This window comes from Aegilops tauschii, unplaced genomic scaffold (genome assembly GCF_002575655.3).
Source record: "Aegilops tauschii subsp. strangulata cultivar AL8/78 unplaced genomic scaffold, Aet v6.0 ptg000425l_subseq_1:329548_obj, whole genome shotgun sequence".
Classification (NCBI taxonomy): domain Eukaryota; kingdom Viridiplantae; phylum Streptophyta; class Magnoliopsida; order Poales; family Poaceae; genus Aegilops; species Aegilops tauschii.
The window spans coordinates 31,242-103,330 of NW_027332667.1; the positions used below are offsets into that span (position 1 = coordinate 31,242).

The 72,089-nt window shown below is 43.9% G+C and overlaps 1 protein-coding gene and 2 long non-coding RNA genes across 16 annotated transcripts; 1 reads left to right on the forward strand and 2 right to left on the reverse strand.

Annotated features, from left to right (window-relative positions):
* Window positions 1-20,691: 20,691 nt before the first annotated feature.
* Window positions 20,692-29,006, reverse strand: LOC141030473 (uncharacterized). Of its 14 annotated transcripts, XR_012192583.1 has the most exons (11): window positions 28,375-29,006; window positions 28,029-28,271; window positions 27,053-27,200; window positions 26,098-26,245; window positions 25,147-25,294; window positions 24,196-24,343; window positions 23,241-23,388; window positions 22,731-22,899; window positions 22,522-22,630; window positions 22,418-22,434; window positions 20,894-21,969 (listed from the first exon to the last, which is right to left on the reverse strand). It is a non-coding gene; the product is annotated as an uncharacterized lncRNA (long non-coding RNA). The 14 variants fall into 14 exon arrangements; XR_012192582.1 differs by having other exon boundaries at window positions 20,692-21,400; window positions 21,848-22,630; XR_012192590.1 differs by having other exon boundaries at window positions 20,894-22,624; window positions 22,731-22,757; window positions 22,841-22,899.
* A 10-nt stretch (window positions 29,007-29,016) lies between these two features.
* Window positions 29,017-31,746, forward strand: LOC141030474 (uncharacterized). Its single transcript, XR_012192591.1, has 2 exons — window positions 29,017-30,557; window positions 30,958-31,746. It is a non-coding gene; the product is annotated as an uncharacterized lncRNA (long non-coding RNA).
* A 2,679-nt stretch (window positions 31,747-34,425) lies between these two features.
* On the reverse strand, window positions 34,426-35,494 carry LOC141030471 (uncharacterized). The gene is made up of 2 exons (XM_073506167.1): window positions 35,408-35,494; window positions 34,426-34,767 (listed from the first exon to the last, which is right to left on the reverse strand). Exons 1-2 carry the CDS (start codon window positions 35,492-35,494, stop codon window positions 34,426-34,428), a joined length of 429 nt encoding a protein of 142 aa, XP_073362268.1.
* Between the last annotated feature and the right edge of the window lie 36,595 nt (window positions 35,495-72,089).

The window sequence follows — 72,089 nt, forward strand, 5'->3', positions numbered from 1 at the left end:
TGGGTGGACCGGTGCTTGGGTACTGCCCTTACTGGGACAAGCATCCCACTTATGATTAACCCCTATTGCAAGCATCCGCAACTACAAAAGAAGTATTAAGGTAAACCTAACCATAGCATGAAACTAGTGGATCCAAATCAGCCCCTTACGAAGCAACGCATAAACTAGGGTTTAAACTTCTGTTACTCTAGCAACCCATCATCTTCTTATTACTTCCCAATGCCTTCCTCTAGGCCCAAATAATGGTGAAGTGTCATGTAGTCGACATTCACATAACACCACTAGAGGAGAGACAACATACATCTCATCAAAATATCGAACGAATACCAAATTCACATGACTACTAATAGCAAGACTTCACCCATGTCCTCAGGAACAAACGTAACTACTCACAAAGCATATTCATGTTCCTGATCAGATGAGTATTAATATGCATTAAGGATCTGAACATATGATCTTCCACCAAGTAAACCAATTAGCATCAACTACAAGGAGTAATCAACACTACTAGCAACCCACAGGTACCAATTTGTGGTTTTGGATACAAGATTGGATACAAGAGATGAACAAGGGTTTGAGAGGAGATGGTGCTGGTGAAGATGTTGATGGAGATTGACCCCCTCCCGATGAGAGGATCGTTGGTGATGACGATGGTGATGATTTCCCCCTCCCGGAGGGAAGTTTCCCCGGCAGAACAGCTCTGCCGGAGCTCTAGATTGGTTCCGCCAAGGTTCCGCCTCGTGGCGCCGGAGTTTCGTCCCGTAAGCTTGCTTATGATTTTTTTCCAGGGTAGAAGCCTTCATATAGCAGAAGATGGGCACCGGAGGGCCACCAGGGGGCCCAGGAGACAGGGGGCACGCCCAGTAGGGGGGGGGCGCCCCCACCCTCCTGGCCAGGGTGTGGGCCCCCTCTGGTATTTTCTTCGCTCAATAATTATTAATAATTTCAAAAATGACTTTCGTGGAGTTTCAGGACTTTTGGAGCTGTGCAGAATAGGCTTCCAATATTTGCTCCTCTTCCAGCCCAGAATCCCGGCTGCCGGCATTCTCCCTCTTCATGATAAACCTTGTAAAATAAGAGAGAGTAGCCATAAGTATTGTAACATAACGTGTAATAACAGCCCATAATACAATAAATATTGATATAAAAGCATGATGCAAAATGGGCGTATCATGGATCCACCAAAGACAAACACCGACCGAATCCGGTGATATCCGTCGGAGACACATCTCCACATGCCCTCCGATGATGCTAGACGTGCCACCAGAACGGGGACTAGGCGCGAAGAATCTTATTCCAACTTCAGGAAGCCGCCGCCATCTCGTCTTTATAGAAAAACACAAACCCTAAACGCACACAGAAAAACCTCCAAAAACAAATGAGCCAACATATATACACATACGTGAGGATGCCAAAAGGCTACAAGAGGATGCCAAGAGACTAGAATGCAAAAGGCCAAAAGACATCACTTAATATAACTCTAACAAAGAAAACACTTACATTATTGTTTCCTGTGTCCGCAAAGTCTCCCATTGGCCTTATTATAGATGGATCGAAGAAGTTGAAACCTCCTGCGGCTAGTCCGCTAAGGGCATCTACAACGGGGGCGCTTAGGCTAGACGTCTGGGTTCTATTCCGGGCAGTTTTGGGCTAATCCTATTCGATCCAGGGATTGGGGCTGGCATCGATGCTAGTTCGGTCGCCGGGCGCTTGTTTCGTTTCTGTTCGTATGACCCCCTTTAACCAGCGATAAGGATATTCTTTCTGAGAAAAATAAATTCTATTAGCGCTCAGTTAGGCGCTCGTGCGTTGGCCCAACAGACGCCTGCATCAACTCAACTTCAGTAATTATATTTTCCTATTACTAAGCGCCTAAATAGGCGCCTCTCCATTGAAGATGCCCTAACAAGGGCACCACAAGAATACGAGGACTCTGATCACACTAGAAGAAAAACGAAAAACATAAAAAACGGCACCGCAAGGCGCATGTATTCTTCTAGTCCTAATGATTACTAACTATGTCTCAGGACACAAACTTCGCTAATTAATAAATAAACAGCTCTGTTTCTTCTCTTTCGATTACACAAGGCCTGGTTGCTCGTGTGAAGCCGCCTTGAGCTGGTCCAAGGCATCGCTCTTGAGATTCTTTTTTTTGCGGGTATCGGTCTTGAGATTCTGAAACGACTGCACCGCGTTTTGAGGTTCAAACGACGGCGTCGTTTCATTCATTTGTGTGCCTATTGCGTCAGGTGTAGACGTTGAAGTTTGGGCACCTTTTCTACTCCGTTAGTGTCTCGCCAGGTTTTTTTTTGCCTCATAAGGATGTTCGTCTCCAAGATAACACATGTTTTAGTGGGGTTTTCCTAGCATTATTGGAGGCTTCTGATTTCTCATTTGTTGCGTTTTGTGCGTGTATGGTGTTGTTTCCATTAACAGTATCAAATGGAAGTTGGACGAGCCCCAGTTCGAAAGAAAAGAAAAACATGTTTCTCTTGTTCAGATGTATTGCAGAATGGAGCAACGGATTAACATATTTTGAAAATCCAAGACAATGTATGTAGATAGTGCATAACCGAATGTGTAATGAACTAGAAAATCGTCATGTCGTGGGCATAGGCAATTTGTTCCCCCAAAATCACCTGAGGTTCAAATTTCAAAACTGAAAATACTCCCTGATGAAACTTCAAAGGTGAAGATATTCCCTAACGGGATGTGTGGTGCCAGGTTCTCTCTTCCTTTAGCAGAACCGAAAATATTCCCGGACGAAAGTGAGGTGCCCGGAAAATATTCCCTCACGAGTTCTTAAAAGAACTCTTCGCTTTCTTCTTCCTCTGATCAGTTTATGCTAGACTGAGGTGACAGAGAGGGAGAGGTAGGCTCGAGGAAGAGCTAGGGCAAGGTTTTGCCCCAACAGATTTCCGTCTGTGATCCTGCACAGGGTGGTGTATGCCGACCACAAACTAAAGGGCACTTTCTTGATCCAACTCCTTGCGCTGGTCTTGAGCTGGTCGAAGGCATCAGTCTTGAGATTCTGAAATGACTGTGTTTTGAGGTTCAAACGACTGCATCATTTCATTCATTTGTTTGCCTATTGCGTCAGGTATAGACGTTGATGTTTGGGCACCTTTGCTACTCCGTCAGAGTCTCGCCAGGTTTTTTTCGCCTCATAAGGATGTTTGTCGACACGATAGCGCGCGTTTCAATGGGTTTTTCTTGGCATTAGTGGAGGCTTTTTTCTAGACATCGCACGAGTGTGTGTATCATGTATTAAATAAGGAGGGAAACGACCCCATCCACAGTATTCTTACAAGATGGTTACATGCAAGAACTCCACATCCACACGGCCCAAAATGCTAACTACGTACTCACTTGTACCCACCTTGCTAGCCCTCCCAGAAAGGTGTCAAAATCACCTTTTAGTAGCCCGTGTGTGGAGGCTTCTGATTTAGCATTTTGTTGCATTTTGTGCGTTTATGATGTTGTTTCCATTAACAGGATCAAATGGAACCTGGATGAGCCCTGCGGGAAACGTCGTACCCTAGCTCTGGGCGACGCTTGCATGTTATATAACCAGGGGCGCCACTCCTTGGACATCATACAAGTTGTTGGTATTACAGACTTGGGAAGGAAGGAAGAGATATCTAGTTACAAGAGATAACAGAGACTATAAACTACCTATCTCTATCCCTATCTGTAGTATTCGGTTACAAGGAGTGGAGCCGGCTATCACACGATGCAATATGTGTCATTTGACACTCTCCCTTAATCACAACTTGGTTAAGTTGAGATTACGCTTGAATTCCTCAAGACTCCTTGTAGGTAATGTGTAGCGACCAGACCTCAAATGGTCTGTGCTGCTGTGCAGCAGTGTCATCCCTGGATCAGTAATGCTGACACGCACAGTACAAATGGAGGATTTATAACAGAGTAGCAATCACACACTTATTACATCGAATATCTCCAAAGAGAATAAGTATGATAAATATGGCTTAAGGCCATCTAAAAACGATAACAGCGGAAGACTTGGAAGATAAGTGAGTCCATCAACTCTAGCGGCATCACTGAGTATAAGACCATGACCTAAGGCACCTTACTCGTCGTCTGAAAAGTCTGCAACATGAAACGTTGCAGCCCGAAAACGGGTCAACACATAGAATATGCTGGCAATGTAACACATAGAGAATAATGAACAATAATAATGCTATACTACATGCATATATGGCTGGTGGAAAGCTCTATGGTTAAGTTTTTGCGAAAAGCCAATTTTTCCCTACTTCAAAGGAATAAATTTTATTTAACTATCATGGTAGTTGTGAAACATTGAGATGGTTGACAGCATTTCAATCCCAATTAAGAATCATCATTAACCCAACAAAATTAATTAAAAGTAACATGGTGATGAGATTCAAATGATAATCCAGGTACTAGATACTCAAGTTGTCCATAACCGGGGACACGGCTAACCATGATTAGTTTGTACACTCTGCAGAGGTTTGCGCACTTTTCCCCACAAGACTCGATCGCCTCCGCTTGATTCTCGCACTGCATGATTTTTGAGAAACGGATGACCGAGACACAGTCTTTCCGAAGAGGTCCCCTTAACCGATAGATAGGCCGGTACACCTACAATCCCCTACATCTGCTAGCCCATCATGGAAAGGTTTCCCACAACTTACTCAACTATGCTAGAGCCCATAATAGCTTGTGGCTGCACACGGAAGTTTCCAGCATGAATAATCTTATGATCCCTTTGAGCCTGGGTGGCGGTCCTTATACAAACAGACAACACTGGGTTCTCCAGGTGCCTCAGTCCACCCAGATGTGAGCCATTAATTAACAATCTCACATCTGTCATGGAAAATTCACTCAAACCCAATCCACGTCTACGAGCATAGCATGGCAATATAATAGCAACGTAGAAGTAACTCCCAAGGGTTTGATAAAAGAACAGGTAATAGGTACTACCTCAACTACTTCCCAAAGTCCCACAATTTAATTAGATCCTAATCATGCAATTGTTTGAGTAATAGATCTAATGCAATAAAACTGGGTATGGAAAGTATGATCAAAGTGTTACTTGCCTTGCTGATGATCCGCGAAACCTAGCGATTCGAAGTAACAAGCAGCACACTCCGGGTACTCTATCGCAAACAAACAAACAAGCATACAATCAGTACTCATCTAATGCACAGGTAAAAACTCGAATGAAAGATCCAACCAGAAAGTTCAACTTAAGAACTCCGGTTTGCAAAAAGAATCAATTCGAACGAAGCAACGAAAGTCAAACTGCGAAAGAAACAAGCTTCATTTACTAATCTGGATCTAGGTCAAATTTTACAGTAGGAAAAACTTGTTTGAGTAGGTTAAACGGAAAAAGAATTTCGAGACGAAACTCTAGGCGCTTGAATCGCCTGATTCCGATAAACGAGCGAAAAGTTAAACAGAAACGAATATTCGATCAGAAATCAAAATCTGAGATAATCGCGGAAAAATCCGACGAAAAAGAAAAACGGACGAACGGTTAAAGAACGGACGTTCGTTAACAGAGAAAAACTGACGAACGCGTTGTTAAAACGAACGAGTCGGTGAACGCTCACAAAATAACAAAACCGAAAAAAAACCGATCTAGGGTTTTTTTTAACGAATGGTTTTTTTTAAACAAAACCGGCAACCGAACGGCGGTGAGGTATACCTCGTCGGGGCGGGCTCCGGTGGGGCTTGGCCGGCTCCGGCGAGGGGCGGCGAGGGCGGCGGGGTGCGGGGGTGCTCGGGGGAGGGCGAGGGGCGGCGAACGGCGAGCGGCGGCGGCGGCCTTCAGGCGTCGGGGCTCCGGCTCCGGCGGCTCGGGGCGGGGCAGGTGCAGGCGGCGGCGGGGTGAGAAGGAGGGGGGGGGGGGCGGCTATATATGAGGGGGGGTGCTGGAGGCGTGGGGGAGGGGGCAAGGCACGGCTCCGGCGGAGTCCGAGCCGGGCACGCGGCGGCGGCGGCGTACTGGGGAAGGAGAGGGCGCGGGCGGGCCGGCGCGCGGCTGGGCCTTGGCCCGGTCGGGCGGCGCGGAGTTTTTTTTTTAATACGTTCCACGGAAAAAAATTCGTAGAAAAATAAATAAAAGTCCAAAAAAGATAAAATAAATTTTCCCCGTTTAGTTAGAAAATCTAGAATAGGGTGAACATTTTTTTGACACAAAAATAATTTTTGAAAACGTGCAATATTTTTAATGCAATTAAAATTGCAAATAAATTCCAATAAATGATTTTAACACTTTTTCTCCAGTATTTCAATTGTTTTGGAGAAGTCATATTTTCTTCTCTCGTTTATTTTTAAAATGAAATATTTTTCCGGAGAGAAAATAATTAAAACCAAAATCCTCGTTTTATTATTTGATGGAAAATCAAATATGAAAACTTGAGAAAATCCCCAACTCTCTCCGAGGGTCCTTGAGTTGCTTAGGATTTATCGAGGATTTGTCAAAATGCAATAAAATATGATATGCAATGATGATCTATGTATAACATACCAAATTGAAAATTTGGGATGTTACAAACCTACCCCCCTTAAGATGAATCTCGCCCTCGAGATTCGGGTTGGCTAGAAAACAACTGGGAGTGGTCCTTCCGTAGATCTTCCTCTCGCTCCCAGGTGGCTTCATCTTCCGTGTGGTGACTCCACTAGACTTTGCAAAACTTGATAACCTTACTGCGGGTAACTCGGCTGGCATACTCAAGAATCTTAACTGGTTTCTCCTCATAGGTCAAATCACTTTCCAGTTGAATTGCTTCCAGTGGCACAGTATCTCTCAGTGGTATCTCAGCCATCTCTGCGTGGCACTTCTTCAACTGGGAAACGTGAAATACATCATGAACTCCAGACAATCCTTCGGGCAATTCCAGCTTGTAGGCAACCTCTCCCATACGTTCCACAACTCTGTATGGTGCGATAAAACGGGGCGCTAACTTTCCCTTAACTCCAAAGCGCTTCACTCCTCGAAGTGGTGATACTCGAAGATACACTCTGTCTCCGACTTCGTGAACTGTCTCCTTTCGTTTAGAATCAGCATAACTCTTCTGCCTGGACTGGGCTACCTTGAGCCTATCGCGAATCAACCTTACTTTCTGTTCAGACTCCTTAATCAAATCTGGTCCAAACAACTGACGGTCTCCAACTTCGTCCCATAACAACGGTGTTCTACACCTCCTTCCGTACAAGGCTTCGAAAGGGGCCATCTTCAAACTGGTCTGATAACTGTTGTTATAAGAAAACTCCGCATAAGGCAGATTGTCGTCCCAACTAGATCCATAATCTAGTGCACAAGCTCTCAACATGTCCTCCAAAATCTGGTTGACTCTCTCGGTCTGTCCATCCGTCTGTGGGTGAAAAGCTGTACTAAACTCTAGCCTGGTTCCCAATGTTTCATGTAACTGCTTCCAAAACTTCGAGGTAAATTGGGTTCCTCTGTCTGATACAATGGTCCTCGGAACTCCATGCAAACATACGATCCTGGTCATGTATATCTTTGCCAACTTAGCACTGGTGTAAGTGGTCTTCACTGGAATAAAATGAGCCACTTTCATCAAACGGTCGACTACAACCCATATTGAGTCATAGCCTGAACGAGTCCTGGGTAATCATGTGATAAAATCCATGCCTATTTTATCCCACTTCCATTCGGGTATCGGCAATGGTTGTAGCAATCCTGCTGGCTTCTGATGCTCTGCCTTCACTCTCTGACATACATCACAAACTGCTACATATTCTGCAATATCCTTCTTCATTCCGGTCCACCAGAAAGTATTTTTTAGATCCAAATACATCTTGGTATTCCCTGGGTGAATTGAGTACGGTGAATCATGGGCTTCTTGCAAAATCAACTTCCTGATCTCCGGATCATTTGGCACATATACGCGGTCCTCAAACCATAAGGTATCGTGCTCATCCTCACGAAATCCCTTGGCTTTTCCTTTGTTCATCTTCTCCTTTATCTCTTCAATCTACTTGTCTGTCTTCTGAGCTTCTCTGATCCTTTCCATCAAGGTAGACTGAATCTCCAATGTCGCTAAATAGCCTCTTGGGACTATCTCCAAACATAGCTCGCGAAGGTCCTCGGCTAACTCCTGAGGTAACTCTCCTGTCATGAGGGTGTTGACATGACTCTTGCGGCTCAACGCGTCTGCTACAACGTTAGCCTTTCCTGGGTGATAATGCAATCTCATATCATAATCCTTAATGAGCTCCAACCATCTCCTCTGTCTGAGATTTAACTCCTTTTGCGTGAAAATATACTTCAAACTCTTGTGATCTGTATACACCTCACAATGGTTTCCGATGAGAAAATGTCTCCATGTCTTCAATGCATGCACCACGGCTGCTAACTCCAAATCATGCATAGCATAATTCTTCTCATGGGGTTTAAGTTGTCGTGAAGCATATGACACAACTCTTCCTTCCTGCATAAGCACTGCTCCAAGTCCTCGACGAGAAGCGTCGCAATAAACTTCATAATCCTTGCGTTGATCTGGTAGAATCAACACTGGTGATGTAACCAATCGTTCCTTCAACTCTTGGAAACTAGCTTCACATTCCTCAGTCCAATTGAATTTGGTGTCCTTTTTCAATAGCTCCGTCATGGGCTTAGCAATCTTCGAGAAATTCTCGTTGAATCTCCGGTAGTATCCTGCAAGTCCAAGAAAACTCCGGATTTCTCCAACTGTCGTGGGTGATTCCCAACTTGTCACTGTGTCAACCTTGGTAGGGTCTACTGCTATTCCTTCTCCCGAAATAACCTGTCCAAGGAATCCAACTTCCTTCAGCCAAAATTCACATTTGCTGAACTTGGCATATAACTGATGTTCTCTGAGCTTCTCAAGTACCAATCGCAAATGCTCCTCATGCTCTTCATCATTCTTGGAAAAGACTAGAATGTCGTCAATGAACACCACGACGAACTTATCCAAAAACTCCATAAATACTTTGTTCATCAGGTTCATAAAATAGGCAGGTGCGTTAGTCAGACCAAATGACATAACGGTATACTCATACAATCCATATCTGGTGGTAAAAGTCGTCTTAGGTATATCCTGCTCTCGAATCTTTAACTGATGGTATCCTGATCGTAGATCGATCTTAGAAAATACTTTAGCTCCTTGTAGGCGGTCAAACAAATCATTGATCATTGGCAGTGGGTACTTGTTTTTGATGGTCACTTCATTCAATCCACGGTAATCAACAACCATCCTTAGCGATCCATCTTTCTTCTCCACTAGAAGTACTGGTGATCCCCAAGGTGACGAACTTGGGCGAATATAGCCTTTATCCAGTAACTCCTTGATCTGCTTCTTAATTTCCTCCAAATCTTTTGCGGGCATCCTGTACGGTCTCTTAGATATTGGCCCTGTGCCTGGCAAAAGTTCAATCAAGAACTCAATGTCTCTATCTGGTGGCATGCCTGGCAACTCTTCTGGAAATACATCCGGATAATCCTTCACCACTGGTACTTCCTCCTGTACAACTCCTGATAATGAATTCACTTGGGTCCTCTTCGGCATATGCCGGGATACATACTTGATCCTTTTTCCTTCCGGGGTGGTAAGAAAAATCGTCTTGCTGGCACAATCGATGTTTCCTCCATACAACGATAGCCAATCCATTCCCAAAATCACATCCAAACCTTGCGATTCCAAAACTATGAGGTCTGAGGGGAAAACATGCCTTCCAATGGCCAACGGCATCTGAAAACATCCTTGGCTGGCCATATACTCTGCTCCTGGCGAGGTTACTAACATAGGGGTTTTGAGAACTTGGGTGGACAGCTTAAACTTATTCACAAATCCCCTTGATATGTATGAATGCGATGCACCAGTATCGAAAAGAACGGTTGCAGCAAATGACTTAACCAAAAACTTACCTATTACTGCATCAGGATGAGCTTCAACCTCCTCCACGCTCACGTGGTTCACATGTCCTTTGTTGAACGGGTTCGGCTTCTTCCAAGAGCTTCCATTGCCATTTCCATTTTGGGCTTCAGGACAATCAGTTGCATAGTGTCCCGTCTTCTGGCACTTGAAACAAATAGATAGGCCAGTACACCTACAATCCCCTACATCTGCTAGCCCATCATGGAAAGGTTTCCCACAACTTACTCAACTATGCTAGAGCCCATAATAGCTTGTGGCTGCACACGGAAGTTTCCAGCATGAATAATCTTATGATCCCTTTGAGCCTGGGTGGCGGTCCTTATACAAACAGACAACACTGGGTTCTCCAGGTGCCTCAATCCACCCAGATGTGAGTTTTAGTTGCCACCTTAAGTTGAACCATTAATTAACAATCTCACATCTGTCATGGAAAATTCACTCAAACCCAATCCACGTCTACGAGCATAGCATGGCAATATAATAGCAACGTAGAAGCAACTCCCAAGGGTTTGATAAAAGAACAGGTAATAGGTACTACCTCAACTACTTCCCAAAGTCCCACAATTTAATTAGATCCTAATCATGCAATTGTTTGAGGAATAGATCTAATGCAATAAAACTGGGTATGGAAAGTATGATCAAAGTGTTACTTGCCTTGCTGATGATCCGCGAAACCTAGCGATTCGAAGTAACAAGCGGCACACTCCGGGTACTCTATCACAAACAAACAAGCATACAATCAGTACTCATCTAATGCACAGGTAAAAACTCGAATGAAAGATCCAACCAGAAAGTTCAACTTAAGAACTCCGGTTTGCAAAAAGAATCAATTCGAACGAAGCAACGAAAGTCAAACTGCGAAAGAAACAAGCTTCGTTTACTAATCTGGATCTAGGTCAAATTTTACAGTAACAAAAACTTGTTTGAGTAGGTTAAACGGAAAGAGAATTTCGAGACGAAACTCTAGGCGCTTGAATCGCCTGATTCCGATAAACGAGCGAAAAGTTAAACAGAAACGAAGATTCGATCAGAAATCAAAATCTGAGATAATCACGGAAAAATCCGACGAAAAAGAAAAACGGACGAACGGTTAAAGAACGGACGTTCGTTAATAGAGAAAAACCGACGAACGCGTTCGTTAAAACGAACGAGTCGGTGAACGCTCACAAAATAACAAAACCGAAAAAAACCGATCTAGGGTTTTTTTTAAACGAACGGTTTTTTTAAAACAAAACCGGCAACCGAACGGCGGCGAGGTATACCTCGTCGGGGCGGGCTCCGGCGGGGCATGGCCGGCTCCGGCGAGGGGCGGCGAGGGCGGCGGGGTGCGGGGGTGCTCGGGGGAGGGCGGGGGGCGGCGAACGGCGAGCGGCGGCGGCGGCCTTCGGGCGTCGGGGCACCGGCTCCGGCGGCTCGGGGCGGGGCAGGTGCGGGCGGCGGCGGGGTGAGAAGGAGGGGGGGCGGCGGCTATATATGAGGGGGGGTGCTGGAGGCGTGGGGGAGGGGGCAAGGCACGGCTCCGGCGGAGTCCGAGCCGGGAAAGCGGCGGCGGCGGCGTACTGGGCAAGGAGACGGCGCGGGCGGGCCGGCGCTCGGCTGGGCCTCGGCGCGATCGGGCGGCGCGCATTTTTTTTTAAATACGTTCCACGGAAAAAAATTCGTAGAAAAATAAATAAAAGTCCAAAAAAGATAAAATAAATTTTCCCCGTCTAGTTAGAAAATCTAGAATAGGGTGAACATTTTTTCTTTTGACACAAAAATAATTTTTGAAAACATGCAATAGTTTTAATGCAATTAAAATTGCAAATAAAATCCAAATAAATTCCAATAAATGATTTTAACAGTTTTTCTCCTGTATTTCAATTGTTTTGGAGAAGTCATATTTTCTCCTCTCGTTTATTTTTAAAATGAAATATTTTTCCGGAGAGAAAATAATTAAAACCAAAATCCTCGTTTTATTATTTGAGGGAAAGTCAAATATGAAAACTTGAGAAAATCCCCAACTCTCTCCGAGGGTCCTTGAGTTGCTTAGGATTTATCGAGGATTTGTCAAAATGCAATAAAATATGATATGCAATGACGATCTATGTATAACATACCAAATTGAAAATTTGGGATGTTACATAATGACTTTGTGAATCCATCTGCAACCTGATCTCGTGAATGCACAAAACGGATCTCCAATTGCTTATTAGCTACCCTTTCTCAAACAAAGTGGAAGTCTATCTCAATGTGTTTTGTCCTGGCATGAAAGACTGGATTAGCAAATAGATAAGGAGCACCGAGATTATCACACCATAGACATGGAATTCGAGTGTGCTTCACACCAAGCTCTTTCAACATGAACTAAACCCATATAATCTATGTTGTGGCATTAGCTAGTGCTTTATACTCAACTTCTATACTTGACCTTGACACCATGGCTTCTTTCTTTGCACACTAGGATATCAAGTTTGGCCCAAAGAATATTGCAAAACCACCAGTGGAGCATCTGTCATCTGGACATCCTGCCCAGTTAGAATCAGAAAAAGCACTAACAAGAGTGGAAGAGGATTTGTTGAAGGTAAGACTAAGATTCATAGTATCTTTCACATATCTCACTATGCGTTTTGCAGCAGTCCAATGAATTTTGGTGGGAGCATGAAGAAACGGACATACTTTATTGACAGCAAAATAAATATCAGGCCTTGTTAAAGTTATGTACTGAAGTGCTCCCACTAAACTTCTATATCTGGTACTATCTTCCTCACTCAAGGGTTCTCCCTCAGCAAGTGACAGTTTTTCTGTACTAGATAGTGGTGTTGGTGCATGCTTATATCCTTGCAATCCAACTCTCCTTACCAGATCAGTGACGTACTTTTCCTGAGAGAGATGAAGACTGTCTCCATGGTTTTTAACTTCAACTCCTAGAAAGAAATGTAGTTCTCCCGGATCCTTAAGGGCAAACTCAGCACTCAGATCCTTTAACAAACCTGTCACAGCTTCATCAGATGAACTTGCGACAATGATATCATCAACGTAAATAAGAACAAATATAGTGGTATTTGACTTATTGTAAATGAACAAGGATGTGTCAAATTTTGAAGGAACGAAAACAAGTGTTTGCAGTTTCTGACTTAGTCGTGAGTACCATGTCCTGGGAGCCTGTTTCAGTCCATATAGAGCTCTATCAAGCTTGTATGGTGTTGTTTCCATTAACAGTATCAAATGGAAGCTGGATGAGCCCTAGTTCGAAAGAAAAGAAAAACCTGTGTCTCTTGTTCAGATGTATTGCAGAATGGAGCAACCGATTAACACATTCTGAAAATCCAAGACAATGGGCCGGTATAGATAGAGCATAACTGAATGTGTAATGAACTAGAAAATAATAATGTTGTGGGCAGAGGCAATTTGTTCCACCTAAATCACCTCAGGTTCAAATGCCAAAACTGAAAATACTCCCTGATGAAACTGCAAACGTGAAGATATTCCCTGGCAGGATGTGTGGTGCCAGGTTCTCTCTTCCTTTAGCAGAAACAAAAATATTCCAAGACGGAATGTGAGGTGCCAAGTTTTCCTATTTGGTAACGGGTTCTCAAAAGAGAAAAAAATGTAACAAGAAATTTTCGCACTGGGCTACCACTTCTTTGCATAACCCTCTTGTGTAATTTTAGCGGTACAGTTGTTTTTTCCCCAACCGGACTGGAAATATTCTGTTTATCCAGACCGCGGTGCATCGATCTTGAGCCGGTCGAAACAATCGGTCTTGAAAATAATAATAAGACTAAGCGTGATTGCCTCCGTGGCTGTGGGGATTATAGATGCCCTGTTTTTTCTCAGCCACCATGTTTTCGCGTGCGAGTATTTCCTAGGAAAAACTGTTTAATTTATGTGGTTTCCTGGTGTTTTCCATTTCTTCTTTTACAACGCACAGGCAACTTACATGATGTTTTTAGGAAAACATGTGAATGCCAGGGTGATAGTTTTTTAGATATATATGAACAACATTTTCTGAAAAAAGGTGCAACAACTTGCACGGATACTTTTCTAGAATATGCGTGCCTAAATTGTTGTTGAATGTAGACGGATTGTTTTCACACATCCTCAAGTTTCCAATCCTTGTTGCATGCAGATAAAATAGGAGAATATGGCATTAAAAAGGAAGCAAGAATCTTTATTATTATGTATCCAAATCAATGGAAAACCATTATACATGAGTAATCTCGACAATAAAAACAGAGAAAGGGAGTCACTGGAACAAGCATGTCGTCATAATACAAAAGACGGTCTGTTAACAAAGAGACAAAAATGAAAGAAACCAAAAAATATGGGATGCAACCGCGGCAATTTAATAGTAAATAAATAAAACATCCATAGACACCATAACAGCAGCGACACCGATAGACAAAAGAGCGCGCACTCACACTCACGGGGTCACGGCTTTATCGCTGAGGACTTTGGCACGTTCTAAGTAGGTGGTAGCTTCATTCTTGAGTTTAGTGGCCTGTTCTGGAGAGGCAGTTTTGGCCTCCTTGAGTTTATCGCCAGCCATCTTAACATATTCTCCGGCTCCAGCTTGATACTTGCAAAAGTCAATGCACTTTTGGTTGCACACTTCCATTGCCATTTTTGCCTTGCAGTCCTTGAAACATTTGTCCCAGCAGTCCTCTTGGGCAGTTACTGCTGGTGTTGAGACCGCCACGACCATCACGACGAGGAGGAGAACGGCAACGATTGCATTCCTAGTATTCAGCGCCATTCTTTCTTGAGACTACTTCCACAAGGTACGTATGACGGGTTGAGAAGGAGGTTGTTGATGAGGAGATGATGGTTTCTGGATGGAGTTCTGGCCATTGTCCGGTTAAATAGCATGCTTAGGAGAAAAAAGTGTGGCCGTGAGAGATACATGGACAACCCCACGTTGTAAGTGACATGCTGGGTGCACGGTGGCCATTCCTCCTTATTTTTACCCAACCACAAATTGGTGCCAAGGGATTAGCTAGAAAGCTTTATTTTCGATGGTTCAAGTAAATGTTATGAGGAATGCATGCACGGGGTCATTCCTGATAAAATTTTACTGATCTACTTCTGACATGGCCATGCATCATGGAGGACCATCAGTACTTTTCTTTTGAAAATCATCTGAACTAGAAAGGTTGGACGCGCTTTGTTACGTCGTTCGTGTTGTTGGGTTTCTCAACAAATAATCACTCTGTTTAAACATATAAGGTATATTGCCTTTTTGAAAAGGCAAACCTTTTCAATTTGATTAAATTTATACAAAAATATGTCAAAAACCATAATATCAAATCAGTATTTTTAGATTCATCATGAAATGAATTTCTATACCTTTTTTGTTTAATATTATGGATGTCGATATTTTTTCTTTGAACTTGGTCAAAGATAAATAATTTTGACTTTCTAAAATACTAATACCCCTTATATTTGAAACTGATGGGATATTTAGTTTGGCAGGTGCGGGAGACGATAGTGTGTTTTATTTTTATTTATTTATAACGCGTTGATTTGGTGCGCCTTTCCTGGTGTGATTATGTGTTATACACTAACCAAGCTATATTTATGTGGGGAAATTTTTGTGTCGATGGCTGCATATATACTATATTAGTGCTACAATATCACATGATGAGGCTTCTTTTTTCCAGGTGGTGGGAAGGTGCACCGGATTATTATGTTGTTATAAGCCGGTTGCTGGTGATTGACTTGAAAAATCATTGGCCCAGTTAAAATCGTAAACCAAATACAAAATTGAATACCTGAATGAAAGAGCTTCAAAATCAGGGAACATAGTGAACTAAAAGAATTGAATGGGGTAGCTTGAAAAATTGTTGACCAGGTCAAAACTGGATGACCCAAATCTAAATTGAATACCTCAATTAATTATGGGCCTTCAAAAATTAAGAAGCATAGTGTATAGAATAAAAGAATTGGATGAGAGAGCTTTGAGAAATTGTTGACTCGGTCAAAATTGGATGACGGAACAATGCACTCTAGCAGCTAGTTTTGCTTCCGGGAGCTGTGAAAGACTTAGAGCATCTCTATTAGACCCCGTATAACGCCGACACACAAAACACGTTTACAGATCATCGAAAAAGGCGCGGGCGGGCGCAGAGTCAGACCCCGCAAAACCGAACTGTAAAAAGGAATATTCGCTGATATTCCATTTTACAGTTCCGCTATGCGGTGTCTTACTCTGTGCCCAACCGCGCCGGCTTACAAAGTCGTTTGCGGTTTTATCTGAATTTGACACATATGCACATATTCAGAATTGCTAATTTGCAATATAAGGAAAAATGTCAATTTGACGATACAACAATTATCCAAATTACAATAATTATTCAAATCACCGAAGCAAACTGAATAATTCAATACAAAACTTGTCCCGAATACAAATCACAAATGAATTAAATGAAACTGAATGGAAAAATGGAATGTGTTACTGGCCAGCCCTTTGCCAATGGTACTCAATGAGATCCTCCTAAAGCTAAAAGTGGGTGTTTGCATGTTCAATCTCCTTGTAGGTCTGAAGAAAAGCTCTAGTGCGGTTAGGGTCTCTAACTGGTTTGACACGGCTACCCACATTGTAGTAGAAGAACTCCAAGTTCATGCCTATCTCATCTTCGATTATCATATTGTGAAGAATAACACAACATGTCATGATGTTTTTCAAGGTTCGCTTGTCCCAAAAATGAGCAGGACCACAAACAATGGCAAAACTAGATTGCAAAACCCTGAATGCTCTTTCAATGTCTTTTCGGGTTGCCTCTTGTACCCTTGTGAATTCACATTATTTACTAGTTTGGGCCTCTCTGATGCTCTTGACAAATGTGCACCAAAGAGGGTATATACCATCTCTAAGATAGTACCCCTTTGTGTATTCATGCCCATGGATAGTGTAGTTGCAAACAGGAGCATCACCACGAGCAAGCCTAGCAAACAAATGAGACCGTTACAACACATTGATATCATTGAGAGTACCCGGCATAACAAAAAAGCAATGCGAAATTCTAAATCCTCGGATGCTACGGCCTCTAGCACAATTGTTGCATCACGAGACTTGTCACAATACATTCCCTGGCATGCCTTTGGGCAATTTTTACATGTCCAATGCATATAATCTATGCTACCTAGCATACCAGGCCAACCTCTTCTATCATTAGCTGCCATCAATTTTTTTGTGTCTTCCTCGTTGGGTGCCCGAAGATATTCAGGACCAAAGACACGGATGATCACTTTGGCTAACCTACGCACTGACTCAATTGTAGCATCTTCACCAATGCGAAGGTACTCATCGGCATAGTCAGCCGGAATGCCGTATGCAATTACCCGCATAGCTGCCGAGATTTTTGATATGCACTAAATCCCTTCAAGCCCGCAGCTGTTGACACACGAACACGTCACGTATACCCTCTACGCCGGGGGTGATGCACCACAACTCACGTCGAAGGAGACCCGACCGACAGCGCGATACGCAGGACAGTCGGTGGGCGCTTTTGAAGACCCGAAACGCCACACGCCCGGGAGGGACCCCGTCAGGGAGTGCGGCGGCTATGGGCTGCCCTAGGTCGATTCGCTCGCCCCTAGAGCCTCATGGATCGCTGCCCTCCAATGCGAAGAATGAACGAAGAACGAGAAAGAAAGATACAAGGGTAGGCGATAAAGATAGATGAACACAAAAGTGTAATAGATTGATTGGTTTGATTGGTGTTGTTCAATCGACCATCACCCCAACATATATAAGAGGCGGCTGGACTTCCCGTACAAGTAAAGGATTCATCTAGGCTTTCCTTACAAAAAATTACATCAATTCACGCCCTAGAGCCCTAGTTCTATTCCAACTCGGATTCAGTCTGAATCTGGCCCAACTTCTGTCTTCCTCCTTGCGCGGTCCGTCGAGCTTGCATATGATCTCCGATCAAGACGACCCAAATATCAAACTTGTGCGCCTTGACGATACGAACAACTCTCATGTTGATCACTTTTTCAAATAAGGCCATCTTGAATACTTTTCGAGGTCATCTTTACCTTCCAGTCGGACTCGGTCTTGCAGCAGACTGGATTGTCCGAGTCTCGTAGTGAATTTGCAGGCCATATAGTATCTCTGATGATGATGACTCCAAAACCAAAGTTTACCGTTTTGACAATATGCACAACTTCCGTATTGAACACTTCTCCATCCGAGGTAATCTTGATAAACTTTCGGGCACATGTTCAGTTTCACTCGGATTCGAGCTCATCCACTCGGATATTGGAGTCATTCACTCGGATCGTCCGACTGGACTTTTTCACTCGGATGTTAGGATCTTTCACTCGGATGGCAAAATTTTCACTCGGAAGACAATCTTTCACTCGGATGACTATATTTTCACTCGGAAAGCAATATCTTACTCAATCGGCAAGCTTTCATCCCAATGGTAATCTTTTCACTCGGATAACAATATTTTCACTCGGATGAAAATAAGTTCACCCAGATGGCAAACTTTCACTCGATCGGTAAGTTTTCTCTCGGAATTCCCGACTGAAAACATAGCCTGATCTTGATTTGTCTCTCCAGGTCTCATACGACCTCGAATTGAGACGTATTATATATGAACATCGATCGTCTCGACGAGACGAAACTTTCCCGTGTTGAAGGTTTTTCGATTCAAGGCCATCTTGAGGGCCTAATTGCTCGCGCGACCCATCAGACAGGGTGTCTGGTACTTCGCGCCATATTTTCGTTTAGGTTCGGTCTGTAGTGTATTGTCTCTAACTTTTGCATATGAATTAGGATTGAGATAATTTATATATCAAAATCGATTGCCTCGACAAGACGAAGACAATTCCTTTAGAGTGCTCCTTCATCCGAGGCCGTCTTGAAAGTGTGATCGGCCGAAAACCACTCAGAACACTGAATCCTGCCACTCGGAGTACAATTTCGGTCCCTAAGATAAGGTCGGATGACGATAACCGAAACATCAAAGTTGTTCCACTCGGCGACGTGAAACTTTTCACGCTGAAAACCCTTTCACTCGAGGTCATCTTATTTGCCTTTTATGTCATGCCAAAATGTGGTGTCAACAGCAGCATTTCTTCTTTGAGTAAAATACCGACAATTGGCCTCGCAAGCTTGCACAATTTTCACAAAGAGGGTGCGGCGGATATGTTGGACTGTCCGTGAAGTAGTCTTGCATCAATATCTCATTTTTGAGATGGCGATTTTGAGGAATGCAAAGACGTCCGAAGGTCGATCATCGCCGCCTCTTTCGGTTCTCATCTTCGTGCTCCTTGACGGCAAGGGCCATCACCAACATCTGCTGGCAGTAGTTGACAAGCAGCGTCTCAACATCCGAGTCGTCTGAATCGGATAAATCGTCTAGTAAAAACTTCTCGCACGGGCTCAATTCCATCTAAATTCACAAACACGCCTGCCGCGTTAATTAACAATGCATACCGATCGGCACTAGCACAAGTACATACACACCGGCTGCTCGGGGCGGTGGCTCTCCGGCAGGGGATGCGGAGGCGGCGGCGACGACTAAGGGTGGCTCGTGGGCGGCGGATCCCGGGTGGCGACGGCGGTTAGGGGCGACTCGGATCGGCGGATCCGGGGAGCCGGGGCAGCGGCTCGGCGGAAGAGGGTAGGGGCGCCCCCGTGGCCCGCTTGCGTCCGCAGGTTTGGCCGGAATCACCGTCGGCGGACGGGCGGAACCAATGGCGAGCGGCGGCGGAAAGGGGTGGGGAAAGAGCGCGGGCTGAAATGTCCCTCCCGCCAACCGCTTTTCTGGGATACGGGGCACCGTAGGGGCGGGGCAGAAACCTGCGTTTCACGGGTTGAGGACGGGATTTTGCCGCGCCCCTCAAAAAACATACGGGTCGAACGTGTTTGCTGGGTCTGGTGGGGCGGGATTTTCCGCGCCGACCTGTATTTTGGCGGTTATTTTATGGGTCGCGGCTTTATACGGGGTCTGCTAAAAATGTTGTTAGGACTTGGCCTTGGCGTCCGTTCTCATCCTCGGACCCCGGCATTTGGCTCCTTGCGCCCAGAATAAGGTCGGTCGTTCCAAAACGGGACAGCGTTGTGTGCGAGAAATAGCGACACATTTTATCCACAAGCAGGGTGAACCCCGGATACACTGCTTGTACGGCAGGAAGAATGAGCCGGTGCACAAGGCCTTCCGCGGGATGAGCCCGAATATAATACACTTGCGCAATCGGAATGAGCCGGTGCACAAGGCTTTTGTGAGTATTACTAGGACATATGCTCGTGCGTTGCACCTGGAGAAACAAATTCTCGCATGTAACCATGTAATATTTGAATGCACTTACATGAGAGGCATGGTACTCCTGGTTGTAACTCCTCAACCATTGAGGAAGCCTGGGCATGTGACCACCTAGACGTCGAACCGAACTGCACCATGTATGCAAGAACCCTCAATTTTCACCATATGAGACTCTTCAATAAACAGTTATACTATTCATATGGTCCATCCCTAGTCCCTCATATTCTCACTCGATTTTGATTTATATTGTTGTTGACTTGTTTCATGGTGGGAGGGCGGGTCCTGCATGTATGTATGCAACTCGAGGCCCAGTGTTCTTGTCCCTCGTACTCCCGCATGCCTCCATAGGGCTAATCTTTTTTGTTAGTTATTATCTCGGAACACAAAAGCCATAACTTCTTATAGCATGTTAAATATCTTCGCTTAGTAGTAGCTTTGACCAAATCACCATAAGATGTGAGTGCGGATTAGCATTTATTTCAAGTACCATTATGCTGGCCTCTCAAGATATGGTTTATTCGGATTTCAGTTCCAGAATTCAACAAAAAAAAACTATCGTAAATCCCAATGTTATCCCTAAAAAATCCAGTCTTCTGAAAACATATATAAGAAAGGCTATGCATCTAGGAACATGCAAATCCCCTTCTGAATAATCATTAGAGCACTAAAATGTTAGCAGAAAGATATAAGTTTAGCTTAACTGAAAACGGATCACTAAGTAGGTTTATGCTTCCAAGCACAGAGAGAAGGACTTGATCAGCAATGGCAAAAGCCAATATTTACTACATAGTAAGTAACCTTATATAGTTAAACTGTACACTAAGATGTAGAAACTTAACTCTACAGTCTCCGGTGCAGGCTACAAAAAACTTAAAATCCCTATGTTCTCTTGGTGAAGAGGTTCTACTTCGGTTGCAATTTCTTTTCTGAACTCCTGCTCGACTTCAGTAAGTCACAAAAGTTCCGTTTGCGTCCCGCTGCTACACTTACCACAGATCTCTTTACTAATTGACCACTATATCCTTAGCTCAGTCCATTATTGTTTTCTGCTGCTCAATAGATGCCCTTTGTCCCTTTGTAACCTTGAATCAAGTTGTGTAGTTCCCTACTTCCACCTTTCTTTGAATTTTCAGCTGTCTGGTATTTGGTCCCTTTCTTCTATAGCTTTTGTTAATCAAGTCAGGAGCAGAACTTAATTATCTCTACTCTCATATGTAACTCCGACTCCAGCTTACCAGTTTAGAAAAAGCAAGTCAGCACAACTCAGTTATATGTACTCTCATATGTAATTGTCAGGAACACTTCGGTTAGAAAAGCAATAAATCTTACATATTTGTTTGGTAATGGAAAAGTCATGTTTTTTTGACTAAAAACTTATAACAAACAAAAGAAAGAAAGTTTTCACAATAGATCTCTAGCTTCGTGGTATTTGTAAACATTCGACAGAGTACCATTGTAGAATTTAGCATTGCTATTCCTTAAAACAGAAAATCTCAACCTTTAGAAATGACAGCCTGCCTTTCCTCCTGTCAGCATCATGTCGATTAATTCACAGTAAAGAAAGTTATGCCCATGTATATCCTGGGAATCTTGTGATGGTGCAACAATTATGTATATATATATTAGGCACATGGTAGATTACTCTTGGTAAGCAATGATGGCAGGAAAAAACTGTACTCTTTAATTTTGAAGCGGAATGTTGCCCATCTGGATCCAGTGAGTGATGCGCCATAGAGAGGGCACTTCTAGTGCTTCAGGAGTAGTTTTTCAGCGTCAGCAGCAATGATTAGGAATATTACCTGCATTGCAGAAGAATTAACAAAGCGAATGCAAGTTCATATATCTAAAAAAAGATCAGTATGTTATGGAGACTCGAAAATAACATTTCTCCATATGTGTGATTTGTTAGAGTACAGTGTTATAATTGTTTCTTAATGAAACACATTCTAGAACTCTGAAAACTTATGTGCCTTCTTTCACAATGAACTGGAAAATAACATTTCTCTATATGTGTTGGTTCGCTTGTCATGATTGTCGTCTCATTCAGCTAGCTGACTACTCATTCCTTTCGTAAGAGCAAATTAATTGTACACCCTTTGGTTCAAGTATAAACAAAATAATAGTCTGTTTTTTATTGTTAATACATATGCAAACCCATGGAAGCATAACTGAACACATAATAAAAGGGTATAAGGTTGAAAATAACCCATAATTTGATTAATATACAGAGACTGGAAACTGAATTACTCTGAATAACAGAACATCTGCAAGTAAGAACTGAAGATCTCGATCAGTTTCGGGTTCCAAGCACACAGAATTAAATATGTCAGATCTGGTGAAAGGAAACCGACCATCATGAAGAAATGCATCAGGTATATCAGCAGTCCATGAATGTAATGTGTATCAGGTCCTATCTTTTTTTGAAGTGACGCTGGTTCCTAAATGATCTGGACACTGTATCTGAGATATATTAAATTATATATGAGTACAATTTATCTGATTGCTAAGCATGTATCAACAGGGCGATGAATAGAGAAAGGGATTTAAGAAACAGAGTTACCTGTCTGCTGAATAGTGGGCATTTGACCTACAGGCAAACAACGCAAACATTGAGGAGGTTAACAGGGGCACCACGAGTTGTTCACAGCCTCGCTGATGGAGGCGACTTACTTATTTTCTTCAGATTTATTTCCATCGATACGCCTCCTCAATCATCATGGTACATACATCTATTAGAATAAATTTGAAACAAGATTGTAGCATGATCAAAACTTGGACGCTAAGGAGATGCAAGCATACAGAAAAAAGATCAAGGAGGACTGAATCTCAATCAGAGCATGATCAGAACTTGGACAACCGATTTCTTTGTTTTGAAAGCAAACATATAATGGATGAACTATGAGAACTAAACAGAACTCTTTTGCATCAGATTGTAGTTAAACAAAATAATTATAGATGATTTGCTATTACACCCAACTAATAAAATGAAAAAGGAGGGGTCTACAGGAAAGGGAAATTTAATGTGTCAACAGAAACTCAAACTAAAGGCTGCACGAAAGATGAACCATACCTCTGAAAATTCTTCAACCACACCAGGCAGGAAGCAGCCCACCAAACAATGAAGGCGTTCACCACACCAGCGACAATTATTCATTGGAACACTAAGCGGCTTCCAAGAAGATATATTAAAGTGTCTATCATGTAGCCCAACCAATTGCCTGCAGAGTTTGACTCTATAAGTATCCAAGAACAATATCAATAAATCTCAAGAAATTTTGTCAAGGATATAACCAGGTAGGGTTGTTCTCATAAATAATCCAAACCGGCAAACTATGAGTTGAAGATGCAGATCTCAGTTTCCCTAAATGACCGAGATGGATCTGTAGCGCCAACATCAAAGAAGAGGTACAACTAACCATATAGATTTGAGAATACAGTACTTGTCCAGGATAAATGGGAGCTAACTATCTAGTACCAAGCCTGAACCAATGTGACGCTTACCAGGTTTCTTGATCGTCCAATTTAAGGGAGCAAAAAAAAGAACAAATTCTACGTGAAAACTCTATTAATGTCTTCAGGTAAATGCTTCTTCGTGTATCATATATGGCAGTTTGATAGAAAAAATAAGAAAACAATAGAGCAAATTAAAATATAATTATGTTTATCAAAAAGTCATAAGATAATCGATCCATATAAATTTAAAACAAGATTGTAGCATGATCAGAACTTGGACGCTAAGGAGATGCAAGCATACAGAAAAAAGATCAAGGAGGACTGAATCTCAATAAGAGCATGATCAGAACTTCGACAGCCGATTTCTTTGTTTTGAAAGCAAACATATAATGGATGAACTATGAGAACTAAACTGAACTCTTTTGCATCAGATTGTAGTTAAACAAAATAATTATAGATGATTTGCTATTACACCCAACTAATAAAATGAAAAAGGAGGGGTCTACAGGAAAGGGAAATTTAATGTGTCAACAGAAACTCAAACTAAAGGCTGCACGAAAGATGAACAATACCTCTGAAAATTCTTCAACCACACCAGGCAGGAAGCAGCCCACCAAACAATGAAGGCGTTCACCACACCAGCGACAATTATTCATTGGAACACTAAGCGGCTTCCAAGAAGATATATTAAAGTGTCTATCATGTAGCCCAACCAATTGCCTGCAGAGTTTGACTCTATAAGTATCCAAGAACAATATCAATAAATCTCAAGAAATTTTGTCAAGGATATAAACAGGTAGGATTGTTCTCATAAATAATCCAAACTGGCAAACTATGAGTTGAAGATGCAGATTTCAGTTTCCCTAAATGACCGAGATGGATCTGTAGTGCCAACATCAAAGAAGAGGTACAACTAACCATATAGATTTGAGAATACAGTACTTGTCCAGGATAAATGGGAGCTAACTATCTAGCACCAAGCCTGAACCAACGTGACGCTTATCAGGTTTCTTGATCGTCTAATTTAAGGGAGCAAAAAAAGAACCAATTCTACGTTAAAACTCTATTAATGTCTTCAGGTAAATGCTTCTTCGTGTCTCATATATGGCAGTTTGATAGAAAAAATAAGAAAAGAATAGAGAAAATGAAAATATAATTATGTTTATCAAAAAGTCATAAGATAATTGATCCATATAAATTTGAAACAAGATTGTAGCATGATCAGAACTTGGACGCTAAGGAGATGCAAGCATACAGAAAAAAGATCAAGGACTGAATCTCAATCAGAGCATGATCAGAACTTGGACAGCCGATTTCATTGTTTTGAAAGCAAACATATAATGGATGAACTATGAGAACTAAACAGAACTCTTTTGCATCAGATTGTAGTTAAACAAAATAATTATAGATGATTTGCTATTACACCCAACTAATAAAATGAAAAAGGAGGGGTCTACAGGAAAGGGAAATTTAATGTGTCAACAGAAACTCAAACTAAAGGCTGCACGAAAGATGAACCATACCTCTGAAAATTCTTCAACCACACCAGGCAGGAAGCAACCCACCAAACAATGAAGGCGTTCACCACACCAGCGACAATTATTCATTGGAACACTAAGCGGCTTCCAAGAAGATATATTAAAGTGTCTATCATGTAGCCCAACCAATTGCCTGCAGAGTTTGACTCTATAAGTATCCAAGAACAATATCAATAAATCTCAAGAAATTTTGTCAAGGATATAACCAGGTAGGATTGTTCTCATAAATAATCCAAACTGGCAAACTATGAGTTGAAGATGCAGATTTCAGTTTCCCTAAATGACCGAGATGGATCTGTAGCGCCAACATCAAAGAAGAGGTACAACTAACCATATAGATTTGAGAATACAGTACTTGTCCAGGATAAATGGGAGCTAACTATCTAGCACCAAGCCTGAACCAACGTGACGCTTATCAGGTTTCTTGATCGTCTAATTTAAGGGAGCAAAAAAAGAACCAATTCTACGTTAAAACTCTATTAATGTCTTCAGGTAAATGCTTCTTCGTGTCTCATATATGGCAGTTTGATAGAAAAAATAAGAAAACAATAGAGAAAATTAAAATATAATTATGTTTATCAAAAAGTCATAAGATAATCGATCCATATAAATTTGAAACAAGATTGTAGCATGATCAGAACTTGGACGCTAAGGAGATGCAAGCATACAGAAAAAAGATCAAGGACTGAATCTCAATCAGAGCATGATCAGAACTTGGACAGCCCATTTCTTTGTTTTGAAAGCAAACATATAATGGATGAACTATGAGAACTAAACAGAACTCTTTTGCATCATATTGTAGTTAAACAAAATAATTATAGATGATTTGCTATTACACTCAACTAATAAAATGAAAAAGGAGGGGTCTACAGGAAAGGGAAATTTAATGTGTCAACAGAAACTCAAACTAAAGGCTGCACGAAAGATGAACCATACCTCTGAAAATTCTTCAACCACACCAGGCAGGAAGCAGCCCACCAAACAATGAAGGCGTTCACCACACCAGCGACAATTATTCATTGGAACACTAAGCGGCTTCCAAGAAGATATATTAAAGTGTCTATCATGTAGCCCAACCAATTGCCTGCAGAGTTTGACTCTATAAGTATCCAAGAACAATATCAATAAATCTCAAGAAATTTTGTCAAGGATATAACCAGGTAGGATTGTTCTCATAAATAATCCAAACCGGCAAACTATGAGTTGAAGATGCAGATCTCAGTTTCCCTAAATGACCGAGATGGATCTGTAGCGCCAACATCAAAGAAGAGGTACAACTAACCATATAGATTTGAGAATACAGTACTTGTCCAGGATAAATGGGAGCTAACTATCTAGTACCAAGCCTGAACCAACGTGACGCTTACCAGGTTTCTTGATCGTCCAATTTAAGGGAGCAAAAAAAAGAACAAATTCTACGTGAAAACTCTATTAATGTCTCCAGGTAAATGCTTCTTCGTGTATCATATATGGCAGTTTGATAGAAAAAATAAGAAAACAATAGAGCACATTAAAATATAATTATGTTTGTCAAAAAGTCATAAGATAATCGATCCATATAAATTTAAAACAAGATTGTAGCATGATCAGAACTTGGATGCTAAGGAGATGCAAGCATATAGAAAAAAGATCAAGGAGGACTGAATCTCAATAAGAGCATGATCAGAACTTGGACAGCCGATTTCTTTGTTTTGAAAGCAAACATATAATGGATGAACTATGAGAACTAAACAGAACTCTTTTGCATCAGATTGTAGTTAAACAAAATAATTATAGATGATTTGCTATTACACCCAACTAATAAAACGAAAAAGGAGGGGTCTACAGGAAAGGGAAATTTAATGTGTCAACAGAAACTCAAACTAAAGGCTGCACGAAAGATGAACCATACCTCTGAAAATTCTTCAACCACACCAGGCAGGAAGCAGCCCACCAAACAATGAAGGCGTTCACCACACCAGCGACAATTATTCATTGGAACACTAAGCGGCTTCCAAGAAGATATATTAAAGTGTCTATCATGTAGCCCAACCAATTGCCTGCAGAGTTTGACTCTATAAGTATCCAAGAACAATATCAATAAATCTCAAGAAATTTTGTCAAGGATATAACCAGGTAGGATTGTTCTCATAAATAATCCAAACTGGCAAACTATGAGTTGAAGATGCAGATTTCAGTTTCCCTAAATGACCGAGATGGATCTGTAGCGCCAACATCAAAGAAGAGGTACAACTAACCATATAGATTTGAGAATACAGTAGTTGTCCAGGATAAATGGGAGCTAACTATCTAGCACCAAGCCTGAACCAACGTGACGCTTATCCAGTTTCTTGATCGTCTAATTTAAGGGAGCAAAAAAAAAAGAACAAATTCTACATGAAAACTCTATTAATGTCTTCAGGTAAATGCTTCTTCGTGTATCATATATGGCAGTTTGATAGAAAAAATAAGAAAACAATAGAGCAAATTAAAATATAATTATGTTTATCAAAAAGTCATAAGATAATCGATAAACTATAACTGGTGTAAAGCTCATCACCAATGTGAAGTATTAACAGGCAATAGCAGCCTTATTATATTGGAAAGAAAGGAAAGTGTGAGACCCTGAGTTGTTTTATTTAACTACATAAGAAAAGCTACAGGTAGGCCTGGCATTCTTGTAGGCGCCACTAATTGTGAGGATACATGTGTAGAGTCACACAATTGAAACAATGAAAGAACAGAAAACTGGCCAAAGACACCCTTTCCAGAATGCAACACATGAGGAAAATATTGTCCACGAAACAAATATGAGCTTCCTCTGATTCTATCCAGTAAAACACCGTCGTTAGTGAGATTAAAAAAGGCATGAGTAGCACAACACACACCTGTTTATTGCGAGTCCATAAGGCAAGCAAGATTTTCTCTTCCTCCTTCTTGTCTCCTTCCTCATCCTCCCTGTCTCCTCCTACTCCTGCTGGCCAAGACAACAAATCCAAGCATCAAAGTTGGAAACTAAAAGGAAAGCAGACAGCAGGGAGATGCCAGCATGAGAACCAAATCGAAAAAGAATATCTCCTCCTCCTGCTAGTCTCCTTCCTCCTCATCCGTGGCCCCTTCCGCTCCTCCTGCTGGACAAAACAACAAACCAAAGCATCGAAGTTAGAAACTGAAAAAAGAGAGACGGTAGGGAACATACCACCAAAAGAACCAAATCAAACCACCGTACTATACCATTGTGGGAGAGATTGTAGGAGGAGGAGCAACGAGGGAGACCTTGCCGGGGACGGATTCCTGGCGACAACGGTGGAGTTGACTCGCGGCGGCGATGGAGGAGCAAATCCAGTCGGCGACGGCGGCGTGGCACCCTCGATCAAATCCGCGAGCGACGCATCCTCACCTCCGCCCTGCAGCTCCCATGACGGCACCGTCGGGCTGGGAAGCCTTCCTGACCATCCCTGCCGTCGGGCGACCTGCGCGTGAGCGATGGGAAGGCGAGGAGGAGGAAGAGGCGAGGCGGTGGAGGAGTAGCAGTCGGCGGCGGGGCCGGCAGCATCGACGCCAGCAGCAGCGCCAGCACCGGCGGCCATCTCTCTGTCTTTGTCTTCTCCTCTCCTCTAGAGCTGCAGCTGGAGGTGAGAGCCGAGGCGGGAGGAGAGAGCCGAGGCGGCAGGAGGGGTGGTGCGACGCACGGGAGGCCAACGGCGAGGGACCGGCGACGAGTGCCTCCATGGCTCGAGGACCCGACCTCGCCGGATCCCAGGGTGGACGAGATGCGGGAGGGGAGGAGGGGGTGCGACTGACGCGGGAGGATGGAGGAGGAAGCGAGCGTGGAGGCGGCGGAAAGAGGAGAGTGGCGGGCGGCTAGGTCTTCTCCACAGGCAGCTGGCTTTTATACATTTGTACGTGAAATTACCAAGATGCCCTCGGCGGGGGAAAATTACTAAGATGCCCTCGGCGGGGAATGAAAATTACAGGCGGTGGCAGCAGCGATTTAAAGGCGACGTGGCTAGCTTCGTTGTGACTACCACTTCTTCAGGGTTTATATGTTCAATTGGCTGTAGTTGTGGTTTCAGAAGTAGTAGCATGCTAGCAGTCATCATATATTGCCTAAGTTGCACTTGTGTTGGGTACATCAAGATGAAGATCAAGAGAAAAGCATGATGCATGCTAATTCTGATGTGGAAATGGATGATGCCAAGCCTCTGAAGGACTTGGTTTTTTATTTGGTTCCTTAGTCGGGGCCTCATGAGGTCCCTTTTCTTGAGTCAAACTGAAGCACTCATGTTAGCATGTCTTTGCTTTTGGATTAATAACTGCAATGCATCATCTCACCTGTTTATGCTCCCTTCTATGGGTGAGTCGTACATATTCTCATTAGATGTACCACTGCCTATGATAGTTGTAAACTCAAATAGTAGAGTATATGTATGCATGTTTGGTCAATGTGCTAGTAATAATAGATTTTAATGTTACAACATGTAACCAGCCATATTTACATGATGAGGCCTCATTCGGTTTGGAGGATTTTTATAGAAAAAACATAGGAATAAGGATTTCAGAGAAGAAAAAAGATCCTATAGATGCATTTGGATGCGTACAAGAAATTCATAGGAACACTACTCGTTTTGTGTGTTTTTGGAGAAAACTACACATTCACTTAAAGCTCATTTTACGCGTAGGAACGAACGAGACAAGTCAATTCCTTAGGATGGCAAGTGCCACCCTATCACATTCCTATACTAATCGTAATTCCTACGTTTTAGTTTCCTCCAAATCGAATGAGCCCTGAGTGAGACTGGGGATCAAACATGACAGCCGATTACGCCCAAGTAAGATAAGTCCCTGGTGGACTAGATTAGGATCCACCATCCAGCTTGGCCGAACAAAAGTTACTGTCAAAGCATCCAACTTCGCTTCATTACTGTACCTTAAGGAAGGAAAAAAAGAAAAGAAATACTTTAGACCAATGAGAGGAGAGCACACGGATCGTGTGCTTGTTGCACTGGGCTGTGCGCCGTTGGATCATGTTGGGTCTCCGGAGTAGAACGATTCAGCTTAGCTGCCGGCCGGACACAGTAGCCAGCTAGCTAGGTACTAGTACTAGTAGTGCAATCCTAAGCCAAGCCTAACGCCATCCTCCCCCCCTCTCTCTCTCTCTCTCTCTCTCAGTTTTGTACCCAAGCCGTGACCACTGCACTTGCAAATCTCTCTCTCTCTCTCGGCCCTCCCCTTGTGTCATACGGCCGGCGCATCCTAGCTTAGGTCTCCCTCCTCTCGCAACAACAAGACGAGATCAAAGCTCCTCTTCCCCCAAAAAAGTAAGTAAGATAGTGATCCTTCCTAGCGGGCGGGCGGGCGGGCATGTCATGTGCCTGGCCTGCTTCCAACTTCAAAGAGCTCTCTCTTTAGACCAGGTAAGGTTGGTTCATGGCCTTGTGGTTTGATCGTGGCAACTTGCATGCATGGTAACTTGGTTTGTTCGTCCGTCCGTCCGCGAGACCGTGCCTTTTAGATTATTATTCAGCTTGATGATTTTTTAGATGGACGAGATGACTTTTTAATATTCATGATTTTTTTTATGTTGCCCAACTTTTTAGATTCTTCTTCTTAATATTCATGTAATCACGCCGAAACTACTACTCTATAATTGAGGGGGTTACCTTTGATTTCATGCAACGCACTGAATTACCTTTGATCGATCAATTTAGAGATTTGTTCATCAGGCCTGCCTAGGTAGCTAATGAAAATATGTATGTTTGCACTGGCTAGGCTGGGCTGTGTGGAAACTAACTGGTATCCATTTTTAAATCGTAGCAAGTAATTAAAACTCATTCAAGGTTGGTCACTGCACACACACACAGTCAAAGAAGAAAGTAAGAATGAAGAAGAAGAGCACATATATGTGCATCGTGGAGCCTCAGATTCTGTCTATAAATAGCACGCCCACGCCCGCCCAAACACACAGCTAGCAGAACACACAAGTAAACACCCACTCAGCCAGGCCACACAAACTCGCGCTCTAGCTGTAAGAAGATGGCTGACCGGAAGGTGGTGGTGATGCTCCTCCTGGCTCTTCTGCTCACCAGCCAGCTGGTGATGCTAGCCGAGGCCGGCAATGACGACGTCCTGCCATCCGACGAGCTGAGCCTTGAGGTTCTCGCACTGATGGAGGACATCATCCACTCCAAGCTGTGCCCTGCAGCATGCATCGCTTGCCTGGTGCAGATCGGGAAGGCCTGCCCTCTCAACACGATGATGTTTGCTCCCTGCGTCCTCGGGCAGGTCATGGCGAACGGGTGCTTCAGCAAGGAGTGAAGCCATGAGTGCGGTGCGGGTGTGTATGATCTGATGCATGTCTTGTCCATTTCCTTCCTTGTATGTGGTCCGATCCGGTCCAGGCTGCTCTTTTCTCTTGTGTGTGCTGTGCTTTCGAGGACAAGACAGGACCCGATCCTCCTGATTGTTGTGCGTTTTAGTTGCCACTTTCTTGTCTCCACTTAATTAATACCATCCATGATTGTGCCATTTTCTTCTAGTAACCGTGTATGAGATTCATTCTCGTCGGCATGTATGGAGCAATAGACTCTGATTGTCTTGTTGTTATTACTGATGGCTATTTTCAGTTTGGTGATCTTGCCCGTGCCCATCTCGGTCATGGAGTGAAATACTAGAACATTAAACCCCCAACGCAGCTCTAAAATTGTTGATGTTTACATCATGTAAACAACCATCAGAAACAAACAAACAAACACTCGCTTGCATAAATTTATTAGGTAATTAAATACCAAAACATCATAATTAGGTCAGCCTACTCGTGGTTTTCTGTAAAAGTTGACATGAGTCATGACACAATCTTTAAATTTACAGCAAGTCATTCGTGATGTAGTATATATATGTCTCATCAAAAGCCAGAATGTTCAGTGACCTCCACAAATCACGGTGCAGACACCTGCCAAATTTACATCAGTCCAATAATTAATAGTATCACTTTGACCAACAGGTTCACCATTTCACTTTCATCCAGGTCATGCAATGCTAGATCATAAGATGACAGGCGCTTTCAAGTTTCAAATTACCAAGTTTTCTGAGAATGTCGTGCTTTATTTTATTCTATCTATTTTTTCACTTCGACTAACAGGTAACACTGCTACAAAAAGTAACAACTAAGAAGTTTGACATTTCCCCGAGGAACACATACCAACAAAAATAAATTTTGAAATCAATTAGCTGCTAGCTCAGAAGGCTTCAAGGATCTTACATACCACTGACTTGATGGAGATAATCCCATGTTATCCCAAGAATATCGTCCAGGCTCTGAACCACCACTACTGGGTGGCTCAAGAAAGAAACGAAATGAAGAGCATACCATGCTTGGCCCTGACTACAGAAAGCATCCAGCTTCATGAAAATCCAAAATCAGGGCGCCAAGCTATATGGAATATCTTGTTTTAAATAGATGTAAGGTGGCAAAATTATATATGGTTTCAAAATTATATTATGGTTCGTGTTACCTCTACTCCCAAATTAATCACAAGTGCAGTGACATATGTCTGAAAAAATGCAACTCGGGTAGACATACCTGATCCAAAGTGAGATCAACAGTACGTTCAATGTCTGCCCCAGTCAATAAGACTTTGCTTGTGTAGACCTAAATTTATTTTTTACCACTTCTAAAACTGAGAGAACTTAGTCGAACGCAACAAAGTTTATACTTTCCAGCGAAATAGAAACTTTAACCTTTACTGTATCAAAGGGCACACCCGAAAAAGTACTGCGATCACCTGCATGTTAGGGGAAAGCCGCGGTGGTTCCTGGCTATGGAGCACCCATCATTATTAACAGGACAGATATGCTGGAGGGAAAGGACAGCTAATAAGAGAAGTTGTACAAACTAAAATTGATGCAAACAGTTGAATTTGACTAGATGCTCACTTCAAACTTAACACTGGTTCCAGAAGTCCAGTTTGATGTTGTCGTTTCATTAATCTCCACACCAAGCAACAACCGGCTTAGATTTACCGCTCTGCTCCCTGACCGTGTGAAGTTGTCAGCCATAACCATGCATCATAATTTTTTCTGGTGTCATCGAGTGCTGATTGCTCAAATCAGCAGAAAAAAAAGAAAAGGCTTGCTCATGCAGACCTAAATATAAATTTTACCACCTCCAAAATTGAGAGAGGTATAGTATCTCTATTAACAAGTTCTTCCGTAGCGGCACCTGACCCCCGCTTCGCCCTCCTCTGGCGACACGGGGGGAACGTATCCGCCGCCGCCAGGAACCCCCCCCCCCCCCCCCCCCCCCCCCCCCCGCGCCCGCCACCACTGCATCGCCACCGGAGGGCCGGCCGGCGAAGCCGTGCCGCGCCCCGGGATGGTGGCGGCGGCGCGGATCCGTCCCCATGCGCTTCCCCCTCCCCGCCCCGCGGATCCACCAGCCGCCGCCGGGACGCGCCACTCCCCGCCCGCTTCCGCCGCGTTGCCGCCGGTGGGCTGACCGGCGAGGCCGCGCCATGCCCCAGGATGCTGCCGCCGGCCGGATCCGTCCCCCACGCGTCCCCCCCACCCCCGGCCCCACCTTGGCTCTGGCGCGGGCGCTGCTGCACGTCCCTGCCTTACGCCCTCCCCAGTAGCCCTTCCCTCCACCCTCCGTGGCGAGGCCATGCCCTGCTGGTGCGACTGGTCGTGGGTTGGGTGCGGGATCTGCGGCCGGTCGCGGGGGTGTTCATAGTCTGCCTTCCTGCAGGCGGCCCCCTTGTATCCGACAACCTCTCCCTCCCGAGCCATGGTGATGGCTCATGCGCGGAGGCGACGAAGCTACATTGCTAGAAGCAGTCACGAAGTCCCTCAAGACGGGTACTTGCTGGCGCTGCTCCGGCCCCGGCGAACTTGGACCCGCGTCTCTCCGGTGTCCATGGCTGCCGGTGTGCTTTGCCGGGCGGCTCCGGCCTCGAGAACCAAACAGCTACGTCCCTTCCAGCTCGCCTCGCTCCTCGACATCTCGACGGCTATGGCCACGGCAGCTCGGATCTGCGTACCTCCAATCCTAGCTTGCCGGCGTTGCTGTTCGCCGTCGCCCCACCCCCTCGTGGTTTAATTCACAGTCTACCCTACCTTGTACACTTCAAAGCCTTCCCTTTTTGCCATATCCAATGCTCGTGGATCTGGAGGAGGTGCCACCCTCCGACGGCAGGTGCGGCCCGCCAACCCCCCTTCCGACATGGTGGCTCCGATCAGAGTTGGCTTCCTCATCCTCGTTTCCAGATTCGGCGACTATGGGATTGCTCAGCCTCGGGCCAGGGAGAAATCCCTGCTCGGTTTGCCGATGCTGGCAACGGCGGCGTATGCGGATGTCGTTTCCTCCTTGGAGGCGTTGTCAAGGCCCTCGGCTACGCCCCTCTTCAACCTGAGGGGAAACCCTAGGTCCGGTTCCTCCGGACTGGATGGCGACGGTGTCTCGGCATCGTATTCCTTCTTGAAGGCGCCATCTTGCTTGCTCGCGGTGTTCCCGGTCTTGGCTCCGGCGATGTTGGTGACCTTGTTAGTTCGAGTTTGCCGCTCTTTGTTTGGGTTTGGTAGGTTTAGCTGTGTTGTATCTTCTCCTCGGGCTGAGCATCCCTTGTCTTTCTGCTCCGGACACCATGTTCACGCCTGTCTGCGTTCGTGTCATGTGCCTTATCAGTACTTATTCTGCTCTTTCTATCAATGCAATGATACGCAAGCTTTGCGTATTCGCGAAAAAAATTAAAAATTGAGAGGTCGGGCTAGGTCAACCACAAGCAAAAAGGACTTGGTATGCATCAGGCTAGATATCTGAACACTATACATATAGCCATAATGGACTGGTATAACATAGACCAAGCAGAAAACACAAGTGCATCCGTTGGTTTATAACTTCCAAGATAAGCTTCTCCAAAAAAATCTATCAATCTCGTAAGAGGTGCCACAGATAAAAGATCATGATATTCAAAACAGTTATTAATAACTATTTTCACCCTAAGGCATCAGTACAAGCTTGAGTTGAGGGATAAATAAATAAGAATACAAATGAAGTGACTACTGAATTATGGAGCGAGCATAGAAGATCCTTGCAGCTACATAGACGATAAATAAGAGTACAAGATTTTAGTGATGATTTAAATGGACTCTAGATTAATGAGGACCTAAAGTGAATCATAGCAGGCGAAGCCATCTGCAACTCCTTAGTAATCTCCTCCCTCAACATATCCTTCTCCTCGCTGGTCCGCGGATACCGAGAAGGACAAACCTTGATATTGGGATCCAAGTACCCGCAGTCCTCGCACACCTGCCAGTCATGCAGATATATCTCCTTCATGCTCACCGCAATTTCCATGACGCGCCTATCGTATCGCACAAAGTTCTCCTCAGGTTGAAAGTCGAAGATGGTGAGCTTAACCAGACTCTTGTGCTTAAAACGAATAGCGGATGGTCGCCACTCCACGTTTGCTTTCTGACAGTATCACTGTTTCCTTCGAACATCCTTCAAGGCACAATGCTAAGATGTTTTGGTTTTCGAGCCTTTTTGCATTTCTCGGTCAAAAAAGACCGACAAATGGCCGAACGTGTCGCAACTTGCATATGGTGCCAAAAATCATTCAAATCTGACACGAATGCCTACCATGGGCATGCCCACCTATTTTACAAAATTTGGTGTCTTTTGAAGATGTCCAAAATTAGATCATGTTCAACGAATGGTGTTCAGGTATTCGTTGAGGGCACATTTTTTTGCATTTTTCTGGAGTTTTCTGGATCAAAAGAGACCGATAAATGGCCGAACGTGTCACAACTTGCATACGATGTCGGAAATCATTTAAACTTGACATGGATGCCTACTATGGGCATGCCCACATGCTTGCAAAAGTTGGGGTGATTTGAAGGGTGTCCAAACATAGACCATGATCAATGGAGGGTGTTCAGGTGAGAGTACGTTGTTTCCCGATATCTTTGAAATGACCTCAATTTTTTCATGACCTTGTATGACCAATTCAGGGCAACATGACAGGTTGTTTTGGTTTTTTGACAAATTTTGCATTTTTTAGCGTTTTCTCGGTCAAAAAAGGCTGACAAGGGCAGACGTGTCGCAACTTTCATACGGTGTCAAAAATCGTTCAAACCTTGTATGGATGTGGCACCCAAGTTTTTATTTGGATTTTTCAAAAAAAAAAAAATTCAAGAGAACTCTCACTCTCAAATATCTTTCTTTATGGCAAAAATTTTATTTGGATCCACCCAAGATCTGCCTTTGACCTTGGAGGTTCTTGCTTTCTTTAGGACTCAAGACAAAATGGTTTTCATTTGGGAAAATAACTTTTGAAAACCTTTTCTTGAATTTGCACTATGGCTTTTGGAAAACCTTTTGCCACTTCCAACAATTCCTTTTTGCCATGGCCCAAGTGCAAATGATCTCTCCTAACTCCTCCCTCACCTCTGGATCATGATTTACATCAAATCCAGCAAGTTGGACCTCCCCATGTATTTATTTTCCATTCAAATTCTATTCAAATATTTTCTGCCTTCTATTCTACCACTTGGAGATTTACAAAGGAACTCCTCTTTCTGTTTTGATTTTTGGCCCCAAACTTCTTTCCCCTCCTAGTCCTTTGAACCCTCAACCTGGAACCATGAAGATCCACTGGTCTCCAGTTCAAAATTTTCAAACTACATCAGCTGCAAGTTTGGACCAGATTTGCCAAATTTGGTGAAATTCATTCAAAACTTTCTCCAAAAATTCCAAGTAAATTCATGCAGCCCCTGGGTGCTTTGAGTGATCATCTCACCAAGTTACAGCCCCAGCAAAATTCATCTTTTTACCAAAACCTACTGTCGAACACCTGCAATGCATAGTCACTGTCAAGTTTCAGAGATTCAGAGTTTCAGTTCAGTGGCTACTGTCGTTTTCTTCAGAGCATGACATCGATCTCGCCAGTACCCTCGCGTCGCCTTGCTCCTCGTCCTCGCCCTCCCGTTCCTGCACCGCACGAGTGCCTGGCATCTTGCGGGCGTCGGCGACGAGCAGCAGAAGGTGCGCCGCCCCGTGACCGACGCCGGCGGCGGCTTTGCGGACGCCAGCGGGAGACACGGCGCCGCCGACTCCACCCAACACCGCCCAAACCACCGGAGCCCGCCGCGTGGCCGTCCACTCCCCCGAATGCGCTGCCGCTCTCGTCATGAACCCCAGGGCGCGGAGCGCGCTCTCTGCCGCCGTTGAGCTCGTGCGGTCACCTCACCGTGGACAGACGCCGTTACGCCAAGACTAACCACGTTCAGCTGCAAATCAAGTCCAGCAACATCCACTGATGCTTCTCGACCGCTCAAACCTCCTGCCAACCCACTGCTCCGCCGTAATCGCTCGCCGGAGGTTCTCCGTTCACGGCCACCCCGTCGAGCTGCCTATAAATAGCGGCCCCGAGCTTCAACTCGAGCACCCACCAGCCCTACACTTCCCCTAGAGCACGCCTAGCCACTGGAAGAGCCGCGAGAGGGTCTCCTTCCTCGACTCCGGCCACCGTGATCCGCCACGGGATCCAGCCCGATTCGCCCCCGTGTGTGCTCCGCAACCCCCATTCTCTTGCCAGTAGCTTCTCCTTGCATCACCCGTTCTGACCCGCGCCTCAATTCGTACTTTGCAGCCCTCCACCGGAGTTCCCCAACCTCACCCGAACCGCCGTCCGCCGGAGATAGTGTCGCCGTCGACGTGGTGCTCCCCGTTGGACGAGTCCACCACCCACCGACGCGGAAGAAGACACTGAAGCTCTTGGTACCCTCCGTTTCTCCTAACTCGTCGTGGTTCGACGCCGGCGTCCACCGCCGTCTTCGGGCGCCGGCGAGTTTTCAAACCTGACATGCGGGCCCCGCGTGTCAGCCTCTGTTTTATTTCCCCGAATCGTTTTCTGTTGGCGCCTTCGGGCAAATTACGTCTTCTCTCTTGCGCTTGCGCATTTCCAAACGAACCGTTTTCTGTTTTCTCAGTTAAAACCCTGGAACTTTTCTGTTTCATTACAGAAAGGTCCCTGGACAGAAACCTTTATAACTTTTTAATGAAAAGGTATTTTTGAGTGATTTTTTTTCTGTCCATCTCCAAATTTTGCCTAGTTTTTTATGGGATTTATTTGAAAAATATTTGGCAAAGTTTCTGTGCATGTGTTGGTTTTCACGTTAGTACCCCGTTTCGTGATTGCCGTAGGTTCCGGGAGAGGGGACGGAGCCGCGAACTTCGCCGAGCTAGACTCCGACTTCTCCGAACCAGGCAAACATGTTTGAACATTTGATATGGCAGATGTTTTGCATGTTCATGTGAAAGTTTGTGCGTGGCATGTGAGTGTCGATAAGTGCCTCGTTGCTTGTAAGGCAACGACCCGGTTGTTCCGAAGTTGCGATGACCTCTGATGAGAGGTGGCCTAATCATGTGGTGACATGAAGGGCAGCAAGGTGGTACTGTTGTAGCATGCCAGCCTTGCGTCATCCGACTTTCTTCGACGTTAACGTGGTTGGAGCCACGTTATCGATCTTTTCCCGTATGTTCCAAAGTTGCGATGACCTCTGATGAGAGGTGGCCTAATCATGTGGTGACATGAAGGGCAGCAAGGTGGTACTGTTGTAGCATGCCAGCCTTGTGTCATCCGACCTTTCCGATGTCAACATGGTTGGAGCCGTGTTATCGTCCCTTCCCCTTTCCGTGCTACCACATGTCTCGTTGCCAGGATACGGTTTAGTAAGTTGGTAACCTCCTTCCGTGTACACACCAAACAGAGAGGCCGGGATGATGGTACCTTGGCCCAGGATTAAAGCCAGTCATTCGGTCAGGGGGCATGGGTGTTTTCGGTTGGGACCGAGAGGGGGGGCACCCCCTTATAGCGCGCGTATAAAAATTTGATCCCATGCTACGCGAGGTTGTAGCCTCCCCGACTCAGGGTTTTTCCTGAATGTTGCCGAGGGTGATCCCTGGCTTCGGATGGTTAAATTGGGTGTGTACTGGTTAGACGTGTTCCTCCCAGAACACCGTAGACGGAACTAGTCCCCGTGACTACTGAAATCCGTTGGCTGTGGTTAAGTACAAACTCTGCAGAGTCAATTCTTTCCAAATCATCGTATCCATAGTCAGAAATGTAGATTTTTATCCAAATCTATCCGTGTGAAAAACTTGCCCCGGTGAACAAGCTCAAGTGGTAAAGTCTCAGATTTATTGTTATTCCTGTGGATGGACCAACATTATATTTGTCTCGTGCTTGTGATAAGTTATATTCCTGAATTATTGTATTGTTGTGTTACAATATAAGCCCTTTATGCGATGTCGCTCAGACGTCCGACTGCGGCATGTACTGTCTTTATTTTCTGTTATAAGCCCTTTATGTGGTGTCGCCCCGACGCCCGACTGCGGCATTATTATTCCGCATTTTCCTCTCGAGGAGTCTTTCAGACACTCGTTTGGCACCTATATTATTATTCCGCATTTTCCTCTCGAGGAGTCCTTCAGACACTCGTTTGGCACCTGTATTATTATTCCGCATTTTTCCTCTCGAGGCGTCTTTCAGACACTCGTTTGGCACCAGTATTACTATTCCGCAGTTTCCGCTCGAGGCGTCATTCAGACCCTCGCTTGGCACCCAGTATTTATTATCTCTATGCCTGATCGCACTGGTTAACTTATTCATGTGCTTCATGGTTGCATTTGTTATACCTTATGCCCGAACTGTCTTGCGAGTACTTTCATAGTACTCACCTGGCTTGTTGATTTGGCCAGATGTTGACGAAGGCGATCTCTTGGATGAAGAGTTTGATAGCGCGTCCGACGCCTAGAGGAGTCCCAGTCAGTCCTGCGCGATCCCGGATATTGGTCACTTGTATCGTTTGCGCTTCCGCCACCCGCAATAAGTCTTCTCGAGCCTCACTCCGACGCTCGAAGAGCTGTAGTCTTCTGGAGTCATATCACTCGCCCCGCGGTGATATCTCCACCATCGTTATTATCGTGAGTTAGTAGTTTGCCACCCTATCCGCCGTATTGTTTTATCGGCGTGCCTGTAATAAATTGTTGGGCAATCTCTGCTCAACTTTGTATTATATTTAGTACTCCTGGTGTTTTTCTTCTGTGACCAATGTATTGTCTATCAGTGAGAAGGAATTCTTCCTCGCAGGTCCGTAACAGGGATTGGTTTCTCAATAATTATTTTATTGAAAAACCGGTCGTGACAAGCTTGGTATCAGAGCCAGGCTGACTGTAGGAAGCCACTAGGTGCGATCGCTAATCGGTTATTAGCGTCTTTAGTGCTTCTTCAGCATTTTGCAATTGTAGCTATTTTCTGTTGGTCATCATAAAATTTATGACATGACTACTCAGAATTTTTGCCTACTTTTGTAGATGGCTGGCAGCGGCTGTGAGAATCGGGTGTTCACCAACGTGCCCGAGGGGTTTGTCAAGCTCCTCGTCTCCATCACCAAGCTCGCGATCGGGCCAGCAGCTCGCTCGGAGTTCACACTCTATCAGCACAAGCTCAGTGACGACGTGTCTATGCACCAAGCCGTGGTGCAGTTCAGGGGAGGACGATCTGCTGCTCGCCACTTTCGTTTTACGGGAAGAGCCATGCCTACGGAGAGGCATGCCATGCAGATGGCTGCCCGCGAGGCGATAGCTCGCCTTCGGGACATCCTTCCTACGATGAAGACTCGTCGCTACCGCTACCTCCCATGCCATGTGCCATACACCAGCCACTATGCGTTTGCCTGCCATCGGGGAGAAAGAGACGAAGCCATCGAGATGGTTGTGGAGTATCTCAAGGCTCTGGAGGAGTCTTTCGACAACCTCGTAGATGATCTTGTGGCTGCCCGCATGGACTTAGTCCGGGGCGGTCCTGCCAGCCGGAAGGAGCTTCTCCACACGGCGCCGCCTCTGACATTCGTCTCGTCTTCAGCCTCGTATGCACCGGCCGTTTTGGCCACTGCTCGCCGTCTGCCTACCACTGAGGAGTTCGACCGAGTCATCGCTCCTACTCCAGTCAGAGCCGCACCGCCTGCCGCACACACTCTACCACCAGTCGCCCCCGCACCATCACCGCAACGCAGCATCGCGCGCCAGGAGCCAGCTAGAGAGGAGGAGGTTGATTCTCCTGGACCGCTGAGCCTTGCCATCGGCAAGGGGAAGGAGATCCTCACCATCTCCGATTGAGAGCACCGAGTAGCCGCGTGTTATGTCTGCTTGCATGGTGTGCTGTTTTATCTGTACGCTAGTTTGTATGGGTGTGTTTGCTGCCTTTCGGAGTAGTACGCTAGTTTTAAATAACATGTCAGGATTGTGTACGCGCATCCTGAGTGCTGTATCTTGTGTTTGCTTTCGCATGTAAGATTTTATGTTAAGCACTTCTTCTCCGTGAAAATCATTTGTGTTGCCTTTGCAAGGGTTTTCCTCGTGCTACACAGTTTTTTCTCATGGGTTTTGCAAATGATACCCCCAGACTGGAAAAATGTCTCGCCCGTGGACTCGCTCCATGCCCAATCAGCCAGAAGAGGTTTACGGGACACAGACCAGCAACAATTTCACTCAGGGTCAATCCAGCCAACAAGACAGCGAAGCAGCACTGTCTCAAGTATGCCGTCACTTCGAGCAAAGCCAGCAACAACACCAAGAGATGATGAACCATGTCATCAACATGGGAAACCACCGTGAACACTATCAACCACATTCCAAGTTATCCGAGTTGCAGAAGACTCGCCCCTCAACTTTTGCTCACACCGATAGGCCGCTGGAAGCCGATGATTGGCTTCGTGAGATTGAAAGGAAACTGATTATTGCTCAATGCTCAGATCATGAGAAAGTGCTTTATGCACCACACTACCTTACTGGAGCAGCCGCAGCATGGTGGGAGAACTTCCTACACATGCAACCCAGGGAACACCACATCACCTGGGAGGAATTCAAGGAAGGCTTCCGTGGGGCACACATCCCCAGGAGCATCCTAAAGATCAAGAAAAGAGAGTTTGATGACCTGAAGCAAAGAGGCATGTCCGTCACAGAATACAACGGCCAGTTTACCCAACTGTCTCGTTATGCCTACGACGAGCACATGACAGAAAACAAGAAGATGGAAAAATTCCTGGACGGCCTGGCACCAGCACTAAGATGCCAGCTGATTGTACACACCTTTCCGGATTTTAAGACGCTAGTGGACAAGGCCATCACCTTGGAAAATGAGCGCCGTAGTCTGGAAGATATCCGCAAGCGGAAGAGGGACAAGACGACTCTTGCCCGCAGCAATCGAGGCAAGGCTGAGGCCCCAAGGACAGACACAAGGAGATCCACGACTACTGAGCCAAGACCCGTCGGACATTTTCATGCCAGAGACAAGGAGTTCACATATCGTCTGGGAGTCACCTGCTATGCTTGCGGTCAGCAAGGGCACTATGCTAAACAGTGCCCGAAGCCAAGAGACTCGGCACCCAAGCCGAACAATGGTGGAAACAATCCCGCCCCCAAGCGCAACAACTTCAATCCCAACAACAACCACAGGAAGGGTCACCTGAACCATGTGACCAGGGAAGAAGCGCAGAATGCCCCAGACATCGTGCTCGGTACGTTCCCTGTCAACACAGTACCTGCCACGGTTTTGTTTGATTCTGGTGCTTCCCATTCGTTCATTTCGAAGAGTTTTGTTTCGCAACATGGTTTTCCGATACTCCCCTTGGAGAAGTCTATGATCATCAAGTCCCCCGGAAACAAGCAAATTGCTCAGGGTTACTGCCAAGGAGTGGTCATTGAGTTCGAAGGACTACCATTCCACGCGAATCTCATCGTGTTGGAGAGTAAAGGACTGGATGTCATTTTAGGAATGGACTGGTTAACCACCAACAAAGGATTCATCGACTGCTTCAATCGGACAGTGATTCTCACCCACCATCACGGCAAGACAATAAGAGTCTCCGCTCAAGAAAGGCCGCGGCCACAGAAACCAAAACTGAACAAGATGGGCATCGCAGAATTAAGAAAAGTGCCAGTGGTATGCGAGTTCCCTGATGTGTTCCCGGAAGAACTACCAGGTATGCCACCAGATCGAGAGATCGAATTCAGCATTGAATTAGCACCTGGCACCGCTCCCATTTATAAGAAGCCGTATAGAATGGCACCCTCAGAATTGGTGGAGTTGAAGAAGCAGATAAAGGAATTACTGGACAAGGGGTTTATACGAGCCAGCTCCTCACCATGGGGTTCGCCCGTATTGTTCGCCAAGAAGAAGGATGGGACACTGAGACTGTGCATAGACTATCGAGCCCTCAATATGGTCACCATCAAAAACAAATACCCGATGCCACGGATAAATGATTTGTTTGACCAGCTCGCACAAGCTAAAGTATTTTCGAAGATTGATTTGAGATCAGGATACCATCAACTGAAGGTACGAACAGAGGATATCCCTAAGACAGCATTCACTTCCAGATATGGGTTATACGAGTTCACAGTGATGCCTTTTGGTCTAACAAACGCCCCCGCATTTTTCGTCCACCTCATGAACAAAGTGTTCATGAAATTCATGGACAAATTTGTGGTGGTATTCATTGACGACATTCTGGTTTACTCAAGGACACCAGAAGAACATGCTGAGCACCTCAGAATTGTTTTGAGAGAATTGAGGAAACATCAGTTGTACGCCAAATTTAGCAAATGCGAATTTTGGCTAAGACAAGTTGGTTTCTTAGGCCATATACTGAACCAAGAAGGCGTAGCCGTAGACCCAGAAAAGGTCAAAGCCATACTGGACTGGAAACCACCAGCCAACGTCACGGATGTGCGGAGTTTCCTAGGAATGGCCGGATATTACAGGAGATTTATTGAAGGATTCTCCACTGTGGCAAAACCTATGACCCAACTGCTCAAGAAGGACAGGAGATTCGTATGGACGGAAGCATGTGAGCAGAGCTTCCAAGAACTCAAGAAGAAACTGACAACCGCACCAGTTTTAACTGTGCCAGACATACACAAGAGTTTTGAAGTATATTGTGACGCGTCCCAAAAAGGTCTCGGATGTGTACTAATGCAGGATGGCAAAGTTGTCGCATATGCCTCCAGGCAACTGCGAAAGCATGAGGAAAATTACCCAACACATGACTTGGAGCTAGCAGCGGTCATACATGCACTCAAAGAGTGGAGACACTTTCTGTTGGGAAATCGTTGTGAAATATATACGGACCATAAGAGCCTCAAATATATCTTCACACAGCCAGAGCTGAATTTACGCCAACGACGCTGGTTGGAACTGGTCAAAGACTACGACGTCAGCATCCACTACCACCCTGGAAAAGCAAATGTAGTAGCCGATGCCCTTAGCCGAAACCCCAGCTCGGACAGTGACGGTCAGCAAAACTTGAGGCCTGAGTTTCAGCGAGAGTTCACTCGGCTCAACATGATGTTAGTCTCCGAGGGCACCGTATCGAACCTAGAGATACAACCCACCCTAGTGGAACAAATCAAGAAGGCTCAACAGGGACATCCCAGTATCGAAGGCATAAAGAAGAAAATGAATACTAGTAAGACTTCAGAATTCGTCACGGACAGTGAAGGAACATTGTGGTACCGAAACAGACTTTGCGTACCTAACATTGAGGAACTCAAGCAACAGATCTTGACGGAAAGCCACACCGCTCCATATTCGATCCATCCTGGAGGAACCAAAATGTACAAGGACATCCAGGAAAGATTTTGGTGGCACGGTATGAAAAGAGATATAGCCACATTCATTGCGTGTTGCGAATCATGTCAGCGTATCAAGGCCGAGCACCAAAAGCCAGCAGGGCTACTCCAGCCAAACAGAATACCGGAGTGGAAATGGGACGAAATAGGAATGGACTTCATTGTCGGATTACCCCGGTCACAACGCGGAAATGACGCCATATGGGTCATCACAGACCGACTAACCAAGGTTGCTCATTTCATTCCTGTAAAGACTACCTACTCCACACAAAGACTGGCAAAGCTCTACCTATCTCGTATAGTTTGCTTGCATGGAGTCCCGAAGACCATAATATCAGATCGAGGCACCCAATTCGTCTCCAAATTCTGGGAACACCTACAACAAGCTCTGGGCACACGACTGGCTTTCAGTACAGCATACCACCCTCAGACAGATGGACAAACAGAACGTGTAAACCAAATCCTAGAGGATATGCTAAGAGCCTGTGTGCTCACCTATGGGTCCAGTTGGGAAGAGAGTTTGCCCTATGCCGAATTTGCGTACAACAACAGTTACCAAGCCAGCTTGCAAATGGCACCCTTTGAAGCATTGTACGGACGGAGGTGTCGTACCCCATTGAATTGGTCAGAAACAGGTGACAGCCGTATCTTCGGCCCAGATATGCTTAAGGAGGCCGAGGAAAAAGTTAAACAAATCAGGGACAGGCTCAAGACAGCACAGAGCCGACAAAAGAGCTACTATGATCAGAAGCATCGTGAGGTCAGCTTTGAACCTGGTGATTCCGTATACCTCCGAGTATCTCCTATGAGGGGTCTGCAACGGTTCAAAATTAAGGGGAAACTAGCCCCAAGATTTATTGGACCATTTTGTGTGAAGGCACGAAGAGGCACAGTAGCCTACCAACTAGACCTGCCCAAGGAGCTGTCAGACGTCCATGACGTATTCCACGTCTCGCAGTTGAGGAAATGTGTGAGTAACCCAGAGAAACATGTACCTCATGAGGACATTGTTATGCAACCAGATCTCACCTACAGAGAAAGGCCAGTAAAGATTTTAGAAGAGTCTGAACGGAGGACCCGTCAGAAAACGACAAAATTTTTCAAGGTTCAGTGGAGCAACCACACTGAGGATGAAGCTACATGGGAAAGGGAGGATTTCCTTCGAGCAGAGTATCCATATCTGTTTGAGGATCAGCAGAAATCTCGAGGACGAGATTTTTCCTAAGGGGGTAGGTGTTGTGGCACCCAAGTTTTTATTTGGATTTTTCAAAAAAAAAAATTTCAAGAGAACTCTCACTCTCAAATATCTTTCTTTATGGCAAAAATTTTATTTGGATTCACCCAAGATCTGCCTTTGACCTTGGAGGTTCTTGCTTTCTTTAGGACTCAAGACAAAATGGTTTTCATTTGGGAAAATAACTTTTGAAAACCTTTTCTTGAATTTGCACTATGGCTTTTGGAAAGCCTTTTGCCACTTCCAACAATTCCTTTTTGCCATGGCCCAAGTGCAAATGATCTCTCCTAACTCCTCCCTCACCTCTGGATCATGATTTACATCAAATCCAGCAAGTTGGACCTCCCCATGTATTTATTTTCCATTCAAATTCTATTCAAATATTTTCTGCCTTCTATTCTACCACTTGGAGATTTACAAAGGAACTCCTCTTTCTGTTTTGATTTTTGGCCCCAAACTTCTTTCCCCTCCTAGTCCTTTGAACCCTCAACCTGGAACCATGAAGATCCACTGGTCTCGAGTTCAAAATTTTCAAACTACATCAGCTGCAAGTTTGGACCAGATTTGCCAAATTTGGTGAAATTCATTCAAAACTTTCTCCAAAAATTCCAAGTAAATTCATGCAGCCCCTGGGTGCTTTGAGTGATCATCTCACCAAGTTACAGCCCCAGCAAAATTCATCTTTTTACCAAAACCTACTGTCGAACACCTGCAATGCATAGTCACTGTCAAGTTTCAGAGATTCAGAGTTTCAGTTCAGTGGCTACTGTCGTTTTCTTCAGAGCATGACATCGATCTCGCCAGTACCCTCGCGTCGCCTTGCTCCTCGTCCTCGCCCTCCCGTTCCTGCACCGCACGAGTGCCTGGCATCTTGCGGGCGTCGGCGACGAGCAGCAGAAGGTGCGCCGCCCCGTGACCGACGCCGGCGGCGGCTTTGCGGACGCCAGCGGGAGACACGGCGCCGCCGACTCCACCCAACACCGCCCAAACCACCGGAGCCCGCCGCGTGGCCGTCCACTCCCCCGAATGCGCTGCCGCTCTCGTCGTGAACCCCAGGGCGCGGAGCGCGCTCTCTGCCGCCGTTGAGCTCGTGCGGTCACCTCACCGTGGACAGACGCCGTTACGCCAAGACTAACCACGTTCAGCTGCAAATCAAGTCCAGCAACATCCACTGATGCTTCTCGACCGCTCAAACCTCCTGCCAACCCACTGCTCCGCCGTAATCGCTCGCCGGAGGTTCTCCGTTCACGGCCACCCCGTCGAGCTGCCTATAAATAGCGGCCCCGAGCTTCAACTCGAGCACCCACCAGCCCTACACTTCCCCTAGAGCACGCCTAGCCACTGGAAGAGCCGCGAGAGGGTCTCCTTCCTCGACTCCGGCCACCGTGATCCGCCACGGGATCCAGCCCGATTCGCCCCCGTGTGTGCTCCGCAACCCCCATTCTCTTGCCAGTAGCTTCTCCTTGCATCACCCGTTCTGACCCGCGCCTCAATTCGTACTTTGCAGCCCTCCACCGGAGTTCCCCAACCTCACCCGAACCACCGTCCGACGGAGATAGTGTCGCCGTCGACGTGGTGCTCCCCGTTGGACGAGTCCACCACCCACCGACGCGGAAGAAGACACTGAAGCTCTTGGTACCCTCCGTTTCTCCTAACTCGTCGTGGTTCGACGCCGGCGTCCACCGCCGTCTTCGGGCGCCGGCGAGTTTTCAAACCTGACATGCGGGCCCCGCGTGTCAGCCTCTGTTTTATTTCCCCGAATCGTTTTCTGTTGGCGCCTTCGGGCAAATTACGTCTTCTCTCTTGCGCTTGCGCATTTCCAAACGAACCGTTTTCTGTTTTCTCAGTTAAAACCCTGGAACTTTTCTGTTTCATTACAGAAAGGTCCCTGGACAGAAACCTTTATAACTTTTTAATGAAAAGGTATTTTTGAGTGATTCTTTTTCTGTCCATCTCCAAATTTTGCCTAGTTTTTTATGGGATTTATTTGAAAAATATTTGGCAAAGTTTCTGTGCATGTGTTGGTTTTCACGTTAGTACCCCGTTTCGTGATTGCCGTAGGTTCCGGGAGAGGGGACGGAGCCGCGAACTTCGCCGAGCTAGACTCCGACTTCTCCGAACCAGGCAAGCATGTTTGAACATTTGATATGGCAGATGTTTTGCATGTTCATGTGAAAGTTTGTGCGTGGCATGTGAGTGTCGATAAGTGCCTCGTTGCTTGTAAGGCAACGACCCGGTTGTTCCGAAGTTGCGATGACCTCTGATGAGAGGTGGCCTAATCATGTGGTGACATGAAGGGCAGCAAGGTGGTACTGTTGTAGCATGCCAGCCTTGCGTCATCCGACTTTCTTCGACGTTAACGTGGTTGGAGCCACGTTATCGATCTTTTCCCGTATGTTCCAAAGTTGCGATGACCTCTGATGAGAGGTGGCCTAATCATGTGGTGACATGAAGGGCAGCAAGGTGGTACTGTTGTAGCATGCCAGCCTTGTGTCATCCGACCTTTCCGACGTCAACATGGTTGGAGCCGTGTTATCGTCCCTTCCCCTTTCCGTGCTACCACATGTCTCGTTGCCAGGATACGGTTTAGTAAGTTGGTAACCTCTTTCCGTGTACACACCAAACAGAGAGGCCGGGATGATGGTACCTTGGCCCAGGATTAAAGCCAGTCATTCGGTCAGGGGGCATGGGTGTTTCCGGTTGGGACCGAGAGGGGGGGCACCCCCTTATAGCGCGCGTATAAAAATTTGATCCCATGCTACGCGAGGTTGTAGCCTCCCCGACTCAGGGTTTTTCCTGAATGTTGCCGAGGATGATCCCTGGCTTCGGATGGTTAAATTGGGTGTGTACTGGTTAGACGTGTTCCTCCCAGAACACCGTAGACGGAACTAGTCCCCGTGACTACTGAAATCCGTTGGCTGTGGTTAAGTACAAACTCTGCAGAGTCAATTCTTTCCAAATCATCGTATCCATAGTCAGAAATGTAGATTTTTATCCAAATCTATCAGTGTGAAAAACTTGCCCCGGTGAACAAGCTCAAGTGGTAAAGTCTCAGATTTATTGTTATTCCTGTGGATGGACCAACATTATATTTGTCTCGTGCTTGTGATAAGTTACATTCCTGAATTATTGTATTGTTGTGTTACAATATAAGCCCTTTATGCGATGTCGCTCAGACGTCCGACTGCGGCATGTACTGTCTTTATTTTCTGTTATAAGCCCTTTATGTGGTGTCGCCCCGACGCCCGACTGCGGCATTATTATTCCGCATTTTCCTCTCGAGGAGTCTTTCAGACACTCGTTTGGCACCTGTATTATTATTCCGCATTTTCCTCTCGAGGAGTCCTTCAGACACTCGTTTGGCACCTGTATTATTATTCCGCATTTTTCCTCTCGAGGCGTCTTTCAGACACTCGTTTGGCACCAGTATTACTATTCCGCAGTTTCCGCTCGAGGCGTCATTCAGACCCTCGCTTGGCACCCAGTATTTATTATCTCTATGCCTGATCGCACTGGCTAACTTATTCATGTGCTTCATGGTTGCATTTGTTATACCTTATGCCCGAACTGTCTTGCGAGTACTTTCATAGTACTCACCTGGCTTGTTGATTTGGCCAGATGTTGATGAAGGCGATCTCTTGGATGAAGAGTTTGATAGCGCGTCCGACGCCTAGAGGAGTCCCAGTCAGTCCTGCGCGATCCCGGATATTGGTCACTTGTATCGTTTGCGCTTCCGCCACCCGCAATAAGTCTTCTCGAGCCTCACTCCGACGCTCGAAGAGCTGTAGTCTTCTGGAGTCATATCACTCGCCCCGCGGTGATATCTCCACCATCGTTATTATCGTGAGTTAGTAGTTTGCCACCCTATCCGCCGTATTGTTTTATCGGCGTGCCTGTAATAAATTGTTGGGCAATCTCTGCTCAACTTTGTATTATATTTAGTACTCCTGGTGTTTTTCTTCTGTGACCAATGTATTGTCTATCAGTGAGAAGGAATTCTTCCTCGCAGGTCCGTAACAGGGATTGGTTTCTCAATAATTATTTTATTGAAAAACCGGTCGTGACAATGGATAACTACCATGGTCATGTCCACCTACCTGAAATTTTTTGGGTCATTTCAAGGGTATCGGGAAACATCATGCTCAGTCTTCTGGCCTATCCGAACATCCTCATTAAACATGGTCTATGTTTGGACATCCTTCAAATGACTCAAAATTTTGCAAGCAGGTAGGCCTGCCCAGGGTAGGAATCCATGTCAGCTTTGAACGATTTTTGAGTTGTGATACGTCCGGCCATTTATCAGTATTTTTTGACCAAGAAAACACCAGAAAATACAAAATTTGTCAAAAACTAAAATAACTTTACATGGTACCTTTAATAGGTCATATAAGCTCATGGAAAAAATTTGGTGTCATTTGACGATGCCAAAAAAACGTGCTCTCAAACGGAGACTTCTGCCCTACCTGAACACACTTCGTTGAACACATGGTGTTTTTCGGATATTCATGAAATGACCTAAACTTTTTCCAGCAGGTGGGCATGCCCAAGGTAGGCATCCATAGTAGGTTTGAAGAAAAAAAATTAAAACCATAACTTAAATAGATATGTAAAACCGTTATTTTAATTTTTCCTGTTTTGGCGAGCAACAATGGACCAGCCCAGTCGGTCGGCCTCCTTTAAAAAGTATTAAATTCATGAACATTTTTTTCAAATCAATGAACTTTTCAATTTCACGTTTTTTTATCAAATTCCTGAACTTTTCAAATTGACGAACTAATTTTAATTTCGTGAACTTTTTCGTCCTTGGAGCCAAGGTAGACATAAAAACCGACAAACCAAAGAACAAACTAAAAAGTATATCAATTTTTTGATTTTTGTGTTGGTGTTTTCTGCCAGATGAAGCAAAGAAAGAGCGAACGATGCAGAAAAATATACGAGCGGACGCAAATATCTAGACCTAGATAGATAAAAAATTCTAACCATAATGGAAGCAATATGTACAATTAGAGGGCTCATATTTTAATGTGATTGGAAACAAGAATATTCTGTCACATTGGACTCATATGTATCTATCTAATGGAAGCAAATTCTCTAACTAAGCAAAGATGAAAACTAATAATTTTATGGATACATTTTTTGTTTAGTCAATGCATATTTTAGTTCCTCACAAAAAAAGAAGAAGCATATTTTAGTTGCACCAGAAGCGAATTCTCGTGTTCAAAAAAGAAGAAGAAAAAGAAGCAAATTGTTGAATTGATTGAAACACGAATTCATTGTGTTGAAAACGTGTGTTGCATCAAAAAATAAATTTGGTATGCATTGGAAGAAAGCTAATTCCCTTTTCGAAATCCGATGGGATAAATAATTTGATCCAACACAAAACAATTTTGGTAAACTCACAACATATTTTAAATTCGAAGCAAATTGATAACTAAAGGAAGAACATTTTCATTACGGTGGAAGCAAATTGAATATGCATCTGATTTTAGTACGTATGGCATACATAATTTCATTGAGCTTAATTTCCTATAAAACTGGAGAGAGAGAGAGAGAACTTTAATTTGATGGACCCCGATAACGCGCGCACGTTTGGTACCACAGGGCGCCGGTCCGAACGACCTGTTCAGAGTGGGACTCCCTCGAGCCGAACAAAATTGTTCAGACAGGATTCCTTAACCCCCGAACTACCACGTGGTGAAACCCCCCTCTTGGTCCACGCGGCTTCTCCCCTCGACCCCCGATCCAAAAACGCCATGCATCTCCCACCTCCACCCCCGATCCCCACCATAGTTCCCCTTCCCCTCCATAACCTTATCCATGGAATTTTCCATGGCAAGATCTGAGGAACTCTACAAAAGCTGCTAATAGAAGTGAAATTAGGTCAATTATTGCATGTCCACACCACCTCCTCACCCCGTCCCCCTCCTCCTATGTCCCCACTCTCTGATCTAGCCATTGTTGCCAACATTACTAGGGAAAAGCCAAGCAGGGCGCGGGTCTAAGGGCTATCAGTAGCGCGGGGCACCGCGCTACTGATAAGGTGCTACAGCTAACGTTTAGCAGTAGCGTGTTTTGATCCGCGCTACAACTATACCTACTTAGCAGCAACGTTGTCCATTCCAATGCTACTGCTAAGTGGCTTAGCGTTTTCCTGTCCAGGGCTAAAGAGCGCTACTACTATATTTTCACATATCTTTTTTTTGCTAAGTATTTGCGATGTTTTTGTACAGTTTTATACAATATTCTAATCATATTATAAACATGCAATATGCTCATCATATCATACACATAATAGTCTCATCATATCATCGAACACAAATCATGTCATCACATCATAATCACGATATAGAGATACAAGTTAACTGACATGTCTCATCATACATAATGTAGTACTTCTTGAGGCCCCGGTTCGGATCCCTCTCTCGCACTAGCGTGAAACTAAACTAACTATTTTTCGCTTCGACTCTGCTATCGAACCATCTCTGGCTGTCGCTTGGAAACTGGTACAACTAGGCCTGACGCTCAGGCTACTCGTCGTATACTCCTGGCATAGCACTTCTTCGCCATCCATGATCTATGTACCTGCATAGTCACATTAGTCGATAATATGCAACATTAATAGTTGAGCAACAGAAAGTGACGGAGTTGGCAAAAATAGAAGCAACATATCATAAGCGTAAATAACAAAGTTCATCATACCCAAAATGACCTAACTAGAGTGATCTTCATTAGTTGAGGAGGACAATTTAATTACATCACAAAATTTCGTCATGCATAGCTCAAAGTTTCGTCATAGAGAAAGTATGGACTAAACGAACACATTGCCATATATCGTCAATCACTCCAACAAGTCGTGTCATCCATCCAAAGCAGGGTGATAGTCCCCGAGTGCAGTGAAAGGCTTCAGGTTGGGACGCTGAGTGGCTACACGTGTTCGGACGTCTTCCCGCGACATTTGCCCTTCTTCATAGAACGGCCATGTTTTCACATCTTTTTATCAAAATCCTGAACTTTTCAAATCGACGAACTGATTTTAATTTCGTGAACTTTTTCATCCTTGGAGCCAGGGTAGACATAAAAATCGACAAACCAAAGACCAAACTAAAAAATATATCAATTTTTCGGTTTTTGTGTTGGTGTTCGAATTTTCTGGAAGATGAAGCAAAGAAAGACGAACCATGCAGAAAAATATACGAGCAGACCCAGATTTCTAGATCTACATAGATAAAAAATTCTAACCATAATGGAAGTAATATGTACAATTAGAGGGCTCATTTTTACTGTGGTTGGAAACAAGAATATTCTGTTACATTGGACTCATGTTTCTATCTCATGGAAGCAAATTCTCTAACTGAGCTACGATGAAAAATAATAATTTTGTGGATACATTTTTTGTTAAGTCAATACATATTTTAGTTCCTCACAAAAAAAGAAGAAGCATATTTTAGTTTCACCAGAAGCAAATTCTCATGTTCAAAAAAGAAGAAAAAAAGAAGCAAATTCTCGAATTGGTTGAAACGCGAATTCATTGTGTTGAAAACACGTGTTGTATCAAAAAATAAATTTGGTATGCAATGGAAGAAAGCAGATTCCCTGTTCGAAATCTGATGGGATAAATAATTTTATCCAACACAAAACAATTTTGGTAAAGTCTGAACATATTTTAAATTCTAAGCAAATTGATTAACTAAAGGAAGCACATTTTCATACGGTGGAAGCAAATTTAATATGCGTCTGATTTTAGTATGTATGGCATACAGGATTTCATTGAACTTAATTTCCTATAAAACGAGAGAGAGAGAGAGAGAGAGAGACCTTTAATTTGATGAACGTCAATAAAGCATGTTCAGTACCACAGGGCGCCGGTCCGAACGACCTATTCGAAGTGGGACTCCCTCGAGCCGAACAAAATTGTTCGGACAAGATTCCTTAACCCCTGAACTACCACGTGGCAAAACCCCCTCTTGGTCCACGCGGCTTCTCCCCTCGACCCCCGATCCAAAACGCCATGCATTTCCCACCTCAACCCCCAATCGTCACCATAGTTCCCCTTCCCCTCCATACCCTTCTCCATGGAATTTTCCATGGCAAGATCTGAGGAACCCTACAGAAGCTGGGCTACTTGAAGTGAAACCAGGTGAATTATTGCATGCCCGACACCACCTCCTCACCCCTCCCCCTCCACCTATTTCCCCACTCTCTGATCTAGCCATTGTTGCCAACACTACTAGGGAAAAGCCTAACAATAGTGTGGGTCTAAGGGCTATCAGTAGTGATACGTCCATTTTGCATCATGTTTACCTACTGTTATTTATAATGTTTTTATGCATAATAATGCTTTTTGGAGTAATTATAATGCCTTTTTCTCTCATAATATGAAAGGTTTACACAAGGAGGGAGAATTCCGGCAGCTGAAAATCTGGACCTGAAACAGCTACGTTAGGCCACCTATTCTGCACAACTCCAAATGAGCTGAAACTTCATGAGGAATTTTTATAGAATAAATAAGAAATACTGGAGCAAATAACTACCAGAGGGGGGCCACCTGGTGAGCACAAGACACCAGGGCGCGCCAGCCCCCCCAGCCGCGCCCTAGTGGGTTTTGCTGAGCCTGGCCCACCTCCGGTGCCCATGTTCTGGTATATAAGTCATTTTCACCTAGAAAAAACCAGAGGAGGACTTTCGGGATGAAGCGCCGCCGTCTTGAGGCGGAAATTGGGAAGGAGCACTTTTGCCCTCCGGTGGAGCGATTCCGCCGGAGGAACTTCCCTCCCGGAGGTGGAAATCATGGTCATCATCATCACCAACAAATCTCCCATCTTGGGGAGGGCAATCTTCATCAGCATCTTCAACAACACCATCTTCTCTCAAACCCTAGCTCATCTCTTGTGTTCAATCTGTTTACCGGAACTATAGATTGGTACTTGTGGGTGACTAGTAGTGTTGATTACATCTTGTAGTTGATTACTATATGGTTTATCTGGTTTAAGATTATATGTTCAGATCCAATATGCTACTTAATACCCCTCTGATCTTGAGCATGTTTATCACTTGTGAGTAGTTACTTTTGTTCTTGAGGTCACGGGAGAAATCTTGTTGCAAGTAATCATGTGCACTTGATATGTGTTCGATATTTTGATAGTATGTATGTTGTGATTCCCTTAGTGGTGTCATGTGAACGTTGACTACATGACACTTCACCATATTTGGGCCTAAGAGAATGCATTGTGGAGTAGTTATTAGATGATGGGCTGCGAGAGTGACAGAAGCTTAAACCCTAGTTTATGCGCTATTCCGTAAGGGACCAATTGGATCCAAAAAGTTTAATGCTATGGTTAGAATTTATTCTTAATACTTTTCTTGTAGTTGCGGATTCTTGCAAGGGGGTTAATCATAAGTAGGAGGCTTGTTCAAGTAAGAGCAGCACCTAAGCACCGGTCAACCCATATATCAAATTATCAAAGTAGAGAACATGAATCGAATCAACATGATAAAAGTGACTAGATGAAATTCCTGTGTACCCTCAAGAACGCTTTACTTATCATAAGAGACCATTTTGGCCTGTCCTTTGCCTCAAAAGGGTTGGGCTACCTTGATGCACTTTTGTTACCATTACCGTTACTTGCTCGTTACAAATTATCTTGCTATCAAACTACTCGCTACTTACAATTTCAGCGCTTGCAGACATTACCTTGCTGAAAACCACTTGTCATTTCCTTCTGCTCCTCGTTGGGTTTGACACTCTTACTTATCGAAAGGACTACGATTGATCCCCTATACTTGTGGGTCATCAAGGTTCTTTTCTAGCGCCGTTGCCGGGGAGTGAAGCGCTTTTGGTAAGTGGAAATTGGTATGGAAAAATTATTAGTACGTGCTGAAATTTATTGTCACTTGTTAATATGGAAAACAATCCTTTAAGGGGTTTGTTCGGGGTATCTTCACATCGACTGGAACCACAATTAGTTACCCCTCAACCTACTGCACCTACTTAAAATATTGTATATGAAATTCCTTCGGGTATGATAGAACAACTGCTAGCTAATCCTTATGCAGGAGATGCAACCGAACATCCAGATATGCACTTGATATATGTGGATGAAATTTTTGGATTGTTTAAGCTTGCAGGTTTACCTGGAGATGAAGTTAAGAAGAAGGTTTTCCCTTTACCTCTGAAGGGAAAAACATTGGCATGGTATAGGCTATGCGATGATATTGGATCTTGGAATCGGAATCGATTGAAATTGGAGTTTCACCAAAAAAAATATCCTATGTATCTAGTTCATCGTCATCGGGATTACATATAAAATTTTGGGCCTCGTGAAGGAGAAAGTATCGCTCTATCTTGGGGGAGGCTTAAGTCAATGTTATATTCATGCCCCAGTCATGAGCTCTCAAGAGAAATAATTATTCAGAAATTTTATGCTCGGCTTTCTCATAATGATCGATCCATGCTTGATACTTCTTGTGCTGGTTCTTTTATGAAGAAGACTATTGAATTCCGGTGGGATCTTTTGGAAAGAGTTAAACGCAACTATGAAGATTGGGAACTCGATGAAGGTAAAGAGTCAGGTATTAAGCTCAAGTTTGATTGTGTTAAATCTTTTTATTAATACCGATGCTTTTCAAAAGTTTAGCACTAAGTATGGACTTGACTCTGAGATAGTAGCCTCCTTTTGTGAATCATTTGCTACTCATGTTGATCTCCCTAAGGAGAAGTGGCTTAAATATCACCCACCTATTAAAGAAGAAATTAAAGAACCGGTACTAGCTAAGGAGGAAACTATTATTTGTAATGTTGATCCAGTTGTTCCTACTGCTTATATTGAGAAACCATCGTTCCCTGTTAGGATGAAGGAACATGCTAAAGTTTCAACTGTGGTCAAAAAATATTAGAAAACCTAAACCCGGTGAGAAAATCAAAGTGGAACCTAATGTTGCTATGGTTAAGGATCTCCTGGAAGAAAATATAGATGGGCATGTTATTTATTTCTGTGATGAAGCTGCTAGAATTGCCAAACCCGATGAGAAAGATAAACGTAGACCTGTTGTTGCATGCCCGTTATCTCAGTTAAAATAGGAGATCACTGTTATCATGGTTTATGTGACATAGGTGCTAGCGTGAGTGCTATTCCTTTTACCTTATACTAAGAAATTATGAATGGCATAGCAATCACAGAGATAGAAGACATAGATGTTACTATTAAACTTGCTAATAGAGATACTATTTCACCAATTGGGATTGATAGAGATGTTGAAGTCTTGTGTGGGAAAATAAAATACCCTACTGATTTTCTTGTTCTTGGTTCCCCACAAGATGACTTTTGTCCCATTATCTTTGGTAGACCTTTCTGGAATAACGTTAATGCTAAAAGAGATTGTGAGAAACAAACTGTCGGTGTTAGCTTTGGTGATGAGTTTCATGAGTTTAATTTTTCCAAGTTTAGTAGAAAAACTCATAAAAAAAAGTTGCCTAATAATGATGAAATAATTGGTCTTGCCTCTATTGATGTACCCCCTACTGATCCTCTAGAACAATATCTGCTAGATCATGAAAATGATTCACATATGCATGAAACAAATGAAATAGATAAGATTTTCTTTGAACAATGTCCTTTGCTTAAACACAATTTGCCGATTGAAACTCTAGGAGGTCCTCCTCCATCTAAAGGTGATCTTGTGTTTGAATTAAAACAATTGCCAGACACTTTGAAATATGCTTATCTTGATGAGAAAAAGATATGTCCTGTTATTATCAGTGCTAACCTTTTAGAACATGAAGAAGAAAGATTATTGAAAGTTCTAAGGAAGCACCGAGCTGCCATCGGATATACTCTTGATGATTTAAAGGGCATTAGTCCCACTCTCTATCAGCACAAAATTAATATGGAACCTGATGCTAAACACGTTGTTGATCACCAATGTCGGTTAAATCTAAAGATGAAAGAAGTGGTAAGCACGGAAATAGTAAAACTTCTGGAAGTAGGTATAATCTATCCTATAGCTGATAGTAGATGGATAAGTCCTGTTCATTGTGTCCCTAAGAAAGGAGGTATTACCAGTGTTCCTAATGATAAGAATGAACTCGAACCTGATGCTAAACCCGTTGTTGCTCACCAACATCGGTTAAATCGAAGATGAAAGAAGTGGTAAGAACGGAAATATTAAAACTTCTGGAAGCAGGTATAATCTATCCTATAGCTGATAGTAGATGGATATATTATACCAGCTTCCAGAAGTTTTAATATTTCCGTTCTTACCACTTCTTTCATCTTCGGATTTAACCGATGTTGGTGATCAACGACGGGTTTAGCATCAGGTTCCATATTAATTTTGTGCTGGCAGAGAGTGGGACTAATGCCCTTTAAATCATGAAGAGTATATCCAATAGCAGCTCGATGATTCCCTAGAACTTTCAATAATCTTTCTTCTTCATGTTCTGAAAGGTTAGCACTAATAATAACAGGATATATCTTCTTCTCATCAAGATAAGCCTATTTCAAAGTGTCTGGCAATTGTTTTAATTCAAACACAGGATCACCTTTAGGTGGAGGAGGACCTCCTAGAGTTTCAATAGGCAAATTTTGTTTCAACAAAGGACGTTGTTCAAAGAAAATCTCATCTATTTCATTTCTTTCGTGCATATGTGAATCATTTTCATGATCTAGCAGATATTGTTCTAGAGGATCAGTAGGGTGTACAGAAATAGAAGCAAGACCAATTATTTCATCATTATTTGGCAAAACTTTTTATGAAGTTTTCTACTAAACTTGGAAAAATTAAACTCATGAGACTCATCACCAAATCTAACACTGACAATTTGTTTCTCACAATCTATTTTAGCATTAACGGTGTTCAAGAAAGGTCTACCGTAGATACTGGGACAAAAGTCATCTTGTGGGGAACCAAGAACAAGAAAATTAGTAGGGTGTTTTATTTTCCCACACAAGACTTCAACATCTCTAACAATCCCAATTGGTGAAATAGTATCTCTATTAGCAAGTTTAATAGTAACATCTATGTCTTCTATCTCTGCGGGTGCTATGTCATTCATAATTTCTTGGTATAATGTAAAAGGAATAGAACTCACAGTAGCACCTATGTCACATAAACCATGATAACATTGATCTTCTATTTTAACTGAGACAATGGGCATGCCAACAACCGGTCTATGTTTATCTTTTTCATCAGGTTTGGCAATTCTAGAAGCTTCATCACAGAAATAAATAACATGCCCATCTATATTTTCTTCGAGGAGATCCTTAACCATAGCAACACTAGGTTCTAATTTGATTTTTTTCATCAGGTTTAGGTGTTCTAATATAACTTTTGTTGACCATAGTTGAAACTTTAGCACGTTCCTTCATCGTAATAGGGAAAGGTGGTTTCTCAATATAAGCAGTAGGAACAACTGGATCAACATTATAAATGATAGTTTCCTCTTTAGCTAGTACCGGTTCTTTATTTTCTTCTTTAATAGGTGGGTGATAGTTAAACCACTTCTCCTTAGGGAGATCAACATGAGTAGCAAAAGATTCACAAAAGGAGGCTACTATCTCAGAGTCAAGTCCATATTTAGTGCTAAACTTTTGAAAAGCATCGGTATTCATAAAAGATTTAACACAATCAAACTTGAGCTTAATACCTGACTCTTTACCTTCATCGAGTTCCCAATCTTTAGAGTTGCGTTTAATTCTTTCCAAAAGATCCCACCGGAATTCAATAGTCTTCTTCATAAAAGATCCAGCACAAGAAGTATCAAGCATGGATCGATCATTATGAGAAAGCCGAGCATACAAATTATGCATAATTATTTCTCTTAAGAGCTCATGATTGGGGCATGAATATAACATTGACTTAAGCCTCCCCAAGCTAGAGCGATACTTTCTCCTTCACGAGAACAAAAATTATATATGTAATTCCGATCACGATGAACTAGATTCATAGGATATTTTTTTGGTGAAACTTCAATTTCAATCGATTCCAATTCCAAGATCCAATATCATCGCATAGCCTATACCATGCCAATGTTTTTTCCTTCAAAGATAAAGGGAAAACCTTCTTCTCAACTTCATCTCCGGGTAAACCTGCAAGCTTAAACAATCCAGAAATGTCTTCCACATATATCAAGTGCATATTTCAGGATGTTCGGTTCCATCTCCTGCATAAGGATTAGCTAGCTGTTGTTCTATCATACCCGAAGGAATTTCATATTCAATATTTTCAGTAGGTGTAGTAGGTTGAGGAGTAACTAATTGTGGTTCCGGTCGAGGTGAAGATATCCCGAACAAACCCCTCAAAGGATTGTTTTCCATAGTAACAAGTGACAATAACTTTCAGCAAGTATTAATAATTTTTCCTTACCAATTTCCACTTACCAAAAGCGCTTCACTCTCTCGCAACGGCGCCATAAAAGAGCCTTGATGACCCACAAGTATAGGGGATCAATCGTAGTCCTTTCGATAAGTAAGTGTAACATCCCAATTTTCAATTTGGATGTTATTCATTAGGTCATCATCTGCATTCATAATTTATGCATCTTTGAATTCGTTTTATTTGGAGTTTTGGTCCCTAGAAACCCTTAGCAACTCAAGGACCAATTGAGTGAGTTGGAGGTTTTCACAAAAATCCATTTTTGAATTTTCAAATTTGGCAAATTGGATTTAAGCGATTTTATTCGAAATTATTTTTCCAATTATTTCAAAATAAACAAAATAATGAGAGAAAATAATATGCCTTCTTCAAAACAGCGGCGAAATATTGGAAATTTAATTTTGAATAAAAATATGTTTTAGTTGTGTGTTATTTGAATTTCTATTCGGTTCCATTTTATTAAATTAGGGAATAATGTGCATTTTTAAAAAATTGCATTTAGCCTAGAAAAATGTTCACGTTGTCTACATATTAGGAGGGCATGGAGAAAATTATTTCTGGAATTTTTCAGAAATTTACTTTATTTTGTTTGGATTTTCTTTGCGGCGCGATTAAAATAAATTCTCCGGACCGAACTGGGCCGAAGGCCCAGCCGGCCCGTCGCGCCATCGCCTTCCCTGCCGTGCGGGAGCCGGAATCGCCGGATTCCGAGCCGCCGTGGCGCGCCCGGACCCCCTCCCCAAGTCGGACGCCGTCCCCCCTCCTTATAAGCTGCCACCCCGCCACTCTTTCCCCCTCATCAGCCGCCGCTGCTCCACGCAGCAGCAGCCCGCCGCCGCCTGCCGCGCCGCCTCCCGCCTCCCGCTGCACCGCCACCCGACGCGCCGCTCGTCGCCGCCGTTCGCTGGAGCCGCACCGCCGCCGGAGCCCGATCCGCCGCCGCCGGTTTTTCTCACCGAACCGGTATAAATCACCGAAACCCGACCTGTTTTTTAGTTTTAGGTTTTTCTTTTTAGATCGCTTTATTTTATTAGTTTACTTTAATTAGCGAACGTTCGTTCGTTTAGATCTATTAGTGAACGTTTTCGTTCAGTAGTCTCTGTTAGCGAACGACCGTTCGTTAGATTTTTCTTTTTCGGTTTATTTCGGCCAGGGACCCATTCATAATTATTTTCTTGGTTGTTTAATCCCTGATCTTCAAACCCTCACAACTTTTTGCTCGTTTATCCAAATTCAACGAAACCAATGCCAAATTCTTCATTACGATCCCCTCTGTCTAGATAATCAACTTGAACATATTTTTTAAAATTTACAATTTGGTTTCAAACAGATTCGAATTTGAACTTCTTTTAATCATAATTTGAGTTTCGTAGTTCCGATTTGATCGATTGTTTTTGCAAATCGAAGCTCTTCGCTTGAAGTTTCTGTTTAGACCTTTTATTTGGTTTTACCTTTGCATATTATGCTTGAGTTCTTATGTATGATATTGTTTGTTTACGATAGAGTTTTCGGAGTGCGCAGCTTGCTACTACGAATCACTAGGGTGTTGCGATCGTCAGCAAGGCAAGTTACACTTTGATCATATCCCTTTATTACCCAGTTTTTATGCATTAGTTTCAACCTTCAAACATTGCATGAGTAGGATTGGTAACATGTGGTATTCCTGTAGTCTATGAGGTAGGAACCTATTACCTTTGATCACCCCAGGAATGTACGCTTTGTTACTTATTGGTTAGCCATGCTCGTAGACGTGGATTGGTATGAGAGAATCATGCAAGTTGTGAGAGATAATAACTAAGGGAAACATAAGGTGGCTACTCTAATACACATCTTGGTGGATTGGTTGTGGGCACCTGGATCCAGTGTTGTCGTAGGATATCCCGGAGTACCCGTGTGATCATCATATGGAATGCCACCCAGGCTCAAAGGGATCATAAGATTATTCATGCTAGAAACTTATGTGTGCAGCCACAAGCCATTATGGGCTCTGGCATAGTTGAGTATGGTGTGTGACCTCTTTCAGTGGTAGGCTAGCAGATGTAGGGGAAAGTAGGTGGTGTTGTCTACCCAGAGTAAAGAGTTAATGCTTCGGAAAGACCGTGTCTGGGTCATCCGTTTCTCAAACATCATGTAGTTTGAGAAATTCAACGGAGGAGATTGAGTCTTATGGGGAAAAGTGCGCAAACCTCCGCAGAGTGTACAAACTAATCATGATTAGTCGTGTCCCCGGTTATGGACATCTTGAGTATCTGGTACTTGAAATATTGTTTGATCTCATTACTTACTTAATAAAATTGTTGGGTTATTGATATTGTTTTGGGATTGAGTTGGAGGAACCTTCTCATTAATGACATAAAATTAGTAGATAAATAAAATCTATTCCTTTTGTTGTAGGAAAAAATTGGCTTTATGCGAATGATAAACTTAGAGCCTCCACCAGCCATATACTGCATGTAGTGATAGCTGGTATTTGTTCATTTCTCTATAGTGTTATCTTGCCAGCATATTCCATGTGCTGACTGTTGGGGAACGTAGTAATTTCAAAAAAATTCCTACGCACATGCAAGATCATGGTGATGCATAGCAATGAGAGGGAAGAGTGTTGTCCACGTACCCTCGTAGACCGAAAGCGGAAGCGTTATCACAACGCGGTTGATGTAGTCGTACGTCTTCACGATCCGACCGATCAAGTACCGAACGCACGGCACCTCCGAGTTCAGCACACGTGCAGCTCGATGACGTCCCTCGAACTCCGATCCAGCTGAGTGTTGAGGGAGAGTTTCGTCAGCATGACGGTGTGGTGACGATGATGATGTTCTACCGATGTAGGGCTTCGCCTAAGCTCCGCAACGATATTATCGAGGTGTAATATGGTGGAGGGGGGCACCGCACACGGCTAAAATATCGTATATCAATTGTGTGTCTAGAGGTGCCCCCCTGCCCCCGTATATAAAGGAGCAAGGGGGGAGGCCGGCTGCCCTTGGGGCGCGCCAAGGAGAGGGGGGGAGTCCTCCTCCTAGTAGGAGTAGGACTCCCCTTTCCTAGTCCAACTAGGAAGAGAGAGGGGGAAGGAAAGAGAGGGAGAGGGAGAGGGAAAGAGGGGCCGCGCCCCCCTCCCCTAGTCCAATTCGGACTCCTCATGGGAGGGGGCGCGCCACCTCCTGGCTGCTGCCCTCTCTCTCCCCTCAGGCCCACTAAGGCCCAATACTTCCCCGGGGGGTTCCGGTAACCCTACCGGCACTCCGGTTTTATCCGAAACTTCTCCGGAACACTTCCGTTGTCCGAATATGGTCGTCCAATATATCAATCTTTATGTCTCGACCATTTCAAGATTCCTCGTCATGTCCGTGATCACATCCGGGACTCCGAACAACCTTCGGTACATCAAAACATATAAACTCATAATATAACTGTCATCGTAACGTTAAGCGTGCGGACCCTACGGGTTCGAGAACTATGTAGACATGACCGAGACACCTCTCCGGTCAATAACCAAAAGTGGAACCTGGATGCTCATATTGGTTCCTACATATTCTACGAAGATCTTTATCGGTCAGACCGCATAACAACATACGTTGTTCACTTTGTCATCGGTATGTTACTTGCCCGAGATTCGATCGTCGGTATCTCGATACCTAGTTCAATCTCGTTACCGGCAAGTCTCTTTACTCGTTTCGTAATACATCATCCCGCAACTAACTCATTAGTCACAATGTTTGCAAGGCTTATAGTGATGTGCATTACCGAGTGGGCCCAGAGATACCTCTCCGACAATCGGAGTGACAAATCCTAATCTCGAAATACGCCAACCCAACAAGTACCTTTGGAGACACCTGTAGAGCACCTTTATAATCACCCAGTTACGTTGTGACGTTTGGTAGCACACAAAGTGTTCCTCCGGTAAACGGGAGTTGCATAATCTCATAGTCATAGGAACATGTATAAGTCATGAAGAAAGCAATAGCAACATACTAAACGATCGAGTGCTAAGCTAACGGGATGGGTCAAGTCAATCACGTCATTCTCCTAATGAGGTGATCCCGTTAATCAAATGACAACTCATGTCTATGGCTAGGAAACATAACCATCTTTGATTATCGAGCTAGTCAAGTAGAGGCATACTAGTGACACTCTGTTTGTCTATGTATTCACACATGTATTATGTTTCCGGTTAATACAATTCTAGCATGAATAATAAACATTTATCATGACATAAGGAAATAAATAATACTTTATTATTGCCTCTAGGGCATATTTCCTTCAGTCTCCCACTTGCACTAGAGTCAATAATCTAGTTCACATCGCCATGTGATTTAACACCAATAGTTCACATCACCATGTGATTAACACCCATAGTTCACATCGTCATGTGACCAACACCCAAAGGGTTTACTAGAGTCAATAATCTAGTTCACATCGCTATGTTATTAACACCCAAAGAGTACTAAGGTGTGATTATGTTTTGCTTGTGAGATAATTTTAGTCAACGGGTCTGTCACATTCAGATCCGTAAGTATTTTGCAAATTTCTATGTCTACAATGCTCTGCATGGAGCTACTCTAGCTAATTGCTCCCACTTTCAATATGTATCTAGACCGAGACTTAGAGTCATCTAGATTAGTGTCAAAACTTGCATCGACGTAACCCTTTACGACGAACCTTTTGTCACTTCCATAATCGAGAAACATATCCTTATTCCACTAAGGATAATTTTGACCGCTGTTCAGTGATCTACTCCTAGATCACTATTGTATTCCCTTGCCAAAATCATTGTAGGGTATACAATAGATCTGGTACACAGCATGGCATACTTTATAGAACCTATGGCCAAGGCATAGGAATGACTTTCATTCTCTTTCTATCTTCTGCCGTGGTCGGGCTTTGAGTCTTACTCAATTTCACACCTTGTAACACAGGCAAGAACTCTTTCTTTGACTATTCTATTTTGAACTACTTCAAAATCTTGTTAAGGATGTACTCATTGAAAAAACATATCAAGCGTCTTGATCTATCTTTATAGATCTTGATGCTCAATATGTAAGCAGCTTTACCGAGGTCTTTCTTTGAAAAACTCCTTTCAAACACTCCTTTATGCTTTGCAGAATAATTCTACATTATTTCCTATCAACAATATGTCATTCACATATACTTATCAGAAATGTTGTAGTGCTCCCACTCACTTTCTTGTAAATACAGGCTTCACCGCAAGTCTGTATAAAACTATATCCTTTGATCAACTTATCATATTCCAACTCAGAGATGCTTGCACCAGTCCATAGATGGATCGCTGGAGCTTGCATATTTTGTTAGCACTTTTAGGATTGACAAAATCTCCTGGTTGCATCATATACAACTCTTCTTTAATAAATCCATTAAGGAATGCAGTTTTGTTTATCCATTTGCCATATTTCATAAAATGCGGCAATTGCTAACATGATTCAGACAGACTTAAGCATAGATACGAGTGAGAAACTCTCATCGTAGTCAACACCTTGAACTTGTCGAAAACCTTTTTGCGACATTCTAGACAGTAACACTACTATCACTGTCTGTCTTCCTCTTGAAGATCCATTTAATCTCAATGGCTCGCCGATCATTGGGCAAGTCAATCAAAGTCCAAACTTTGTTCTCATATATGGATCTTATCTCAGATTTCATGGCCTCAAGCCATTTCGCGGAATCTGGGCTCATCATCGCTTCCTCATAGTTCGTAGGTTCGTCATGGTCAAATAACATGACCTCCAAAACAGGATTACCGTACCACTCTGGTGTGGATCTCACTCTGGTTTACCTATGAGGTTTGGTAGTAACTTGATCTAAAGTTACATGATCATCATCATTAACTTCCTCACTAATTGGTGTAGGAGTGACAGGAACAGATTTCTGTGATGAACTACTTTCCAATAAGGGAGCAGGTACAGTTACCTCATCAAGTTCTACTTTCCTCCCACTCACTTCTTTCGAGAGAAACTCCTTCTCTAGAAAGGATCCATTCTTAGCAACGAATGTCTTGCCTTCGGATCTGTGATAGAAGGTGTACCCAACTGTCTCCTTTGGGTATCCTATGAAGACACATTTCTCCGATTTGGGTTTGAGCTTATCAGGATGAAACCTTTTCACATAAGCATCGCAACCCCAAACTTTAAGAAACGACAACTTTGGTTTCTTGCCAAACCACAGTTCATAAGATGTCGTCTCAACGGATTTAGATGGTACCCTATTTAACGTGAATGCAGTTGTCTCTAATGCATAACCCCAAAACGATAGTGGTAGATCGGTAAGAGACATCATATATCGCACCATATCTAATAAAGTACGGTTATGATGTTCGGACACACCATAACACCGTGGTGTTCCAAGTGGCGTGAGTAGTGAAACTATTTCACATTGTTTTAACTGAAGGCCAAACTCGTAACTTAAATACTCTTCTCCACGATCAGATCGTAGAAACTTTATTTTCTTGTTACGATGATTTTCCGCTTCACTCTGAAAATTATATGAACTTTTCAAATGTTTCAGACTTCTGTTTCATTAAGTAGATATACCCATATCTGCTCAAATCATCTGTGAAGGTCAGAAAATAATGATACCTGCTACGAGCCTCAATATTCATCGGACCACATACATCTGTATGTATGATTTCCAACAAATCTGTTGCTCTCTCCATAGTTCCGGAGAACGGCGTCTTAGTCATCTTGCCCATAAGGCATGGTTCGCAAGTATCAAGTGATTCATAATCAAGTGATTCCAAAAGCCCTTCAGCATGGAGTTTCTTCATGCGCTTTACACCAATATGACCTAAACGGCAGTGCCACAAATAAGTTGCACTATCATTATTAACTTTGCATCTTTTGGCTTCAATATTATGAATATGTGTATCACTACGATCGAGATCCAACAAACCATTTTTGTTGGTGTGTATGACAATAGAAGGTTTTTATTCATGTAAACAGAACAACAATTTTTCTCTAACTTAAATGAATAACCGTATTGCAATAAACATGATCAAATCATATTCATGCTCAACGCAAACACCAAATAACACTTATTTAGTTTCAACACTAATCCTGAAAGTACAGGGAGTGTGCGATGATGATCATATCAATCTTGGAACTACTTCCAACACACATCGTCACCTCGCCTTTTTACTAGTCTTTGTTTATTCTGCAACTCCCGTTTCGAGTTACTACTCTTTAGCAACTGAACCAGTATCAAATACTGAGGGGTTGCCAATATACCTTTGTTCACTTTGCCATCCTTCTTATCCACCAAATACTTGGGGCAGTTCCGCTTCCAGTGACCGGTCCCTTTGCAGTAGAAGCACTTAGTCTCAGGCTTAGGTACAGACTTGGGCTTCTTCACTTGAGTAGCAACTTGCTTGCCGTTATTTTTGAAGTTCCCCTTCTATCCCTTTGCCCTTTTATTGAAACTAGTGGTCTGTTAACCATCAACACTTGATGCTCTTTCTTGATTTCTACCTTTGTTGATTTCAGCATCGCGAAGAGCTCGGGAATTACTTTCGTCATTCCTTACATACTATAGTTCATCACGAAGTTCTACTAACTTGGTGATGGTGACTAGAGAATTCTGTCAATCACTATTTTATCTGGAAGATTAACTCCCACTTGATTCAAGCGATTGTAGTACCCAGACAATCTGAGCACATGCTCACTGCTTGAGCTATTCTCCTCCATCTTTTAGCTATAGAACTTGTTGGAGACTTCATATCTCTCAACTCGGGTATTTGCTTGAAATATTAACTTCAACTCCTGGAACATCTCATATGGTCCATGACGTTCAAAACGTCTTTGAAGTCCCGATTCTAAGCCGTTAAGCATGGCGCACTAAACTATCAAGTAGTCATCATATTGAGCTAGCCAAACGTTCATAACGTCTGCATCTGCTCCTGTAATAGGTCTGTCACCTAGCGGTGCATCAAGGACATAATTTTTCTGTGCAGCAATGAGGATAATCCTCAGATCACGGATCCAATCCGCATCTTTGCTACTAACATCTTTCAACATAATTTTTCTCTAGGAACATATCAAAAATAAACACAGGGAAGCAACAACGCGAGCTATTGATCTACAACATAATTTGCAAAATACTATCAGGACTAAGTTCATGATAAATTTAAGTTCAATTAATCATATTACTTAAGAAATCCCACTTAGATAGACATCCCTCTAATCCTCTAAGTGATCACGTGATCCATATCAACTAAACCATGTCCGATCATCACGTGAGATGGAGTAGTTTCAATGGTGAACATCACTATGTTGATCATATCTACTATATGATTCACGCTCGACCTTTCGGTCTCCGTGTTCCGAGGCCATATCTGCATATGCTAGGCTCGTCAAGTTTAACCTAAGTATTCCGCGTGTGCAACTGTTTTGCACCCGTTGTATTTGAACGTAGAGCCTATCACACACGATCATCACGTGGTGTCTTAGCACGAAGAACTTTCCCAACGGTGCATACTCAGGGAGAACACTTTTATCTTGAAATTTTAGTGAGAGATCATCTTATAATGCTACCGTCAATCAAAGCAAGATAAGATGCATAAAAGATTAACATCACATGCAATCAATATAAGTGATATGATATGGCCATCATCATCTTGTGCTTGTGATCTCCATCTCCGAAGCACCGTCATGATCACCATCGTCACCGGCTCGACACCTTGATCTCCATCGTAGTATCGTTGTCGTCTCGCCAACTTATTGCTTTTACGACTATCGCTACCGCTTAGTGATAAAGTAAAACAATTACATGGTGATTGCATTGCATACAATAAAGCGACAACCATATGGCTCCTGCCAGTTGCCGATAACTCGGTTACAAAACATGATCATTTCATACAATAAAATATAGCATCATGTCTTGACCATATCACATCACAACATGCCCTGCAAAAACAAGTTAGACGTCCTCTACTTTGTTGTTGCAAGTTTTACGTGGCTGCTACGGGCTTAGCAAGAACCGTTCTTACCTACGCAACAAAACCACAACGATAGTTTGTCAAGTTGGTGCTGTTTTAACCTTCGCAAGGACCGGGCGTAGCCACACTCGGTTCAACTAAAGTGAGAGAGACAGACACCCGCCAGTCACCTTTAAGCAACGGGTGTTCGCAACGGTGAAACCAGTCTCGCGTAAGCGTACGCGTAATGTCGGTCCGGGCCGCTTCATCTCACAATACCGCCGAACCAAAGTATGACATGCTGGTAAGCAGTATGACTTATATCGCCCACAACTCACTTGTGTTCTACTCGTGCATAGCATCAACGCATAAAACCAGGCTCGGATGCCACTGTTGGGGAACGTAGTAATTTCAAAAAAATTCCTACGCACACGCAAGATCATGGTGATGCATAGCAACGAGAGGGAAGAGTGTTGTCCACGTACCCTCGTAGACCGAAAGCGGAAGCGTTATCACAACGCGGTTGATCTAGTCGTACGTCTTCACAATCCGACCGATCAAGTACCGAACACACTGCACCTCCAAGTTCAGCACACGTTCAGCTCGATGACGTCCGTCGAACTCCGATCCAGCCGAGTGTTGAGGGAGAGTTTCGTCAGCATGACGGCGTGGTGACGATGATGATGTTCTACCGACGCAGGGCTTCGCCTAAGCTCCGCAACGATATTATCGAGGTGTAATATGGTGGAGGGGGGCACCGCACACGGCTAAAATATCGTATATCAATTGTGTGTCTAGAGGCCCCCTGCCCCCGTATATAAAGGAGCAAGGGGGAGGCCGGCTGCCCTTGGGGCGCGCCAAGGAGAGGGGGGGAGTCCTCCTCCTAGTAGGAGTAGGACTCCCCTTTCCTAGTCCAACTAGGAAGAGAGAGGGGGAAGGAAAGAGAGGGAGAGGGAGAGGGAAAGAGGGGCCGCGCCCCCCTCCCCTAGTCCAATTCGGACTCCTCATGGGAGGGGGCGCGCCACCTCCTGGCTGCTGCCCTCTCTCTCCCCTCAGGCCCACTAAGGTCCAATACTTCCCCGGGGGGTTCCGGTAACCCCTCCGGCACTTCGGTTTTATCCGAAACTTCTCCGGAACACTTCCGGTGTCCGAATATAGTCGTCCAATATATCAATCTTTATGTCTCGACCATTTATAAATTCCTCGTCATGTCCGTGATCACATCCGGGACTCCGAACAACCTTCGGTACATCAAAACATATAAACTCATAATATAACTGTCATCGTAACGTTAAGCGTGCGGACCCTACGGGTTCGAGAACTATGTAGACATGACCGAGACACCTCTCCGGTCAATAACCAGTAGCGGAACCTGGATGCTCATATTGGTTCCTACATATTCTATGAAGATCTTTATCGGTCAGACCGCATAACAACATACGTTGTTCCCTTTGTCATCGGTATGTTACTTGCCCGAGATTCGATCGTCGGTATCTCGATACCTAGTTCAATCTCGTTACCGGCAAGTCTCTTTACTCGTTCTGTAATACATCATCCCGCAACTATCTCATTAATCACAATGCTTGCAAGGCTTATAGTGATGTGCATTACCGAGTGGGCCCAGAGATACCTCTCCGACAATCGGAGTGACAAATCCTAATCTCGAAATACGCCAACCCAACAAGTACCTTTGGAGACACCTGTAGAGCACCTTTATAATCACCCATTTACGTTGTGACGTTTGGTAGCACACAAAGTGTTCCTCCGGTAAACGGGAGTTGCATAATCTCATAGTCATAGGAACATGTATAAGTCATGAAGAAAGCAATAGCAACATACTAAACGATCGAGTGCTAAGCTAACGGAATGGTTCAAGTCAATCACGTCATTCTCCTAATGAGGTGATCCCGTTAATCAAATGACAACTCATTCTATGGCTAGGAAACATAACCATCTTTGATTATCGAGCTAGTCAAGTAGAGGCATACTAGTGACACTCTGTTTGTCTATGTATTCACACATGTATTATGTTTCCGGTTAATACAATTCTAGCATGAATAATAAACATTTATCATGATATAAGGAAATAAATAATACTTTATTATTGCCTCTAGGGCATATTTCCTTCACTGACCTACACGGCTGCAACGTATCATGTTGCAGAATTTTCAGACAAAGAGTAAGGTGCGCTAGGTCATTGTTGTACACTTAGTTTTCCGTGGAGTTGGATGGACTCATTTATCTTCGACGCTTCCACAGTTATCTTAATTTAGATGGCCTTCAACCATATTATTGTAATAACTTCTGCTTATGAGACACTAGATGTAATAAGTGTGTGATTGAACTCTGTTATAATTCCTCGAGTACTGTGTGTGTCAGCAATACTGATCCAGGGATGACAATTAAGCACAGAGACTCCGATCCATTGGGATCAGGTCGCTACAAGATGGTATCAGAGCACATGCTAACTATAGGACGCGACCACTAGGAAAAGCAACATGATACTCTTCTCTACTTATTTCTAACTCTTCCCGATTTCTACTCTATAGATGTTGAACCCAGCAACAAGTTCACTTAGCCGGATGACTACACCCCTTTCGGACGACACTTGAAGGAGGTCACTAGGTACCTGAACATCGACATACCAAGATTCACCGGGACATTCACTGCAATCTTGCTAGAAGAGGAGCGCTGGACGATTCAAGTTCGTGTTCCTGGAAGGACTTTTG

Bases quoted from the DNA above. Each gene is read 5' to 3' on its own strand.
- LOC141030471 (XM_073506167.1), bottom strand. From the start codon at position 35,494: ATGGAAATTGCGGTGAGCATGAAGGAGATATATCTGCATGACTGGCAG. The intron at 34,768-35,407 runs GTTTGTCCTTCT...TGTCCGGAGCAG, and splicing joins ACTTGGATCCCAATATCAAG to AAAGACAAGGGATGCTCAGC.